General features: G+C 39.9%; 2 protein-coding genes across 3 annotated transcripts; both read left to right on the top strand.

Moving 5' to 3' along the window:
• The first annotated feature begins 12,057 nt into the window (after window positions 1-12,057).
• Window positions 12,058-37,574, top strand: kcnj10a (potassium inwardly rectifying channel subfamily J member 10a). 2 transcript variants are annotated; one of them, XM_085450946.1, is made up of 6 exons: window positions 12,058-12,341; window positions 22,003-22,392; window positions 26,463-26,674; window positions 27,844-27,975; window positions 28,328-28,505; window positions 33,334-37,574. In XM_085450946.1, exons 2-6 carry the CDS (start codon window positions 22,011-22,013, stop codon window positions 33,741-33,743), a joined length of 1,314 nt encoding a protein of 437 aa, XP_085307072.1. In that variant the 5' UTR covers window positions 12,058-12,341; window positions 22,003-22,010; the 3' UTR covers window positions 33,744-37,574. The 2 variants fall into 2 exon arrangements, with proteins under 2 accessions (XP_085307072.1, XP_085307073.1); XM_085450947.1 differs by lacking the exon at window positions 12,058-12,341 and adding an exon at window positions 12,357-12,638.
• A 3,981-nt stretch (window positions 37,575-41,555) lies between these two features.
• Window positions 41,556-44,003, top strand: LOC146714546 (uncharacterized). Its single transcript, XM_085450945.1, has 5 exons — window positions 41,556-42,016; window positions 42,362-42,652; window positions 42,891-43,142; window positions 43,310-43,473; window positions 43,583-44,003. Exons 1-5 carry the CDS (start codon window positions 41,914-41,916, stop codon window positions 43,928-43,930), a joined length of 1,158 nt encoding a protein of 385 aa, XP_085307071.1. The 5' UTR covers window positions 41,556-41,913; the 3' UTR covers window positions 43,931-44,003.
• Window positions 44,004-53,372: the final 9,369 nt, after the last annotated feature.

The raw sequence follows: 53,372 nt of genomic DNA, 5'->3' as shown, positions 1-53,372 counted from the left end.
CAAGTACCACATATGTCAGCAGGTTGAAGGCACTAATTATACAGGAATAAAAGGAAATATGAGAACAAACTTAGTAAGAACAGATAGATATAACTAAAAGATAAGTACATAGATAAAAATGGAGCAAATTCTAAAATAGGATGGAAAAAAAAACAGATGGAAAATCTAGGGTAAATAAGTGAGTTTTTAAATGAGATTTAAAAGAGAGAATGGAGTCTGATGCCCGAATAGCAATGGGAAGGTTGTTCCACAGGTTAGGTGCAACCAGGGCAAAAGCACGGTCACCCCTGGATTTAAGTCTAGATCTATGCTGAACCAAGAGTAATTGGTTCAGCCCAGGGACATAAGGACTAAGGAGATCGACAAGATAGCTAGGGGCTAAATTATTTATACGATATTTACGTACGATATTTGATGGGTAATGCAAATCAGCGAGAACGGGGGTGATAGAGGCATGCTTTCTAGCACCAGTCAGAAGATGAGCCGCAAGCATTTTGGAAAAACTAAAGTCTATGAAGGAGAGCAGAGTGAAGAGCAAAGTAGAGACAATTACAGTATTCCAATCTAGAGGTCACACAAGGATGAATGAGCTTTTCAAGATCTTTATGAGGAGCATAGTGCTTAGCTATAAGACAGCTTGAGGTGTGTCGGACACACATTCCACATGCATGTACGGAGCTGTAAAGCTGGAACATTATCCATGTGAAAACTGAGTCATGTGCTCAGACTTTAAAGGACTCTGTGAACACAGTGGAGATTAACTACCTGGTAGAAACTGGACTTCAGAGCAGCTGACTGAGATTATTTGTCTCTCTCTGATTGATAATAATTATACAAAATAACAAAATCTGCCTGCACTGCTGCGTGATGCTGTACGCTCAGAAAGTTGAAAAAAAAATGAAGGTCAATGTCAGCAGAGTGAGTGAGGATGATGGTGATTATTCAGGTTAGAAAGTCCAAACATGCATTCAGCTGAGGTGTTAAAAAATGTAAAAAACCAGTAAAAACCTAGATGATTTTATCACGTACTCTCACCCACATAAAACTGACTGAACCACCTAAATGACAGACTTCTGGTTGTGTATTAAGACAGAATTACATAACAGGGGATCACATGACCTGTTTCTGTTTGGAGTTTCAAGCCTGTGTGTCAAGGCTCTGTGGATTGGTTGCTTTAGCTGTTTCCAGCAAAGATAAGATGACGCGATAAGCGGGAATGGGAACTAGAAGGCAGATATCTGGTCTGTGCTGGAAATAAATGTCTAAATTCTAGAAATGTCTGTACAGTGTCTGATCCTCGTGTTTGAACTAGTCATATCGGCCTGTGATAGATGTGCACATTTTTCACTCCATATTTCAGCGAGGTCAGCCCTGAACTTCTCTCTTAATCTCTCCTTAATCTGTTACAGCACTCATTTAAATTTTTATATAAGAAATGTTTGTGACATGTAATAACACATAAATATACATAATCAAACTTAAATAAAATAAAAAAAAAACAAGAGAAATAGTCAGCTCATGCATAAATAAATAATTTAGTCTGACGTTTACCTGTAAATAAATAATCTGTAAGTAAAGAGAAAAACAGGAGATCTGTTGAGTTAAAAGGTTCAAACTAAAGAGGAGAAAGTGTAACGTGAACAGCAGTTAATCAATAGCCAGATTTACGGTTACGGTCCTTTGCTTTGAGTACACTGAGGCTGAGGGGGAAGAGTGGCAGATGTCTTTCACGCCACCATGAGCTACAAAGTTTTTATTCACTTTTTATTTGGGTTATCAAACAAACCAAAATAAAATACAGTTTTCTATGTTGTTATTGTCCAGCTGACCCTCATTCACAGCTTCCAGCCGATTTCTCAGACTTTTTATCTGACTTTATACTGTGTATACAGGGAGTGCAAAATTATTAGGCAAGTTGTATTTTTGAGGAATAATTTTATTATTGAACAACAACCATGTTCTCAATGAACCCAAAAAACTCATTAATATCAAAGCTGAATGTTTTTGGAAGTAGTTTTTAGTTTGTTTTTAGTTTGAGCTATTTTAGGGGGATATCTGTGTGTGCAGGTGACTATTACTGTGCATAATTATTAGGCAACTTAACAAAAAACAAATATATACCCATTTCAATTATTTATTTTTACCAGTGAAACCAATATAACATCTCCACATTCACAAATATACATTTCTGACATTCAAAAACAAAACAAAAACAAATCAGCGACCAATATAGCCACCTTTCTTTGCAAGGACACTCAAAAGCCTGCCATCCATGGATTCTGTCAGTGTTTTGATCTGTTCACCATCAACATTGCGTGCAGCAGCAACCACAGCCTCCCAGACACTGTTCAGAGAGGTGTACTGTTTTCCCTCCTTGTAAATCTCACATTTGATGATGGACCACAGGTTCTCAATGGGGTTCAGATCAGGTGAACAAGGAGGCCATGTCATTAGTTTTTCTTCTTTTATACCCTTTCTTGCCAGCCACGCTGTGGAGTACTTGGACGCGTGTGATGGAGCATTGTCCTGCATGAAAATCATGTTTTTCTTGAAGGATGCAGACTTCTTCCTGTACCACTGCTTGAAGAAGGTGTCTTCCAGAAACTGGCAGTAGGACTGGGAGTTGAGCTTGACTCCATCCTCAACCCGAAAAGGCCCCACAAGCTCATCTTTGATGATACCAGCCCAAACCAGTACTCCACCTCCACCTTGCTGGCATCTGAGTCGGACTGGAGCTCTCTGCCCTTTACCAATCCAGCCACGGGCCCATCCATCTGGCCCATCAAGACTCACTCTCATTTCATCAGTCCATAAAACCTTAGAAAAACCAGTCTTGAGATATTTCTTGGCCCAGTCTTGACGTTTCAGCTTGTGTGTCTTGTTCAGTGGTGGTCGCCTTTCAGCCTTTCTTACCTTGGCCATGTCTCTGAGTATTGCACACCTTGTGCTTTTGGGCACTCCAGTGATGTTGCAACTCTGAAATATGGCCAAACTGGTGGCAAGTGGCATCTTGGCAGCTGCACGCTTGACTTTTCTCAGTTCATGGGCAGTTATTTTGCGCCTTGGTTTTTCCACACGCTTCGTGCGACCCTGTTGACTATTTTGAATGAAACGCTTGATTGTTCGATGATCACGCTTCAGAAGCTTTGCAATTTTGAGACTGCTGCCTCCCTCTGCAAGATATCTCACTATTTTTGACTTTTCTGAGCCTGTCAAGTCCTTCTTTTGACCCATTTTGCCAAAGGAAAGGACGTTGCCTAATAATTATGCACACCTGATATAGGGTGTTGATGTCATTAGACCACACCCCTTCTCATTACAGAGATGCACATCACCTAATATGCTTAATTGGTAGTAGGCTTTCGAGCCTATACAGCTTGGAGTAAGACAACATGCATGAAGAGGATGATGTGGACAAAATACTCATTTGCCTAATAATTCTGCACTCCCTGTACTGGGTAACACTGAGGTTCCCTGGATGCTATGCTGCTAATAAAAAGGTAATTCAGAGGGTAATAAATGCAGCACAAAAGGTCATTGACTCTTCCTTCCCTAAAAGAGATTGTAAAAGCAAGCTATCTCTCAAGAGCCTTAAATATCTCTAAAGATTAACTACAGTAGGTTGAAGCAGTAACAATGTTGTATTAGCTCATCCAGGATTGGTGACTTTACCTGTACAGAGACTCATCAGCACAGTGATTTGTTGTAATTAAACAGTTTTTTTTATTTATTATCAAGAAAAGCATAAAAAACATAACAAAGCAGACTAACAAGAAAGAAAGAAAAAACAAACAAAGGGAATATATTAAAGTCATTATATACCTGTGCAAATACACATATGGGGTAAAGAGGAGAAAAAAAAGAGAAAAAAAAAGAAAAATATTTTTGTTCATTTATCCACAGATTTAGAAAAAGATAAACTCCAAGAGTGAATTGTTGTCCTTTACGCTTACTTCCTATTTACCTGAGAACATCTTAAGCGCAACCTCCCCCCCTCAACAGTTGGGTCAAATCATTTGGCAAATAAGAAAGCAAAGGGGACCAAACATTGAGAAAGAGACCCTCATTTCCTCCTAAAACAGCAGCAGTTCTTTCGTGAGGAAAAACTTTAAATAATTCTCTGTACCACAAAGTCACACAGGGAGGTTTATCCTTAACCCAGCTAATGAGAATACATTTCCTAGCTACCAGCAATAGTTTGTCACATAATTTGCGCTGCGAGTGATTTAATGTTACTTCTTTTTAGGGTAGGCCAAGAAGAAAATATAGTAAATATATTATATATATATAGTAAATAATATTACTTAATTCTTGAGATATGGAGCTCCAAAATATTTTGATTAATTTACATTCCCAAAAGTAATGAAAAAAAGTGCCAGTGCGCAGTGATTCGTGAACCTGTAGACCTGCTTCTGTAAAAACAGCTGATTTAATATCCCAAGTTGAGACCCTGGAATCACAGCTAAGCAAGCTGATCTCTAAATCTGAAACTTTGTGTCAAAGATTGGTGCCTCCCTCTCATTCCATCTGGAGCCAGTACTCACTGTTCTTCATTCCCCACAGGTGCACGCTGTCCAGCACTCCCTCACCCTTCAGAGAGTCTATTGTCCTCAAAGATATTGCCCTCCCACAAAGGAAAGAGACACAGGGCGGACAGATTGGTCATGGTGCCTCTGATATAAGCTACAGTATCAGCAAAAAGATTAATAGAGTGCTCAGAGACAGCAACAGCAGGGAAGGAATAATCCAAGGAGTTCTGAAGCTACGCACTATAAAATAAATGCAGCAGGGTGGGAACATTTATAATCTTGAAATAGGAGAGACTTGGGAAAACAAACTCCTCAAGACCCTGGACATTCACACACTACAGGGAGTGCAGAATTATTAGGCAAATGAGTATTTTGTCCACATCATCCTCTTCATGCATGTTGTCTTACTCCAAGCTGTATAGGCTCGAAAGCCTACTACCAATTAAGCATATTAGGTGATGTGCATCTCTGTAATGAGAAGGGGTGTGGTCTAATGACATCAACACCCTATATCAGGTGTGCATAATTATTAGGCAACGTCCTTTCCTTTGGCAAAATGGGTCAAAAGAAGGACTTGACAGGCTCAGAAAAGTCAAAAATAGTGAGATATCTTGCAGAGGGATGCAGCAGTCTCAAAATTGCAAAGCTTCTGAAGCGTGATCATCGAACAATCAAGCGTTTCATTCAAAATAGTCAACAGGGTCGCAAGAAGCGTGTGGAAAAACTAAGGCGCAAAATAACTGCCCATGAACTGAGAAAAGTCAAGCGTGCAGCTGCCAAGATGCCACTTGCCACCAGTTTGGCCATATTTCAGAGCTGCAACATCACTGGAGTGCCCAAAAGCACAAGGTGTGCAATACTCAGAGACATGGCCAAGGTAAGAAAGGCTGAAAGACGACCACCACTGAACAAGACACACAAGCTGAAACGTCAAGACTGGGCCAAGAAATATCTCAAGACTGGTTTTTCTAAGGTTTTATGGACTGATGAAATGAGAGTGAGTCTTGATGGGCCAGATGGATGGGCCCGTGGCTGGATTGGTAAAGGGCAGAGAGCTCCAGTCCGACTCAGACGCCAGCAAGGTGGAGGTGGAGTACTGGTTTGGGCTGGTATCATCAAAGATGAGCTTGTGGGGCCTTTTCGGGTTGAGGATGGAGTCAAGCTCAACTCCCAGTCCTACTGCCAGTTTCTGGAAGACACCTTCTTCAAGCAGTGGTACAGGAAGAAGTCTGCATCCTTCAAGAAAAACATGATTTTCATGCAGGACAATGCTCCATCACACGCGTCCAAGTACTCCACAGCGTGGCTGGCAAGAAAGGGTATAAAAGAAGAAAAACTAATGACATGGCCTCCTTGTTCACCTGATCTGGACCCCATTGAGAACCTGTGGTCCATCATCAAATGTGAGATTTACAAGGAGGGAAAACAGTACACCTCTCTGAACAGTGTCTGGGAGGCTGTGGTTGCTGCTGCACGCAATGTTGATGGTGAACAGATCAAAACACTGACAGAATCCATGGATGGCAGGCTTTTGAGTGTCCTTGCAAAGAAAGGTGGCTATATTGGTCGCTGATTTGTTTTTGTTTTGTTTTTGAATGTCAGAAATGTATATTTGTGAATGTGGAGATGTTATATTGGTGTCACTGGTAAAAATAAATAATTGAAATGGGTATATATTTGTTTTTTGTTAAGTTGCCTAATAATTATGCACAGTAATAGTCACCTGCACACACAGATATCCCCCTAAAATAGCTCAAACTAAAAACAAACTAAAAACTACTTCCAAAAACATTCAGCTTTGATATTAATGAGTTTTTTGGGTTCATTGAGAACATGGTTGTTGTTCAATAATAAAATTATTCCTCAAAAATACAACTTGCCTAATAATTCTGCACTCCCTGTATGTCAAACCATTTCCAACAGAGAGATTCAACTAAACTTTGCTGCAAATGTTAAGAGCTCTGAGAGAAAAGGAAAAAAAAAGGGGGAGGGAGATGCAACCACATGTGATTCATGCCCATAACTCTACTAGACATGAAGCAGCTGGATGTTGGTCTTTGTTTAATTTACCTGTGGATGTATTTGGTCTGGTTACTGTCAGCTCTCTCAAGGGTCATTCAGGGAAGTGAGATACATAGATGAAGGAAACTAACGCATTTAGGAATAGTCAACAGTCAAGTTCCTGTGGAAAGAAATTCGACAGCTGTCATTTGAGAAGTTTTTTTTTTTTAACTAGGTCAGTGTCATGCTGCAAGATGGCCCTGGGTAATCCTGAGATCCTTCTGGGAAAAAACCATGTTGTGAAGGAAAAGGATTGATGTGTATAAAGTAGCTCCAGAAGTAAGAGGATTAAAGTGAAAGCACTATGCCACAGCCTCCTCCTGTTAGACACTGACACAATACTAAGACTCACCTCAGAAGCCTCACAAACTACCATCAGAGACAAAGAAGCATTCGTATCACATTTGGCTTCGTGAGATGATGGAGAGCTAAGAAGAGCCAAATGTTGAGATATCGAGCAGTGGGCCTTTAGAGCATACCTGCGAGATAACCAGAGAGCTTTCATCCTATACTAAACAAAGACATAATGTACCCACTGTAAAGATAATAGCTGATGAAGATGAGGCAGAAGAGGAGTACGTACCTACTGTTCCAGACCTGGTAACAGCTGAACAGGATCATGTGCACCAGACTGATTATGAGATAAAAAAAAAACACTGTTGAAGCTAATGTTTGAGGGTGAGGTTTGTAAATGTTTCTCTTCTGTTGCTGATGCTTGTCACATGCTCTTCCAAACTGAGAACTTAAACAGTTAATAAAGAGTAGCCTCCCACTCATCCTACTGCTAATTAATGCAACCAGCCTAACAGTCAAACTGTTCTGCACTCCCCTCAGCTATCAGACACTCTGACTGCTCTCAAAGGCATTTCCCTGCTATAGAGGTCAAGATCCAGGGTGGAAAAACTGTAACACAGACTTAAAGTAAAATCCTGTTTATTTTTTTTTGCAAAGGACCAAAGCCCCACTCAGGTTACCCAGCAGATCATTCCCAATCGTCATTAGGAAAGGCACATGGGGTATAATATTTGCCAAGTTAAATATGTGAATCATCAAGAATGGTCATAAACCAAAATTCTGAGCAAACCCATCCGTCTTCTTTGCCATTTATGCTCTCCAGGGTTGTGGTTAGGTCTATCCCCCAGATTTTAGCAGACTGAAATCAGCAAAGACACCATCAACACTTCGATGGCTCATCAAATGAACACCTGTCACAGTTACCCTCTTCTGATTACCTGTTGAGATCTTCAGGTCTGGATCAAAGCGGCGGACAGGCCAACCACTGCAGTCGTTGAGGCTGCGGCTCTAACACGAACACCAACATCATTCAGTGTTTTAGCAGTGTTCATGAGTTTACAGAGAAACTGCTCCTTGACACTGAAAGAATGATCACAGTTCACGTGTAATTTGGTGTTTAAGTGACTGGAGATTAAATTTTCGTTAAACCATTTGGCTTGCCCTCGTGCACTTACAGGCATCAAATTCCATTACCTTTCTTGAGCTGCTCCTTTACTTTTTTACTTATTGGCCTTACACAAGTGGAAAGTGAGTTTCTAGTCACGAGATGCAGCCTTCAGTTTCCTTTATGCACACGCACATGATCTGGTTTACAGTTTCCCCAAAAGTAGATGCTTTACTTTGTAACTTAAAGAATTTGGTCCAGATATGGCCTAAGACTGTTCATCATTTCATCTCTCGGTGATCTTGGCTTACTCACAAGAGTAGGTTTAAATATTTGGCCAAATAGAAGGCACGTTTTAAAACCAACACCTCTGCTCAGATACCTGCCATAATCAAGAGCAGTGGCGACCTCTGGAGGACACCACTGCAAATTACAACAACAAACCTCACGTTTATGTCAAGCTGATGATTATTATTTTTAATACTTCACTCTTCATCATCACTCATCTACTAACTTCATCTTGATTATGTTTGATAATAAAAAATAAGATTTCCTTGAGTTTTTAGTGTTTAAAGTAGAATTAGACCTGCTGTGATATATAGCGTGGAGACAGTGGCACTGACAAAAAGACAAGAAGCAGAGTAAAAGATGTTAACGTTTTTATTAGTGACCAGGAGAGACATGATTATTGTTACAGCTCAGGTTGAGTGGTTTGAAGATAAAGCCAGAGAGACTGAGATGGTTTGCACATGTGCAGTGGACGGATAGTGGATATATTGGACAAAGGATGCTGAAGATGAAGCCGGCAGGTAGCAGGAAAAGAGGAAGACTACAGACAAAATTCATGGCTGTAGCGAAGGGAAGGCATGCAGAGAGATGGTTGTTATAGAAGAGGATAATAGGGATAGGGTGATATTGTGACCCCTGAAGGGAGCAGCCAAAACAGCGAGAAAAAGGCAAAGAGTGTTCCTTCAGTGAGAGGCAGGTGTTTTTAAATTTTTTAAACTTAAAAGTTTAAAACCAGATTTTCCTTCAATTGTGAAATTGTGTAACCACTAGATGGAGTGAGAGGTTAGTGTGAAACATACAGTAAGCGCCGTGAAGGCCTCTCACTGTAATCTGCTATAACGCTGTTAAGTTGTTAACTTGTTAGTCGTTGAATTTGTTATTTTGGGATGTTTTTGATGAAAAGAATAAAATTCTCTATCCAAAATGTTTATCTGACAGCGATACACAGCTGTCGTATGGATGGATGTCCCGTAGAGATTTGGACACCTTGTTTTTAAAGCGATAGTTGTCTCTGCTAATAATATTACACTCAACAGTATTATTCTCTTCTTTTGCTGAAGCTTCCCTCTTTAATCAGCTGTGGTCTACAGTAACAGAATAAATGACCAAAAGTCAGGATCTAAATAGAAAACATTTGTGTGCAAGTATGTATGTGTGTGAAATGCTACATTAAAAAAACTGCATTCTTTCAATTGAAATTATTATTTTGTTTTGCAATATTCATTAAAACTTTGGGAACCTCTTGAAGTTCTTCTCAGTTGGCCCTCTATTTCTGTTTCTCTTTCTGTGGGTATATGTGCCCTTTATCGCTCATGGTGTCAGGGCACCTGTTCTTGCACGCTTTCACGCTGTCTGATCTTGGTCTACTTTGCATGCTGTGGGGTTTCTTCACCCTCAAAGTGGAAACAAAGGGCGGGGGAAGACATGTGCAACATGTGATGGAAACACAAACCTTATTCCGGGTCAAAGAAATGGATCAACAAAGAGAAGGGTGGACAAAAAGGAAAAGAGGAGTTGCATGAAGCAGAGAACCTTCCGAGCGGTCCACAACAAAACAGCATCATGTTAATGTTGTTTTTTCTTCCTTCCTTCAAACCTCCTCTTTTTTTGTCTCTCCGGTCTCTTGTTGCTTCTCTGTCTTTAACGCCCCATCTGTTTGCTTCTCCTCTTCCTTCCTCTTTCTCTCTTTTTCTTCATACATTGTGACTCATATGTACTTTTTCCCCCTTCTTCCCCTCTTTTCTTCTTCTGCCGGCCTCTTGAAACTCACGCTCAGTAATCTCTGTCGCCCAGTTTTCCTAAGTTTTGGTATGAAAACATACATGTCTTGGTCTTGTCAGCATAGCAAGGTCACATTCTTTCATATAAGTAAGTGAGAGTTAAATAAGATACACAGCAGCTCAGAATCTTTAGCATGTAATCAGTGTCGGGAAGGTTACTTTTAAAATGTATTCCACTACAGATTACAGAATACATGCCCCAAAATGTATTTTGAAATGTATTCCATTATGTTACTGAGAGTAACGTAATCTGAATACTTTGGATTACTTAATAAATATCACAGCAATGTACTATTGCTGTGTGATTTATTACTGTTACTGAAGGTTACTCGCCATACCACTACCAACTACATTTAATATAAAATGAATAAGTGGGGTGGACATTAGGTAAGGCTGCACTTTTTGCAGTGATCTCATGTAGAAAACTATTCTGCGCGTATATAAAACAGGTCTGCGACTCCGAAACTGTAATAAAGGGACCTCTGGCTAATATGTCAGGATCCGTAGCCAAAAACTAGCTTTACTTTGTTGTCTGGGTCAACTTTGCTAGCGAGAGACAGAGAGAGGCGTTGAAAGGCTGCTCCAACAGAACTTAGTGTTTCGGAGAAAAACACGAACACGGTGTGCAGTCGAGTCTTAATAGCTTACTTACAGCTGGGCTCGTCAGGCACTCTTCTTGGCTGCAGTGGTTATTATTATATTTACATGCTTCCAGCTCCTGTTTCTGTTCAGTGACAACTGATACTTTTCGACTCTCCTTTTTCTCCCTCCTCGTGCTCACAGGCACATAATGGGTATCTGGTCTTTAAGTGATGACGTGATGAATCCTGCTTCTGGGCCCAAACTACCCTGTGTTTAATAAGGCTTTTGTGTTTTTAACATGTTTTAATGCTTTGTATCTTGTTCTATATATTCTCAAAAAGCCCCTAAAAACAGTCAGTGATCACTCTTGCCCTCTACCGGTTTTTATTACCACTATTCATTTTAAAGCTCAGTTTTTAAAACCTTACGATGCAACTACAGCCCAATTTCTAAATGATAGAAATGTTTGATCCAAACATGAAAACTTCTCCAGCATCTCTCACTTCAGATGTAGCTCCTCACCCAAGAAGCCAAGAATGAACTTGGCCTAAATCTTCATCAAATCCCCCTAAAAGGTAAACATTCCAATACAAGCTGGTCCCCTATAGATGCAGCCCCCCCTTGCCAGCTACAACACTGGCTGGCAAGTTGAAGGGACCCTGTAGATTGATGTCCGTGTGACACCAGCCGGGTAAATACTACAGAGTAGTATTCAGATCTGCCCTGCAGATGCACCCTCTATCTTTCTTTATAAGATCTCCTTCATAATAATAAGAATATATACTTTTTTCAGTCAATTTTCATTCTTCAAAAGAAGACAAGTTGACAAAAGACATGTAATGGAGCACAGAGTTCAATCTTCCCAAGTGAAAGGTCTGTGAGAAAAAGTGTAGACCTACATACCGGTAATACTAATTTACACTCCTGCACATTTCCCCTTACATCAAAGAGAAGCATTAGACATCCATCTACCACAGGGCCAGAGTTTGACTGTAATAGCAGTTACTTCCTGGCCATCTCGTGCCATCCATTCACAGTAGGACCGTGCGTACTCGCCGTTACACTACCAAAGTCCTCCTCTTTGCAGGCGGGCATGGCACAGCCTCACAGAGATGCACCGACAATATCCATTCACCGCACACTGGCCAACGCAAAACTGCAAGAAGCCAAGTTTTTCGTTTTTTTCTTTTCTTGCCTTTGATTTGTAAATACCTCTGTTTCAGTGCGACAACTTCCAGGCTTGTATCTTATGACCATCGAACATTTACATGAGAAAGTTGACAAAGGCTGAAACAGCGGAGGAGGCCTTGCAACAAAGAGTCCCATTTATAGCGTACAGTCAGGGAGAGACAGTGAGAGGGAGGGTAGGAGGAGAAGCTGGGAGGGGAGTTGAATTAATGAATTAAAAATGTTGTGAAGCAGCGTCCGTCTGAATAGTTTTGGGTTTATATAGAGAGGCATGCTGGGTGGACCCTGGAGGAGTGGACAGCGCAAGCTTCTTTAACTTGTCCCTGTGGGGACACAGAAGGCTTCACATGCAAGGAGAGGCAGACTGTGCTCATCCGATTACATAATGATCCAGCAACAGTGAGCCGGAACCGGTACTGCCAGTGCCAGCGTGCTGCTGCGGTACACTGACTGACCGCTGGGACTCCTCATCCAGGCCTCTCCTCTCCTCTGACGGCTTTCATGTTTTTCTCAGTGAGTTTTTCTTTCTTTCTCTTTCTTTTAATCTTTTTTTAATGTATTTATTTATTTTTTAGAAATATAGGATGTCAGCAACATAGGAGGACTGTGAAAGAAAACTAGGAAAACAACGAGATGAGGTGAAACATGCGAAACGTGTCAACAAGTGCTATTTGTTCAGCACCCTGAAATTTCACACCTGTTTTGGAAGGCAGATAACTTTCACCTCTTCCCACATGTTTGGTGGAAAGTGAAATTAAGTACATTTTTAAAATTTCCAAGCTGTGGGCAAAGTGAAAAGTCAAGGGAAAGGTAAGAAATGCAAATATTCTTAAAGGAAGCGCATAAACAATCTGAAAAACTATTCTAAAATGTATATTCTGTAGCTGTTTCCACTCACCAAGACATGATTATAAGGTTAAGTTTTGTATTGTTTTGATATTTGTGGTTAATGTAGCTGACATATGTTAAATCTTGGAATAGTCACTTTTTCTTGCTATATTATAAACATGAGAAATCCTGCAGTTTAGTCTTTGAACTTTTTTCTATAGGCTTGAGGGAAACTGGTGCTGAGTTTTGTTGCAGCGGCTGTGTTGTGTTTACAGTGCAGAGGGGTATGAGTGGTGTGTAGCAATGGACGAGTTTCCACTTCTAAATCTGTGCACTGTGACACAGAGTTCATGTAGCTGTGAAGTTACAAAAGTTTCCAAAAAACAAGCCTGACTTAGTCATCGAATACTTAATTTTGGAGCTGGATGTATCGGAAGTCGAAGATTGTTGGCACTGTACCACAGACATACATTACTAACAAAGAGCTCTACAAACCACAGAGGAAACAACAGGTGTGGTTCTGTTTCACTACTCTACAGAAAATCTTTGCTGGAAATATCTGGTCAAATGAATCACTTCTTCTCATTGAGAAATCCCCAGAAGCAGCCATTCAGATTTATATCAGATTTATATCAGATTTATAGTAGCTTTGGCTACTGCTGACTTAGAAGAAGATGGTAAAAGTCACTCCTGAGTAATTCCCCTGTGGCCAACAGCCGCTCGCCATTGTTTAATATGGGCCAGCGTCGTAACTCTCCAGTCACTGACTCTTGGAGACGGAAGTGAAAGTGAATTGTTTCATGGTGGATTTAGATGTAGTCTGGTACAGTCTGATGCTATTTTGAGAAATACGTCTGGTCACTGTAGACACTGTTTACTTCCTTTTTTTAAAATGTGAATAAATGTAAATCACATTTTATAGGTGTAGAAATACAAACAATCTGAACATTATGTAAGTTCAAGTTAAAATAGCAGAAAATGATGTCTATAGTTTATTATGACACTCATATGGAGTTGCATTTAATGGGGAAATGTACTGCCGGAGGTGCATGCACTGAATGAACTCCAGCAGCTTCAGATGCACAAGCTTTAGTACATTCTGAATAATAATATTATTTACTTGTAAACAAACTGCATGTCACATATCAAACATTAAGCAATTGGTTGCAAATTATACATTTAAAGGTATAGTCTGTAATTTTATAGGTTAGTTAATAGGGAGAAAGGATATGTAGAACTCCAAAGGCAGAGGAGAAGATGAGTTGAAGGTGTTTATGAGCCATGAAGGGACATCTATTCATGTCTGCACCTTCAGACTTATGACATTATGGATCATATCTATGGATTATCATCAGAGAAAGAATCCCCTTCCCCAAAGAAATAAAATGTGAAGGAAAGCGACAACACCACCAGCATCTTGATAAAATGTCACCCTCTTCCACTTCACCACAAGCATGATCTCCTGACTTGTCAGGGCTCTAAGACACAAATAATTATTTATTGTCACAAATAATAATTATCAGACATTCAACCCTCCTGTCTCCAGACAGCTGCCAATAAGCCAGCTAAACATCAACAGCAGGTTACAAGCTAATGCTATGTTAGTGAATGCTAGGCTCAAGTGTCCTTAAAATCATACTTTGCCTCTGATAAAGTGTTTGATTACATTATCAAATCATATGAGAATTTATTTGCTAAGCATCCATGTCCAACAATGTACATTCACTTCAAAGATAGCTAACGCTGGCAAACGGAGCTAATAAAGGCTAACAACAGCTAACAGCGGAAACAAAACAGTAAAAATTACGACAGTTCAGCACATACTCAGCAACTCATCTTAGCATCCAGGGCTGGACTGGGACAAACAATCGGCCCGGGCATTTTGACTAGAGACCGGCCCACCAGGTATTATAGGAAAAACCATAAAGCCTTTGAATGAAAACAAACGCTGTTGTCACAGTGATGTACACTGTCTTGTTGGTATATATGCATCAGTCTAATAAACTTAAACCTACACCATCCTCCCTATTCTGGTACTCTAAACAGTACCCGAAAGTAGACTGCTTGGTCGAGTTAACCTCCTGAACTATCTACAACACATGGTGAAAACCTGAAATTAAGACAGAGAAGACTAGAGGTGAGACATGGTGCTGCTGTTGTTTAGCACGACATCCGCCGGTTTCTTCTTTCTGGCGCAAAGTGAGTGATAAACAAACAAGAGAGAAAAGCCGATCAGCTGATCATTGATCAGTTTCATGATTGAAGTAGAAACAGGGGAGGGAGGGGGAGAGAATGAGAGAAGAAGAGGCAGCTGTGCAGCAAAGACACAGAATAACTCCAGCTTTGTGTCTTTTTCATTGTAGCTGAAGTCCGGGACAAACTGTGCTCCTTTTCACCTCAATACGAAACGTGTAATATTTTCTCTGAATACGAGACGATTCCGTTTTTTACGGGATGGTTGGAAACTCTAATAACTAACCTTATAAATAAAATAAGATAAAACAAGTTCAACATCAATAACATCATAGCACCCGCCCAGCAGTATAGAAACTCCGTCATGCTAGCTAGCACGCAGTACGAGTTATTGTAACTGACTGTAAAAAGTCAGCATAACGAAAATAAACTACACCTAAACCTGATTTATATCTGACCCAGATAGACTGCAGGTCATAACTTCTTACCTGAAGTTCAGTTCACCGCCTCGGGTCTCTGCTCCTCCTGCCTTTCCGTCATCCACCTGCCAGCGTGTTGCATCTGCTGGCCTCCACCACTTGCTAATGTTACTGAATCTGTGGAAGCTCCGCAATAGCCACCACCAAACAACTGAGTTATTTTTACACATCTCCCAGCATCTGGCCAATCCACCACCTTTCATTGTTTATACCGTTACGGGAAAAAAACTAAAAAAACCCAAAACCCATAAAAATGAAAAATCACCATCGGTCCACCGGGCAAATCGGTATGCCCGATGGCCAGTCCAGCTATGAGAGCATTTGTAATTGGTCAGAAGTGAGTTTCACTGACTAATCAACTCATCCCTTCACAAGTAAATAATGGCAGATGCTTCCCACCTGGCATTGACAGCTGAGGTCAACAGCGGCCCAACAGCCTTCCACAGTTAGGGAAAAACTCTGGGGTGGAATACAGTGCAAGCGGTATTTCAATCATGCCCCAATTTAATGCTAGTTTTGTCTCTCTTGGCTGAATAAAACATGTTCGTCCCATAGCTGCAACCATAGCTAGAATTATGCACTTGAATTGGGAGACTTCAGTTGACTGCAATCTACTGACATGTAGCAGTGAAATATGTTACACACTGTAACTTTACTAATGTGTGCTACTTAGTCAAGGTTCCCACTAATTATTCCCAAACCCTCTAAATAGATTCATCTTTTATAAATATGCCTTTTGCAATAGTTTAAATAAAGTTTTCACATACAAAGAACAGCTCGAGTCTGCAAAAGCTTTAGTGTCTGAACTTCAGCCATGAGACAACAGCAGCTCATTTGCATGGTAGTGTGAGGTCCAGAAAGTTTGTCTTGTTTGGCCTGAGCAGATGCCCTCTTGGCACATTGTTGATGCTTAGATTGTCCTTTCAGTCCAGTGCACAGGCCGCTGTGGTGTGGCCAGTGGTCGCAGCCATTCAAGCTGTGCTGTATAGACTCTTTTCAGTGCAGCGTACTGGCTGCTGTGGGTTCTTTATGATTGTGGACCCTGGATGGAGGCCCTGAGTAGAAGGGATTACTCTCGCCTCTGGAATACTAATGACGCTCTTTTGTCAGCGATCTGCTTCCTCCACCTTCCCTCCATCTTATTCCTTCCTCTTTTCCCCCCACCATCCATATCTCTCTCTCTCTTCCTCTTTCACTCTTTTTGTCATCAGATGTCCAACTTTCTCTCCATCCTCCCCTCAAAACTAATTATTCTCTCTCTTACCCCGCCCCATCTCGGCCCCCTCACAGTGTCAAACACTGCATACTCGCACACCATCAAACACATTCGCAAAGACACACAACACACACACACTTCAGTGCTCAGTTCTCCTCTCCTTTCCCCCCGTCTAACTTGCTCTCTCGTTCACTCACTCAGTCGTATTTTTCAATGGTGGCTTTTGTCCCTTTCATCTCCGCAAAAACAAAGGATTCTTGTGCACACAGGACAGAGGGGAGGAGAGGGCTGAAGGGCAGGACACAGAGGAAGAGATCCTAACCTTGAGTGGTCATCCAATAAGTCATGTTGAAAGTGTGGGAATCCATCAGTCTTACTGTCAGCAGGAGGGATATTTGCTTTAGCTCAGCTAACATTGGTATTCTTACCCTCTAAAGAGACATTTGATGAAAATGAAATTGTAAACAGACATTTTGGCTTTTATTACAGTTTGCTTTAGTATGTCTTTATTTATTATTTGTTTATAGAGAAGTGCCCATCTATGGATGCTTAAAAATAGCAAACAATAAATTTCTTTATGTCTAAGACTATACTGACAGAGGAAGTGTTGTTGAAATTTAAAGTTTTTCTTATCAATAACGCTCATGAGGAGATCTTTGTAATAAATCTCAACTGTTGTCCAGCAATTATAAAATCAAAGTAAAAGCAATGCTTGACATTAAGAATTCATCCACAGAAGAAAATAGTGCCCAAACAAATGCACTACCATAGGTTTTTCTACAGTGCACAACTTTGAAATAATATTTTACAAACGTGATTGTAAAAAGATTCGGATGCTGTGTAAAATGCAACTAAGAACAGAATTAAATGATTTGCAGATCTCATAATGCCCTAGTTTATTCACAGTAGAACACTGGGCTGGCAACAGGTCTGCAAAACGAGTGGGTGTGAAAAGAGCATCTTGGAGAGTCAGAGTTTCTCAGAAGTGAAAAATGGGCAGAGGTTCACCAATCTGCAAAAGCTGCATCTACACATTATAGAACAAATTCAGGATAATGTTCCCTAGACTACAATTTTATGAATACCAAATCAACTACAGTACATATTATTGTCAAAAGATTCAATTTAATGCCAGATGCCAGAAATTAATACAGGATGTTGCATTAAAAACAAATGATTCTGTGATGGAAATCCCTGCATGGACTCAGAAACACTTCCAGAAACCACTGACTGTGAACACGGTTCACTGTGCCATCTTAAAAATGGACTGAGGCAAAGTAGAAAACTCTTCTGTTGTCAGATAAACTGAAATTTAAAATTTCTTTTTGGAAATCATTGACAACATTCTCCATACTAAAGAGAAGAGTGACGATCCAGCATATCACCAGCACTCTGTGTGCTGCATTGTTTGGTATGGCAGTGTACTAGTATCTATTTGCAACTTGCACATCTGTATAGGCACCATCATACTGAAAGGTGTAGCAGGTTTTAAAGTGACACATGCTTCCATCCAGATGAGATCTATTTGAACAAAAGCCTTGTAAATGATAGCAAAAACATTGTAAACCAAATCAAACTGCACAACAGTGTGTCTTCATAGTAGAAGTGTCAGTTGAAAGAAGAATGGATGTGACACAGTTAAACACGTCCCTTCCTCTATCCTAACGTTTTTAAGACTTGTTGCTGCCATAATACTCAAAATATCCTTCTTTTTTTCCCTTAAAGTAGTAATTTTAAAAATGGATGTGTTTTCCGGGCCCTCTGACCACCACCAGTAGGCAGTGGGTAAAGTGTCTTGCCCAAGGACACAATGACTGAGACTGTTGGAAAAGGGGCTCGAACCGGCAACTTTCCGATTACAAGATGAACTCCCAACTCTTGAGCCACAATCGCCCCGTGGCTGTTTTAAAATAGCCTAAAAAACAGATCCTGATTCTTTATTATAATTAAATTACCCATATTTCACGTGTTTTTTGCTTTATTTGTTTATTATAAATGGCAGACAAATATAACTGGAGAGCACAGTAGAAATATTTCTCTTTTGAGCTGTTGGCGTGTAAAATGAGCTAAAATAAGACAGAATGTTGGACTTATAGTTACCACGTGAACTTAAACATGATAAAAAAGAAACAATAATGCTGTTCTGTGTCTGCTTAAGGTTACTATATGCCAATATTGTGTTGCCACTTTGTTGTCTTTTCCCCAAGTTAATAAAATAACCTTTTACTTAACAGCTAAAACAGTGTCCTCAGTTGAAACGAGCAGGCTTGCTAAGACAGGGACTAGTTTCTTGCTAAATTCTAGTATTTTTGTGATATTTCAGGACAGTAAAATTGAATATACGGAATAAAGAAGGCCTTATCCTTTAAATTAGTTTTAGGTGATGCATGTTTTTTTTGGACTGTGTTGTTTTTGCAAACCACACATTCCTTTGAACAACAGCTGGGGTTGTGTTACTAACGCTAACTGCTCAATATATATCCAAAGCACAAGTGTGCATTTACTGTATGTGTAGGCAGGCTTTCTGTAGGGTTCAGAGTTCAGCTGGAGATGGACAAGGCCAATCACATGTGCCCGCCCCAGACCATGCCTTCCTCCCCTCTTGCTCCCGTCCACATCTTAGTATTCATAGCAGTGCAGACTTCAACACAGATCTCTATTCATTCACTCAGTGTGAGCTGAGCATGGAGAGAGGGGAGACAGGGGTCAGGAAGGACAGGAAAGGACAGTGTGTATCAGATTGCCTCGATCCTTAGGCCTTTGTTTGTGTTGTTTTTGTTTATGGTTTTGTTATATTTGCTCCGGAAAGCAGAGGCAGTTTGAGACAAAAGGGCTGTTTAGTAAACAGCGAGCGCAAGAAGAGGGAAGAAAGGAAAAAGAAGGATGTGTAGAAAGAAAGAGTGCAGCCCAGATGAGGGTGAGGTTGTTGAGAGCACAGGAGGGAATCAATAAAGTGACAATAAGTGTCCATGGCAGCCAGAGGTGGGGTGGCAGGCCTTTTAGTTAATATACCATTGACACTATGAGAACCACTTAAACCATCACTTATTGTACCGTAACAGGGTATTGCCAGTCACGCACATGCATGTGACAAACTCTCTAGTTCAATGATGAAGTTGTAGCTTTGGATATTAAGCCATAGGCTTTAATATGCTGCTATGATGAGTGAGTCTTTTCATCACATTTTGGAGCCTGGCTGCAGGGATTTGTTGTCAGTCCTCCACAGCAGTATCAGAAAGACCTGACCTCCAGCTGGCTTTCCAGTTCATCGCCAGAAGGTGTTGGATTTACTTACAAGCCCATCAGAGTCTTCCAAACTCTTAAAATCATTTTTTTGGAACTGGATTTGTGCATTAGATCATTATTGTGTTGAAACAGGAGCAAAAATATCAACAAAATGCATACATGTAACTTTGTCCACTGATATACTGTAGTTATTTCTTATGTTTACTTTTTATTTTTCTATGGTAGACATTTAAACATCTCTGACTAGCAAGTCAGCTCATCACCTGCTAAAGCAGCATTAACTTACATGCAAACCTCTATTTTTTCGCTAATACCAGAGCAGCTACACTTCCCTAGCTTCTACTACACACTCTGCCAGTGGCGGTCCTAGCCTGTTTGGCGCCCTGGGCGAACACTCCCTCTAGCACTTTTTCTTGATATTTATTTATAATCACCTCTGTTAATCCTTGATATTTATAATTGAGTGATCTGTATATAATAGTGCTATTTCTTAAATGTGTAAAATCTGTAACATAATGTATTGTTTGGAGTTTAGTTTGTTACTGTTACTGTTACCATTTCTTCTTGAAGCAACTGTAACCCACATAATTTCCTTAGGGATTAATAAAGTGTTCTGATTCTGATTGTTTCAGGATGACCTGCCATTATCCAATGACACATCTGCTTACCTGTATCTTTTGCTCGTTTCTCCTCCTCTTCTTTTCTCTTTTTCCTAAACTGAGCACCTGATGGCTTTGAACTTTTCTTGTCCATCTTCCATTGGTCTTAATTTTGAACTCCAGTATGAACACAAATCCCCCAACCCGAGGATCACCACAACATAACCTACACCTTAGTTCACAGATTCACTTTGTCTAGGCTCTATTTCTGCGATTTCGCACAACCCAGGATTCAAATCATGAATACATAATGGGCTTGGATTTACAACATTATGAAGGAAATGTGCTCTATTTGGAAGCAGATAGAAAACCGATCTGTGCCTATGCCATCCCCAAAATGCGCTGGCCTGATGTCGGGGCAGCATGAGTAGGAGTAACTTTTTTGCTGATGCTTGTGATGCCGCCCCCACCACAATGCCGCCCTGGGCAACCGTCCATGTCGCCCGTATCAAAAACCGCCACTGCACATCCCTCGCTAGATCCCTGTCACCTAAATTAGCCACTAATACTAGTAGCACTGATAACAGCAGGCTATTTAAAAAAGCTAGATTTAGCCACTGTAACACCATCCAACAGAAACTCCAGTTTTGAAACCTCGGCTTTATCTTTACAGTGATCTTCACCAATAGCATGCTAGACTTTCATTTAGTAAAACTGTAGATTGAACTTCTTGGAAAGTTGGAAAGTAAAATCAACCACACAGCAACCCATATTACTCATCAGAGTTTTGGATTGAAAATTACTCTAAAAAGCACCAACACTACAAAGGGGGTTGGGGGGAGGGGGGGGGGGGGGTAGTCATTCAGAGCAGTGGAGGTAACTCCTAGCTGGTGACCACAGCATTAACAGTTTTGCTACTAATATTTCACTAAAAATATTCAAGACACTGCAGTTTTTGGGCCTTCTGTGTTGGCTTTACTCTTCAAACCCTAGTGTTATTTACAAAGTACATGTGCAAGAGGGCAGTTTGTCATGTGCTGCAAATGCTTCACAACTAATGTCAGTCTTAAAGTAAAAACACATTAAGAAGGAGTGAAAACTGCTTTTAGAAAAACTGAACAGGGTGTTCACATCCGTGGCTCAAGTTTAAAGACCTCTTTTTCTTTTATATAAAAAAAGGTCACTGGTGCATTCAGCAGCTGTCTAGTGCAACCAACATGTGAAAGAGCCTGTGCTTTCATGCTTTTAATGTGAAAGGGCAGCTGTGCCTTCAGTGAAAGAATAAAGGGGTCTTAAATGGACCGCCGTGGATAGCTAGCAACTGTCCAGCTGAAAATGTGCCTTTAATGCCTGTCTTCTTCTTCTCCTCTCCTCCTAAATGTTCCACTCTGTCATCTTTCTTTTTCACGTGCTTATCGAATTCTCTTTTTCTTACGTCCTTCACTCTTTCATTTTAAAACACCCGCTGTTCAATTTATTTTACTGCCCATCCAACCAATTCCCCTTTATTCCTTACTATCCTTTCCTTTCTTTTCCTTCATACTTCTTTTGCACACCTTTCCTTGTGTCCTTACCTCTTGCTGTGTCCTCTTTCTTTCTCCAATACCATGTAGCTTTGGTCATGACCTCAGCCACACCGCCTTCCTCTGAAGGCACCTCCCCTCAGAAAGTTTGCCATTCTCAGACGCAGACTGACGTCACCAAGCCCCTGCTGACCCCCACAGATGGAACTGGCGGTCATGCAGGAGTGGGAGGAGCTGCATCTGGAGGTCCAAGTGCTCTGCGAAGGCGGCGGCGTGTCCTTTCTAAAGATGGGCGGAGCAATGTACGCATTGAGCATGTAAGTGGAAGAGGGGCGCTGTACCTCCGTGACCTCTGGACGACTTTCCTGGACATGCAATGGCGCTACAAGTTGTTCCTCTTCTCGGCTACCTTTGCGGGGACCTGGTTCGTGTTTGGAGTACTTTGGTATCTGGTGGCCATGGTGCATGGAGACCTACTAGGTAAGCATGAAGAAGGGTCGACAGTGGAGAGTCAAATGAGAGGGGAAAGAAAACTACAAAGTAAAAGCAGAAAAGATTTTAATTGGCCTTTAAATGACACAAAAATCGAAATCATTAATTCAAAAGAAGCAAACTGTCATACTGAATAACTCATGTCGTAAAGGGAAAGTGCCTCAATGGGGGAAATAATAAGTTTCATTTTAATGGACAGAGACAGAAGATCACAGTACATAAAAGTTAGAAACTGATTACATATCGATGTGTGAAATAAGTATTTGATTCACTACAAGCCACGTAAAATTCTGCCTCACAAAGACTGCCAGTGTGCTGATGTGGCACACAGGTTTCCATCAATGAATCAACCAATCAAAGATATTCCCGATCCAACTCCTTATGTATATAAAGCACACCTGTCCACAAAACAAATTTCTCTGATTCCTGTCTCTCCATCACCATGGGGAGCACTAACCAGTCAAAGCACATTGGGAATAAGACTGTAGACTTGCGTGAGGCTGGAATGGGCTACAAGACCATCAGCAAGAAACTTGGTGAGAAGGTGACAGTTGTTGGTTTCATTACTTAGAAATGGAAGAAATGACCATCAATTGCCCTTGGTCTGGAATGCCAAACAGGCTGGCATGTCTAGTCATTAAGGACACGATTGGTAACACACAATGCTGTAATGGATAGCAATCTTGTAGTGACGTTCCTCTGTTCAAGAAGGTTCAAGGAAAAATCTAAAGGATTCAGGCTTGGGAGAAAGTTCTGTGGTCAGATGAAACCAAAATCGAGCTCTTTGGCATCAGTTTCATAGCAACTTGAGTTACTGTGACATGCTGTGTATTGAGGAAGCGAAAACAACACCACCACCAATGTCAAGCTTTTCCTAGAGGACCTACTTCACTTCCTTTCCTCAGTCAGAACACTGAAGATGAGTTGTTGACAGGTCTTCTAGCACAACAATGACAAGCAGACTGCCAACACAATAAGAGACTGGCTAAAGAAGACGCACATTAAAGTCGTGGAGTGGCCTAGACAGTCTCCAGACCTCAATCTATGGGCTTGAATTGTGGTCATAAATATTTTGTACTTGTAAATCAGGATTTGTATGTGTAAAAAGAATTAATGTGTGTGTAAAAAAAGATTTGTGTGTGCACACAGCAAAAAAAAATCCCTGTGAAACTCTGCACTCAAGTTTCAAGTTACAAGTACGAATTTTGACCCTATTTTTCTTCCTTTCAGCTGATAGGTCAATGTCATGTCAATCACAAATTGAACTATCCAATCAGAGAACAGATTGGTTTGGCTGTCGGAGCGATGCTTTACTGAGCTGCAGGTCCTTGAAGGGTAATACAGTTTGAAGCTGGAGGATCTTTATATAAATATTCCATAAGGCTCATACAAGCTAGGTCCTTTAACTTTTGGTAGCTGTTGAAAGGATACAGTTGTGGTATACCAGTGGTCAGAAATACCATTATTACTTTAGTATTACTTTAACACAAAATCAGTGTTGAACCGGGACCACTGCAATGAGTCACACTATGCAGCATGAAGGTGGTTTCACATCAGACACGGCATGGATCCAGAATTTGTTGCGCTGACTGCTGAGCTCTGCTTGTATATCGTTTTTTAGCGGCCGCTCTAGGTGTACTAGATGCACCTGATCCTTGTCGTTTCAAAACATGTATCTCTCTGACTTTATCTCCTCTACGAGAGTTTGTGTTGAATCATGTTCAAATGTTTAATAAAAAAGTATCGCTCATTCATAACGAGGAAAGCTTTGTAACTGTCCCGACTAGTGAAGAGTGTGTCAATTCCACAACGCTGCTTTTCCTCCGAGGTCAGCAGTGCATTTGAAAATGCTCTGCTGGTTCCTGTGTAAGAACGTCAACCTGTGAGAAAAAGTTTACTTGGACACACACAGATGCTTTCCTTCAAGCGGCAGCTGAGATACGCTAAAGGATTTAGAGAGTTTCTCTGAATAGAAATGGGCAAAAAACCCCTGAGATTTGCGCAAACCTTGTAACCAACTACAAGAAATGTCTTAGTGCTCTACTTGCCAACAAGGGATTCCCCACCAAGTACGTTTACCAAGTCACGTTTCGATTGGGATCCACTACTTATTTCATTCAGTTGCATGCAAATCAATTCTTAACTTTTAGGTAATTTCTGTCTCTCTCCTATAAAATGCATCCACCATAAAATTAGAGACTTTTCATTTCTTTGAAAGTGAACAAATTTACAAATTCAGTGGGTGATCAAATAATTATTTAACCACTGCATACAACATTTCATCAGCAGTAGTGTTGCAGTAGTAGTAGTTGGCAATTTCATTAAAGTCTTAGTCACACAGACCTAGAGACTGGTTACCAACTATGTTGATGCCACCAGTTCCAAGGGAAAAATTTGCATTAACCGAACAGTGGTTTTTCGAGGCTGGTAGCAGTCCAATCAGTTGCTAAAGCCACATTCACGCAAGCATAGAAACTGATCATAGAAACCAATCAGAAACCAATCAACCCAGCAACCCCCGGTCACTAAATTGCGTATTTTGATGAGTTAATTTTAGAGGTTGCTGACAGTGCTGCACTCAGAACCTGCGTGACAGACGCTGACGTGACTGCAAACTTGTGCAAGTTGCTGATAACACTGGTAGTGAAACTGTGAAAAGTGCAACACAAACCAGAAACGGAAACAGTTCACCCGCAGAGTTAAAGCTGTGCTATTTGAAATGTGATGACTGCAGCAGTAAAGCACATCTTTTACTCTGAAGATAAGTGTTCACCCTTTCTAGTTTGTGTCTCACAGTTTTTACATTTCAATGCTGCACAGAGAGTAGACTGATTAGTGTCTGCAGACATGTGCGGACCTTTCATGCAAACTGTGAGTTACTGTGTCAATCTGCCACTGACCGAAGGAATGACAAGGAAAGAATGAGCTTTGCTCACTCAGCGTTAGCCAGCAACCTCTAGCAACCACTTGCAACTGATTGACAAGACACATTTTTCCCTCGTGAGTGGTTGTCAGATCATTGCTAAGAGGTCTCTAGCCCCGAGGGCTTAGTTAGTTACTATTCGATAGATTTCCATGAAATAAACATCTGGTAATCCCTTTCATTTTTCTCCCGTGCCACCATGATGTTGACATTTTTAATTTTAAGTGTAATAGATCAGTGACTATCAGGTGGATTGTAATGAAATGAGGGAAAACACAGACTTTGCATCTGTAGCCAACATTGCAATTTGCAGTTTAATTCTCAGGCTTTTGACCACATAGCAGTAAAACCTAAACTAAGATTTCACACATGGTCAATATTATACTATAATGAAGTGTTTAACTGACATGAGTTGAAAAAAGAAATTAAGAGTGTTAATCAAGCAGATCTTATTAGGGCATTCCCACATATTTTGTTTGAGGGTTCTCTTCAGTTTCTGGTGCAGGTTTGCAGGGATGTCACTGTATCCTTTACCCGTCGCTTGTTATGGTAAGAACCCAACAGCTTGAAACAAGTTTGAAGACCAAGCCAACATTTGGTCTCTTTCTCATGTGTTTCAAGGCGTTTTCTGTTTATTTTGTGTTGTAACGAGAACCACACATGTCCTCTTTGTATATACTCATTCACTGTATATAAAGTTCTGTCTCTCTCTTTTTCGTTGCACAGTCGAGGAGTGTATCAGGTCACATTTCACTGCGTGTTATACCTGTATAACCATGCATGTGACAAATAAAGAATCTTGAATCTCTTGAATCACAAAAACAACAACAACAGAAACTGCATCAGTATTTAGATAAGTAGTACATTCCAAAGTACAGCACTCAGCAGAACATCGTTTTGCTATTGGACAAATCACTTCAGATATTCTATATTTTGTGAATTGTTACATTTTATAGTTTTTAAAATGTTATAATCCTTTACATTACTGCCTTTGCAGTACGGTCACACCTTTCTGTAAATGAGTAAACAATGAAGAAAGCATGACAAAGGCAGGACAGTGAAGGCTGAGAAAAGGAACAATGTAGTTATCCTGTAAGTGATTTGCAGATCTTTCTTTCTGCCTACATTCTCACAGAGTTTGACCCCCCCTCCAACCACACGCCGTGTGTAATGGAGGTGAAGACCCTGACAGGGGCCTTCCTCTTCTCTCTGGAATCCCAAACCACGATTGGCTTCGGCTTCAGGTGCATCACAGAGGAGTGTCCTGTAGCGATTGTCCTTCTCATCTTCCAGCTGGTCGTCACGATGGTGATGGAGATCTTCATCACCGGCACCTTCCTCGCAAAGGTAGTTTTAAGTTTAGAAGAAATTTTAGAAATGCCAAATTTGATCATCAGAAAAGTTGTGAAAGAGAACAAATTAAGTCAAAATAACTGCATCTTGTCCTTTTGTGTTCATAGGATTATGTATGTGCATACAGTGGCCCCTCGTTTATCACAGGAGTTACGTTCTAAAAATAACCCCGATAGGTGAAATCCGCAAAGTAGCCAACTTTATTTCTTACAATTATTATAGATGTTTTCAGGCTGTAAAACCCCTCACTACACACTTTATACACTTTTTTTCAGACAGGCATGAACATTTTCACGCTTTTCTCTCTTGTTTAAACACTCTCAAAGTTCAAACCTTCGTAGAAAAATAAACCCAGTATTATAGAATGAAACCAAAGGCACCCATGGTTACCTTTGACGGTGCAAAACGTTTGGTTGACATTGTTGTGTTTGTTGGGGAGAAAACTTACAAACGTAAAGTGCAGCACTTCAGAATGCTGAACGCATTCTGGACTGTACAGGAGACACGGCATGAGACCAGTCATGATTGGCTGGTCTACAGCCAATCAGGACGCAATTTTGTTTTATTTAAAAAAATAAATAAATAAAAAAGCATGCAAAATTGCACCAAAAAAAAAAAATCCCCGAAACAGTGAGGCCGCAAAAGGTGAACTGTGTTATAGCGAGGAACCACTGTAAATACAAACCATTTCTTCTTGTTGTCTGCCTTCAATGTTGGATTCTTTGTTCAGCATCTTAAACATGTATTTTTAAAACATGTGGGTTACATTGTTATCACTGTTCCTTTTAAGTATCTTTTGACACATTTTCCCGTCAGCTGAGGGGGTTGCTACACGTACCTCTATCTTTTGCCCTCATATGTTTTCTTCACAGTATCATTACAGCAATCAGTATCCTTATCAAGAAATGTCACGCTGCGTGTTGGTATTACAGTATATCAGCACTCATATCTATCATAATGAGGTTTCTCGCAGCTGCTTCCTCCTGCGTGTGGTCTAAAAATTCAACAGTCTGTCTTGTCAACATGATCTTGTAATTTCCTCCTTCAATGTTTTCTTTTTCAACATGTTCGGGTTATTTTGTTTCAAAAACTGAAATAAGAAGCCTGATAAATGGTTGCCGAATATCGACAACAGCTTCGACTTTGCTTTTCTCGCCTTCCAGGTTGCTCGTCCCAAAAAGAGAGGAGAGACGGTGAAGTTCAGCCAACACGCTGTCGTGTCGAATCACGAGGGACGGCCGTGCCTCATGATTCGAGTGGCCAACATGCGTAAAAGCCTGCTGTTAGGTTGCCAGGTAATGCAGCAGCACCTACAAACTGATTATTGCTGCTTAAAATATCCTTTTGTAATATATGAAAGCCTTCTTCCTGTAACTGTTTGGAGTTACTATTTATGTTTAGTTCCTGGAAAGTGTGTTTTTCATTATGAGTCGCTTCATGTCTATAAAACGTTTTCCTGTTATCTGAATATTTGCTTTGCTGAGGAAAAGCTTGCTGGTGACAAATAAAGCGAATGATACGCATCAGTGCCTTGCTTAAGGACATGGAGATGATGGCCAGTGCAGGTATTAAACCTGGGGCCTTCTGGTTACAGGATGCCTTCTCCAACCTCATGGCTACATTTACTCACTGCATCTTGGCTCCCAGGTGACGGGGAAGTTGCTTCAGACGTCCCTGACAAAGGAGGGGGAGACGGTGCGGCTGGACCAGAGAAATGTGCCTTTCCAGGTGGACACGTCCAGCGAAAGCCCCTTCCTCATCATCCCTCTCACTTTCTACCACATCATTGATGACAACAGCCCCCTCAGAGCCTGGGCAGCAAAAGGTAAATCCCAGCTCGAGTCAGAATGATGTGGAAGGATGTGATGAATAAGTCAACAGATAATTGTCGTTTGTCAGTTTACAGCTATGATTCCTTTACACATCATATGACCACTGTACATTAAATAGGGATCCATGTACTGTAAATACTAATGAAAGTGGGCACCGTGACCTCATCAATTAGTTTATGGTTGACTGTTTTAAAGCCTCAGTTTGGCTCTTAGTCATCACCGTAGCTCACAAAGCCATGGCTTACTTAGAAAGACACTTTTATTATTCAGTGTGACAATAAGCCAAAGGTACTTTTTTTGGTTAGTGAAAAAAAAACTGTAACAAAAACTTATTACTTATTTAAACGATTAAGTTGAAAAACCCCGCTCTTCCATGTGTCTTTTGTTAAAACTGAAAATTAACCAAGCATGGAGCTGATCCGATCAACTACTGGGAAACTCCTGGGTAAATCACAGAGAGTCATCGCTTAAGAAATACTCTGTTTCAGCTAATAGTTTCACTCTACATGGGATCATAATTAACAAAATTGACATCATTGTTGTATTCAGATGATTTTAAACTAGATTGACAACAAATAAATAAATTCAGCAGAACAATGAACACAGCAATAAATAAATAAGTAAAGTCAGCAGTTGCTTTATTTTCCAAAGACTTCTATGCAGCTGGACTTTTGTAAGAATGCAGGTTTAGGGCTTTTTCCAACTGGCACCATTTTTCAGATCCTGAGGCTTTTTATATGGTGGACACGTCTTTTATTAGGGTAAAAGCTTATCTGCTTGATGCTGTACTGTATGAAATTTATAGCATGTTGAATAGTGCAGTGCGATTCTGATGAACTGTAACATGTTACATGTAAACAGAAAAAAATACGAGTACCATGCAAAAGATGTGGATGTGCTGCAGAACACAGAGAAAGGTGTTCGTACTGGGTAAACACAGATTTTTATTTCTTTTGTAATTTTTTTTTGCAGATGGCCTTTTCTTGCCAAAATGTATGTCTAAATGCATGAAACAAACTTTTAATTTCAAGAAAATATATTTTATAGGGACATTAGCAGACAGAAGCATCTGAGTCTTCTGCATTAAGCAATTTGTTTCTTTCAGTTCATGGAGAAAAGAAACTGAAATACGCATCGGAATATTTTCAATTCAAAACACACATCTGTTAATCCTGTTGTCTAAAATGATTCTCTCAATATTAACATTAAGTGTTGACAAGTCTTAGAATGTGACAACCGTTGTGTTATTTCTCATTTCTCAGTCTTATTCTCAGCAACCACTTAATGACAAAAAATAAAGATATCATATTGTATGAAATGGGTTGTTTATTTACATTTGCTTTGTATGAAATGTATATCATTGACAGAAGTTTTACTGTATGCACATACATACTCAATGTGCATGTAGGTGTGTTGGTATTTACGATCATGTGCTGCGTGCTTGGCTGCCTCTCGGTGTCCAGTGTTTGGCTTGTTTGGCTCTATGAGAGAAGATTTCTCTGGCTGGAATGTGTGTGAGAGAGATTGCCAGAGACACCCCTCATTAGAGCACAATACTGTACAGTCTGGAGTGCTGACACGAAGCCTGCACAGATCCATTTACAGGAACTCAGGCCTGATGGAATCGTACTAAAAATGACTCTATATATACATATATACATGTATATGTAAACAAATATTAATATTATTAATTGTTTTTGTTTCTATAATGGTTAATCCACCTGTTGGTGAAATCTCTTTAATTAAAATCATATTTTTAATGCTAAAATTATTACTGTTATGTATGAATTTTCAAATGGACTGTTCTACAAAAAAGCAGAAAGAATAGTAAAGCACATCACTATTTTGGATTAAGAAACCTAGTTAAAGTTATTTACTTCCATTCCTGAACAGAAAAATTGGTTCTAGTTGTTGAATATTGTGCTCGACTAATTTCCTGACTTCTCATAAGTGTGCCGGCTCAAATGTGGGTATTGAAAATGCGGACTCAGTTTGTTATTTGTATATACTCCATAAGGTTTAATTTTAAACAAGCTTTTGACAAGTTTCTAAAATATTTCTACTGTAATTATGTTTCATTTTCACTTCCTCTAAACTAAAAAATAATTTGCATTTGCAAGAAAAACTTATTGAAGCAAGCTTTCATGACCACGAAGCCTACAGCAGTACAAGCACTAAATCCATCTTAAAGACTCCAGATCTGTATCATTGTGTGTCATATCATCTACACACTGATGTAACCTCCTGCATGAGTAATAAAACACCCCGAAAACATTTTATCTTTCAGTTCAATATTTAACTTGTTTTGAGTTTTTCTTAGTAATGGAAAAACTGTCATATTTCACGTCACTGATCTGTTTTTCAGTTGTTAACCCTTTACACACTGACGTACAGAAAGTATACAACTGCTTCTAACGATTGTGAATGCATGCATGAATACCTCTCATGCATACTTCATGGACACAGAACACTTATGGAAGTTCAGCAGTGAATGCCTCCTTATGGGATCTATGGGAATTTGGCTTCAAGTGCAAAAAAAAAACTGTTTCTCCACAGTTGGAGCAGCAGGGCAGAATGCTCTGGCTCTCCAACTGCTGAGACAGAGAAGCACACCTTAACCACGTCATCACTGAAAACTCCATGCACAGAAACTAAAAAAAGGCTTGCACTGAATTGTGTAGTGAAAGTCTTTGCTTACAATAATCTTGGGGATTGTGAAACTTTAAAGTGCTCGTCAGCTGCGAAAGACATACTTTTATAAGAAACTGGTTACACCACAAAATTACAGCTACTAAAAAAAAGTAATCTGTTATATTACAGCATTACATAATGAGAGAAGTAACTCCTTAGAGTGACAGATTTAGAAATTGTCATGGGGGCATAAAGTTTTATACTATAAACTGTATTTTCAAAAGAATACATTTGAGTCGAGTTGATATTGGTAGCCCCGCCTTGGTAGCCCCGCCTCCATCCTTTAATTGGAAGAAGCTTCTTGGTTTTGCTCACAGTGAGACGTTAGCTAAAAGCTAACAGTGAGGGCTTCAGAAATGTAGCACTACATCGTTCTCCTCCTCCACAGCTCTCGTCATCAGTGCTATGCAGAGGTGCAGGTGCTTCATAGTGTTGAGTTCCCAGGTAAATAATGAAATACTTGCACAATGTGACTGCCATCCTCTCGACTGTGTTCCCCGTCCACCTCACTGACACAACTGCAGCATTGATAATTTAACCATGCATCTAAAAGTCAGAAGGACTTGGAAATGATGAACAAGGATCTCAACAATTCTTACACTTTCTTAAATATCTTACCTCACAATAATACATCAAATTACTGAGAGGGAACTGTACTCAGAAAAAAAATGCATATCTTGTGGTGAGCAGGCCTCTCAGCTGAAATGCAAACAGTGCAGATATCTAGAGGCGTGCTTGAAAGATCACTACATGCAGATGAGGCCTTTGCTCCGCCTGTAAAAAGGCCAACAGAGAGAATCCCGTGTGTATCAGTGGTTGCGAAATGTGGTGTTGTTGCCGTGGTGGGAGTGATTGTGGGTCTGGGTGAGGGGAAGACATGTTTACACAGATGAGTGAGTGTATTCTGAGTGAGGCCTGTTGATGCAGGTGTTTGCTTGTTTGGGTGCTGAGGTCGTGCACCGATGATGAGTATAAAGTATATTTTGTGTGTGCTTCTAAAGTACGTTCCACCTGTCTGTGACTATGCAGCAGTGCTTACTCTGCAGGCTTACTGACATTTCAGAAATGAGTTATTTCATTATTTGTGTGTGTAAGAGACTGTGTTGAGTGCTTTTGACAATGGAAAGTCATAAGTGGTGAGTTTTCAGTGAACAGTCACTGTTTGTGAAAATGTGCTAAAAGTTTTTGCTGATAATTTTTCCTTAAGTTCTGTATATTTAAGTCTGTGAAGCAGTTCTGTGCATGTTTGTGTGTGTGTGTGTGTGTGTGTGTGTGGGTGTGTGTGTTTGTAACACTCATTTTCCACCGCAAGAGGCTGCAGCTTTGCCCTTTGTTCTAAGTAGTGCTAAAGGCACTTCCGAATGAGTGTTAATTTCTTCAAGCACTCTCAACAGAAGGCGTTTGTATTGTGTGTTAGCAAGTTCAAGTATATAAGACACAATCTGCAGTGTTTGTGCTTAGGTTACAAATGTATTGTACTTTGCTGGGCGTAGATGAGTGGAGTTTTTTTCCACTTCCCAAGACTGCATGTCTGTGGACATGAGTTTAAATAAACTGTGCTCTGAGTTAGTGTTTAGTGTTTCTGCTTTTCACACCAACTCACAAGATTCTACAGTGGTTTTTATTGTAGTTTACATTTCCTCATATGGAGGAAGGCCTGTTGCCTCATGATGGAGGCAGATTTGTAAGAAAAGCCAGAATATTTTTTTTTTTTTATATATAAGGCGGGTTTGCACTACGCTTTGTGTGGCTACATGAAGATAACAATAACTCTGGAAATGAAAAGGTTTTTTTTTTTTACCTGTTTTCATAGACAAACACATAAGTCAATATGCAACAGCAACAATAACCAACCTACATATGAATGCAAATTATTCAAGCAAACCTTTTTACCCACTTTGACATGTGAGAGAAACTGGTCTAGACCACTTTTCACATTTATATCTCAACAACTGTTTTCTCTCCTGCCTCTTCCTTTCATACATATGTGACTTGTAATCAGTGCTGCATCATATAAAAACTTTTATGCATTAACAGAAGAATTATGTGTTTCTGTATCAAATTGTATGTTTTTTTATTAATGGGCTAAAGCATCAGAAACCAGTCACCTCGATACTCTTCTGGTTCTAGGTGGTGGCTGGACAGACCCAGAACTGGCTGACTTTGAGCTGTTGGTGATCATGAGTGCCACGGTCGAGCCAACCTCCGCCACATGCCAGGTTCGAACATCCTACCTTCCCGACGAGATCCTCTGGGGCTACGAGTTCCCCCCTGTCGTCTCCCTGTCCACGTCAGGAAAATACGTGGCTGATTTTGCCTTTTTTGACAAAGTGGCAAAAACCAAAACTCCACCCCTTTTCAAGCAGGGCCTGCCACCAGACGTGCAGTCGCAGGGGTCCCGTCAACGTAAGGGCAAGGAAGACGGAACGGACTTGGAAAAGATGAGACTGGAGGAGAGCTACAAGGGGGAGGAGAAGGGCCGCCAGAGAGGGCGTATTCGGGACAGCAGCCCACTGAGTGTTCGAATTAGTAATGTGTGAAAGGGAGTGAAAGAAGAGGTTCTGAAAGTTGATGTGAAACCAAGATCAGGCAAAGATAGGAACAAAGAAGAAGCGACCACATTCTCATGAAGAAGCCTAAACTGCCAATGCATGAGTTATTCTAAAGTACGTGGCAGGAAACTGAACACCTGGGTGTTAAGACTGCGCATGAAAACCAGACACACTCTTTAACCACAAGGCTGTATACCAGAACAAACAAAGAAGATGTTTACAGCCTTTCAGAGTTCGAATATCAAGTTACAAACCTGACTTATACAAATCGACAGCATGCTAAAAGATTTTGTATTTTCAATGATGTCAACAAATTAGTGTCTACACCGTATTTTTTAGAGAAAATTGAACGAGATGAGCCATGAACTTTAAAGCAAGTTCAATATACCCTCAGCATCTTTCCATTGTCTACATTCACTTACCCTAATAATGGCAGTCAAGTGGTCACATGAAGCTGGTTATCAACTTGCTAAATTAACCCAGGGTTTCTCCTACATGTCCATTTGAAAGGCAACAATAATACAGGCTGAATGTAACACAGCTGCTGCAGAGAAATCAGCAGTGTCAGTGTGTGTGTGTGTGTGTGCGTGTGTGTGTGTGTTGGGGGTGGGAGGGTCCTGAACAGTGGTTTAATATTAAAATGCATGTATGTATGTATGAATGCATGTGAGTGCTTTGGTCAGTAAGACTGGAAAAGAAGAGATGATATATTAATAAAGTTTAGCCTATTTGAATCCAGGAAAGAAAGCCAGCAGAAAAGGCCAACTCTGTGAATTAAAAGACTTATCAATATCAAAGCTCTGTCATTAAGACACAGGAGAATGATGCTCATCAGGGAAAAAAGAGATTTTAGACAGTATAAAAAAAACCTTTAGACCCTCCTACTGTCTGAGCAGAATCTTTCTACTGTCTGCGGAATCTTCCAGGAATGGTGACGCTATTTTCTGGAGAACTGATTGGTCAGCGAATTAGGTTTGCAGCACCGGACACTAAAAAGAAGTCATGCATTACTCATTACTTTTCTTAAAAGTAATTCAGTACATTACTTAATTGCCAAACAGAATATCACAGTAAAGCATGCAATAGACACGTTGGTCAAAGTGTCAATTTCATGCTTTTCCTTTTCCGAAGCAGTAAATGGACATGCATGCAAAGGTTGCATTACTAGCAGAGGGAGATAATAAATTTGCTGGCAAAGCTTTGGTGTGATATCAGGTTGAAAGTTATTCATTATACTGCTGAGATTACTTATTGTTACTCCATGAAATGACCTGAAAAGCAGTGTCCCATAATTACCATTTAAGAATATAAATCTGAGTCTACAGTCCCACACATCAACACAAATCAATATCCCAATGAGGACACACACACACGATCATTTATTTCGTTTTTACTTATGAAAACAAAGCAGATGAAAGATGAAAACCAGAGACTTCAAAGTCGTCGCCACAGTGATTCTACTTTAGAAACATGAACAGGTAGAAACAGAGGCTTCAGTCTTACTTCTCAGCAGTTTGTTATCTGTTAAAGTTCAGGGTCTGGCTGCTGGGCTGGGGTTAGCTTCACTCTGCTTTATCATCACTCTGGCTCTTGGCTAGCTTAGTGTTAGCATGCTGCCTGTGCAGATGGTTGTAAAGAGCTGAAGTTGTGTTAGTAACATAATGCAGCCGTTTCTTTCCCAGAAGCTGTTTGCACTTTACCATCACTTTTTTTTCTTCCTCCAGCACACAAACTGAAATCAGCTGATTATAGCACATGTGTGTAAGAAGAAGACAAAACTTTTGTTCCATGTTTTTTCTTTGGATCCACCTCCCTTACTTTTGCAATGAAAGCAACAACATAAATATACATACAACAAATGTTAACTGTAATGCAATTATTGGATTACAGTAATGCATTAAATTACTGCGTTATTGAAAAAACTAAAAACACTGGATTTTCATGTAAGAAATGAACCACCTACATCGTACAGAAAACCCAAGATTAACCTGGATAAGATGAAATCTTACTTTGTAGCACAGTCCTCAGGGCAGCAGATAAAAAATCAATCTGTAACAAAAATCATCAAAGTTAAGGATTATTTAGGATTTTTAAAAACATTTTATCTAAGAAGAAAAATGCTGAGGCAATTCTGGCTTGAGAGTAGTTTTGCAGTGAAGCTGAAGGTTGGATGTGTTGATTCACAGTACTGGTTTTGCTTTTTTGTAAAAATAAATAAATACCTGCAACAGGTAACGAGAACTGGAACTGTAGTATTTTAATGAGGGATTTTAAAGGGCAGTACCAACATCACTACGTGAAAAATGAGCTCTTTTATCCAGACGTCTCATTGTGTTCGTTGGAGTACATATATGTTTAGTAATGTTACTAAAAGCATTTTAACATAAACAAAAGGTGGCATTTTATACAGACAGAGTAACTGAACTAACTCTAATACTTAATGCACTGTATTAATATGATTTAAACCATGTGGAGTTTTGAGTGCGAGCGAGTTTTTTTACACCTTCAAACTGTTATCGAGTGAGTGTGATAATACTTTCTGTGTGTGGATGTTGAATGCGGATGTTAAATGTGAACTGTTTTAAATATTCTTTACAGTATGCTTTGCGTAGTCCCACAGAAGTCTTGAATCACTGTGCTTTTAAAATAATCTTTTAATGCTGTTATGTCATGATAACAAGTTAGCCTGAGATAACAAAGGTCGTTTTCTTGTGGTAATGACTATTTTTTATACCAAGAAAAAAAAGGTTGTTTACTCTTTGCTTATTAGACAACATGAGCTTCAAGCAAACTACAGGAGGACATTTCTTTTGGCTGTTTTGAATATGCTTATTAAAATACAGAGGAGTGTAAATTGTTGATAATGCGTTATTATTTCTGTAAAGATCTATTTTCCTCTTGGTTTTCTATCAGGAATCATGACGCCACTTTTCATGTATCGTTAATCCATAAAGGCGACTAATCATAAAATAAATTGAATTAAGACACATGAATGGGTTTATTCTGTCAACCCTAGTTTTCCATCTCATCAAAACAGAAAGTAAAATTGTGTGTTTATCCTTGCACTCAGATAAGCAGAGGTGTTATTTTCACCCCTATGGTGAATCATTTTTGCGGCTTTGTGGTGCAACAGGAACATCAGACAAACAGCGGCTTGTGTTTTCCACTCTTTTATCATTACTCATTCCTACGAGCGGAAATTATTCTTTATAAGCGCTTTACAATTGGTTTACAAATGTTGTGGCAATTCTTTCTGATACAGACAAGTGAGTTATTCAAGTTATTCTAAAATAACAGCATTAAAAAATTCACAGCATCACAGCCTTTCTTGGCTTCTGTACACTTATGTACAGTATGTATAAATATTTTATCTATATTTCTTGTTTCTGTATGTCTTTGACATCTTGTGTAAAGCTTTGTGTTATTGTGGCAGATTAACAGAGTTATGATAAAAGTTTACGGGGACTCGCTGACTTTGACACAATAAGTTCAAATATTTTATTTACTTTTTCAGGAACCCAGTTTTATAAAGAATACATGCAAAAAGATAGTTATAGCAAAAAGTTCCTTTATTTTGTATTTTCTCCCCCACATTAAATGACCAGCAGAGATAAAATACTAATATGGATTCCTTCGCTGGTGAAGAACATGAAAAATATTCAGAATAAGTAAAAACACTTAAGTACGAGTCTCTGATTAAAGGCTTCCTGTATAAGCTGTATATGTATATGGTTCGCTTGTAATTCTGGAAGCTCATTGGTCTAACTGCTAATACACTTTCAAGTGTGTCTTTAAATAATAAATGTTTTATTTACAACATCCACAAGTCTCTGATTGTGTGTGTGTGTGTGTGTGTGTGTGATAAAGTATTCGTCTTTGAAATATCTGCAGATACCGTCAGAATTATGAAACAAACACTTAAAAAATAATCTGATGACTTAAGTCATACTTGGTGCTTTTATAACAGCTTATGATGAATATTCAGCCTCCAACCATCCTGATCACACCGCAAATAAAGTTCTGAAATCTGAATTAGCTAAAAGCACCAATAGCTCATATTCCATTAATGAATAATAGGGCCATTACTTCTGTGTCTGTGCACAAAACGGGGTATAAATTTGGACCAAATTCATATTTCACAAAACTATCCAAAAGTGCAAAACTAATAATAATCATGATGCTATAAACTGCTTTACCACAAATACAATATTACTGCTAAATTTAGCTGATCAGTCAATTCAAATATTAATTTTATGTTTGCTAACAATCAGCTTTTGCTAGACTTTGACTTCCATCTTATTATCTAGTTGTATTTTTTACACTTTAAGTGGAAGAGTTTGGAAGAGTTTCGGAATATAAATATGTATATGTATAATGTGTGTTGCTTAGACTCAGCCTACTTATTTACATTTTATTATTTCATTTATTTTATTTGGCATGTTCTAAAGCTCTGGTGGCGCTTGCTAATCTGGTGAGACTTTCAGGTAGAAGGGTGGGATTTGGCGGGTAGGTGTGGTGTCCACTGTGTGTGTGAGTTTGTAGAAAGACCAGCTAATGCTATCAAGTGGACATTTTAGTCTGTAGACAAGCAGCACGCTGTTATTTTCATGACTGACCAGTCACCTGGCGTGTGGAGCTGTTTTAACCTACCAAGAGGTAATTAGGAGTCTGAAAGGGTTTTTTCAAAACCAATAGACCCTGTGCACGAGAAAATGCTGACTTCCTGTTTTAAGACCGGATGTAGAGTTGTACATTTGCGGTAGCTTTATTTTGCGGTCAATTGCTACAGCGAAGGTGGACTCCAAAATCATGTCCAAAATATGAAAACAGAAAGATCGTGTGAAGTTACAAAGAGGAGAAGGTGGGAAAACTCACCTGTGCTGTGTCATAAACAAAATCAAATGATCAATTTTGATGTTTGAAGAGTGTAGATCGATTGGTTGTTTACATCACTCAACAGAAGCACAACTGCATTACAAAGTCAGAAGACACATCGTCCACATTCAGAAGCACATTTCTGTATAGTGACAGTTCTTATGATTTAAACAGGCAAATGTTCACCTTTTAAACTATCAGGAGCCATGAGTACTGATATTTGCATGTGCCTTTTATTTTATGGCTTGTTTATGAGTGAAGTGACCATTCAATTTAGGCCACAATGCACCCCAGCTAAGACTCAGGGCTGCAGCAAGGGTTGTATATTCAGAATGTTTGGGAATGAGTGTGTGTGGACTCACCAGAGTGTTTAGTTATCCTGTTTCATTCAGTATTAGTAACCTAGTGATTGAACAGTAAGGAACACCACTTTATCAGTGCTACATATTAATTTACCACTAAACGCAAGTGATTTTACTTCACTAACTAAAGTGAAACTGTACCATTTCAAATGATATGCTCATCTTTAGGTTTAATTATACAATTAATATATTTATTATGAGCATCAACAAGGGAAAATCAAAAGTAAGCTACAGTGTAGAGACCCAGGCCGGCTCACAGATACATGAGACTAGTGTTACATGTTGGGTCTGCGCTCGCAGGCCCAACATGTAACACAAGACTTATCACCAGTGAACAAAGCAAGACAAACAGCGATCCATTTTAACTTGCAAGGGAAGCCTGGTCAGAACCAGGCTCTTGGAGATGAATGCTCCTCACCTGTTTCCCAGCCAACTTCAAAGAACAGCCTTCCCTGCAGCCTTTTATTCAGTGAATACAAGAACCACCCACTGTAACACCCATGTGGTCACAATACGAGGTTAGTCATTCATATACTGCTGCATGGGCTGGGCTGTAGTTACATCCTAAGGTTTTAAAAACTGAGCTTAAATAAATGATTAGTGGCAATAAAAGCCGAGGGAGGTCAACAGTGATCACTGACTTTTTTTAGGAGCTTTTTGAGATTAAATAGAAGAAAATACAAAGCATTAAACATGTTAACAACACAAAAGCCATGTTAAACGCAGACTACTTTAGGCCCGGAAGTAGGATTCGTCATGTCATCACTTAATAATCGGATAAAAGCTGAATTTTGTCTCCTGGGTCCGTATCTGGCCTCGTTTGGGTTCTTGACTTCTTTTAAGAGAGTGATTAAAATCATTTCAATATCAATCTGTCAATCAAAGCATAACAAAAACATATACATGAGAAAAATAATTAGGAAACACACAGCATTGAAGGAGGACACAACAAAGAGAGACAATAAATACAGCCCAGGTATAGAGGGGAAAGGAAACAAGTGGGACAAGAGCTGTAGCAAATCAGGTTTAATGAGACAAGGGAAGTTAAACTACATATAAAGTCCAAGAGACAAAAGACCAGAGACAAACATTAAAACACAGAGGCAAGACACGAAAGGGCGAGACATAGAGTGTGAACATAAAATGCTTTTCCAACCCAAAAGAATTACAAACTCACAAAAACTCAAACCGCTGACCGTGACAGGAGAAGATGAAAGGTCATCTTCTCCTTTCATCTGCTCCCTTTTAGGGTTGTGACAGCAGATCATCTGCCTCCACCTCACGTTAACAATCTGCATGTCCTCCTTCACCACATCCTTAAACTCCTTTGTCCAGTATGTCCACTATCCCTCTGCTGCACATGTCCAGACCATCTCAGCATGTCCAAACTGCTCAGCTTGAGCTGTTCCTCAGATGTACTCATTTCTAATCTTGTCCATTCTTGTCACTCACAATTAAAATCCGGACATCTCCAGCTCCACCTCCAGCCACTGCAGGTCTCACTACCATCATGTAAACCTTCTCTCTCACTCTTGCTGCTATCTTTCTGTCAGAAATCACCCTTGAAACTCACCCTTATCCATCCTTTGATCCATCCAAAGTAATGGACCGAGTTGTATTCTGTCTCGCTTCTAATGACTTTCATTCCTTTTCTCTCCACCTCTCCAGGCTCTCTTCCACCCGCTACTACTCTACTCTCACTACAGATACAATGTCCTACACCACCCTCACATTTCACGGCCACTCATTACTTCCTCTTGCAGTACCGCAGTTACACTCTTTGTACCCTAACATATGCTTTCTCATTTCCTCAAAGGCTCTCCTTCTGACCTCATCTCCATCAACACTCTCAAAGCAAACATGACATCTGTAGTGCTTCTTCTCTGATGCTCACTGCTCATCGCCTTGATGTCATTCCACAAAGATATCGATTATCAACTTTATCCATTTGTAGTTACTGCAGCTCTGCACATCATCCTGTCCTAGTACTCTTTCTGTTCAATTTTCAGGCAACCTCTCACTCTCCAAGATTATGCTGAAAAATATGGTTATAAAATCCCCTGCCTTCTATCATAAACATTCATACTTCTGGACCAATTACTTTTCCACTCTTCATCTTATATGATTGATAATATCTTACCATAGTATATAGACAGTGTATACCACAATAAATTGGTACTACAGTAGTATAGGCATTTTTTGTCCTTCATCTTATATTTGCCTGGTTCTTCTCTGTGACCTTTATAGTGCACTTTAGTAGGAACAATGAGTTTGTAAAATGTGTATTTAATTCACAATGCAAAATATTTAAAATCATAAATTTTAGATGCCAAATAAATGTTACCAGCATCTGATAAGAGATCAATTCCTTCAATGTGAAAACTTGCTGCTTCCGGCTCTAACCATAATGTAAAATGTTTCTGTGCTAGTATGCTAACAACCACAGACACATTTGCACACAGACTTCATACAAAAACCACACATACGTATGCATCTGTTTCCTTCATACCATTGCTCTCTCTTATTTTCCACACGCTAACCCTGATCTCTTCTTGTTTAACCTTAAATATTAGGATTTATTTGCAACAGGCTAAAGTCTTTACAGCACCACACACACACACACACACACACACACACACACACACACACACACACACACACACACACACACACACACACACACACACTACCCTAATGTCTTCGTCACCTCTTGTATTTTAATCATAACATTTATGAATGAACAGAAATATCTGGATCATCATTAATTAATTGAAGTGTAGTTTAGCTGCATTTGGCAGACTTTTTTTTTCTTTCTCTGATCCAGCAGATGATGCATCGCTTCCTGGGCTTTGAAGCGTTTCTTTTTCTCTCTGACACCTGCCATATTTGCTGCATTCATAGCTGGCTACAGCAGAGAAACCATGCACAGCAGATTTCCTGTTTATGAATTCCACTTTTCTTACGTTCAGATAAATTTGTGTAGATTAAAAATGATTCTGCTTCTGAGTTTTTGGATTGTTACAGGTAAGCTGAATGAAAATGTTTTTGTTCTTTACATAACTAATGCCAAACTTGACCTAATTATCAAATCATTTTTTAAAGATATGTATCAGAGATTTCATTAGGGAAAAAATGCAATTGTGATGAATGAAGCAAAGTTTAATGAGTGAAATTAAATGTATTTTTTCCTTGGAAGTTTGATTAAAAAGGAATTACTGTTTTGCAACATTATGTTGCAAAACAAAGGATGTCAAAGTGATTTCCTCTTTCATACACCATACACTTACTAGAATATATCTATTGTGTGCATGTTGTGGTTTTAAGGTTTAATAATGTATTTTAAGACTCTTGCTGCACTTTTCCTCTTAGGTCTCATGGCAGAGGACCCACCAACGACATATTATGGACTAAAAAACAGCTCAGTGTGTCTGAATGTTAAGAAATTGCCAGAATATGAACGTGTCGAATGGAAATTTAACAAGACAATTATTGCTGATGATAGAAAAATCAATCCAAAATACAAAGACAGAGTGGTTTATAGTGCTGGAAACCTCTCCCTGTGTATTAAAAACCTGGCTGATACAGACGCTGGCATATATGAACTCTCACTCAGCCGTGACTTTATTTCAGTGTCAGAGAAACATCAAGTCATTGTTCAAGGTAAGTTATAAGCAGAACTTTGTCTTGTCCTATTTTAAATATTCAAATATTTCTGGATTTAGTAGAATTTGTCTTACAGTAAGCTTTTACATTTCTTTGTGACTGAAAGAAAAACAGAATCTGTCATTGTCTTTAATCACAACATCATATATCCTACAATTTTAGAATCACCTGGGTCATTGTCAGTTCTCTTTTTTGCATTAAATCATTAATTTATCTGTTTGGCTCAATGTTACAGACATGGTTCCCACACCTGTTATTACAATGTTAAAGCTGGGCTCCAACCAGTCTGCTGGACTCTGCAGTATCACAGTAAACTGCTCCATTCAGGATTATTGGCTTTGGTCTGTTTGTGATGAAGACAGCTGCAGAAGATCTCAGAAATCATTCAGTGAGGTCAACATCACCATCTTCACTGAGAACAGAGCTGTGGTCTGTAGAGGCAACAACCATGTTAGCACAAGTAATTCTTCTGAAACATTAACAAGGTGTAAGTATTAAATATTAATTTTAAATAACATGCTGTTGATTCATTTTACATGAATTATATTTCCCCTGTTATTTAGATATGTACATTGTTGTTTCTTGTCATACAATTATTTTACTTTTTATGTCTGAAAAAAATTGCTCATTAAAATTACGTTTCTGTGTCTGCAGGTTTTAATAACTCTAATCCTGATGATAAAGAGAATGCACAACACCCTCCACCAACGAGAGCGCTTGCATTTATTATTGTTTGTGTTTTACTCGCCTGCGTCTTCGTAACAGTTTCTTTCTTTTTAGTTAAAAGATTATTTTCAGCAAAATGGAAATCCTACCAGGTAAGCTGCATTCACTAACAGATATTTATATCTGTTTATATTTTATATTATATAACTTGTGCAGTGGTGTGTCATAATGTGACTGAATATTTGACTTTATTATTTACAGGCTCCAACAAATACTATCCGCTCAATACAAAGCCAGCCCATTAGTACTCTGCCATCATCTCAGTCTAGAGCCTCTACTGTGTCTTCGTCAAGTGATGCTGACCCTGCTTATGAGAATGCAGACATCCTTCAGTACAGCCAGACCAACAGCCCAGGAGAGCAAATTAACTCCATGGCAAGCTACACAATAGATACCATCTACACTGTTCCAGGAGTGAAAGCCTCTTCTGCTGGCAACAACAACCAAAATACTTCAGAGACTGCCACAGTGGAGGAGGCACAACAACGGCTCACACAGGTCGACACAGTTTACAGCGTGTTGCAGAAACCAAAAAATCTGAATGTGTAGCACCACCCAGAGGCCAAACTGGACTTTTGAACAGTGGGAAACAAAAGAAAACGAGAGAACAAAAACATTACAAGAAAATGAACATATATCCAGCATAGAAAAGAAAAAAGATCAATTCATAGAACTAATACAAAAGTAATCACAGGACTTATGATTATTTCTATATAAAAGTTACATTTCTGCTGAATAATTTGGATGCTTGCTGACATGCTGAGATGAAAGACCAAATGCTGATCTTTGTTTGGGAGCTTATTCACTTATATTTATTTGTTATAATAGTATTTTATTTATATTAGCAATGAATTTTTCTATCCACCAAATCATTTTGTTTCTTCTTTAGAAGTACAGAAAATGTATGAATTGTGCCCCATTAAATCACATGCTAATTGGGCAGCTGTTGATGGATATTTGCTTATGTTTGATTAAACTTGTTTAAGTGGATAAATTTAGCATTTACCCTAGTGCAGGGGTCAGCAACCTTTAACACCCAAAGAGCCATTTGGACCCGGTTTCCTCGGAAAATAAAACAGTGGGAACCGCAAATACTTTTTGACATCTAAAATGAAGATAACACTGTATATATTGCTTTTTGTTCACCTTTTATGCTTTGTATAAACAACTAGAATGTGTTGCTTATGAAATCCATGAAGTGCTTAATGAGAAAAGTACGAAGTCACTTTCATCTTTTTGCAGGACTGTAAGCTGTCATCTGTGAGGTGTGATCGATTTGTTTGGCTATTCTTTTTAACATAGTTCATTGTGGAGAATAGCTGCTCACATACTTATGTGGATCCGAAGATCAACAATCCACAAATTAGGCATATTGGTCGGTCACTCGCGTCAGAAGTAAATGCAAATGAATCTGCCCAGGCATCATTGAATGTTTTATTTTCTTCTGATATTTTTCTTTTCTTACATTACTCCATACTTGGCCAACCTGGGGCTGAAAGTCTCGATGCACAGCGTTTTGGTGGGTATACTGGCTTGTGCGAGTGTGACGCTTATTTTGAGTGATGAAGAATAATAAAATATAATGTAATTTTAATATTTCAACGTCACAATAATCTTCCAGTTTAGAACTACAAGTAAAAAAAGAACTAACACAAATAAAATACACTTCGCCTAAATACTTTAATTTATTTTCCCAAGCCACAGGGAGCCGCAGTATAAGGATGAAAGAGCCACATGCGGCTCTGGAGCCACAGTTTGCTGACCCCTACTCTAGTGGATATTAGCAAGGAGAACTATCAAAGGGTTCAGGCCAGGTGAGGTGGCTGGCCAAACACAGTAATAATATGATCAGCAAACCATTTGGTAGTAAGTCTGCCACTGTGGGCGGGTGCTAAGTACAACTGGAAAAGGAAATTAGCATAGCCATGGTACCATAGTCTACCAAAGCATAGCTGGATTTCAGTCATCACAGATTTTGTGGGTCTCCACTCATCCTGCCAAAAGTCATCCTCCATACTCTAGGGTTTTAATATCTCAAGTTATCCAACCAAGGCTCAAGGCTGGTTAGAGAAGCAACAGGGCATCAATCATCCCTGTTGCTTGTGCACATTTTGGTCTTACAATTTTGTCATCCAGTCAACTTTTCATGAATTGGTACAGTGCTCTGAACATTCAGCCTTTTCAGGAATAACCTTATATGGCAAGCTCTGGTAGATATGGAGTTTTGTGTCAGGAAGGGCGTTCAATGGAAAATCTTTGCGAAATCAAACGTGCAGATTGTCAAGAATGAGATTTCCTGGACCGACCACCTTTGGTGCGGTTGGCCAACAGGGTGTAGGTGACAACTGTGGTACTGTTAGTAGAAGAGAAAGGAAAAGAAAAAAGGAGAATGTGTTTGGAGGCACTGAGGCTTTTCTTACGTTTGAGCACAAGGTGTTAATCCTGTGGCAACAACACCCAGCACATTAGTTGCTGGTTCTGGTTGTACATCCGGTCAAAAAAACAAGACAAACTGGATGGAACCGAATAATTCAGTATTACAGGGACTTTTGCCTCCACTGGATGAACCTGTCCAAAACCAACCTGCTTACCCATATATGTAACTATTGCTTTATCAATATTTAATTTAATATACTCATATTTTGCATAATTAAGGGTTAAGGAGGCTTGATTTAGCCACTGAAACACTGGTTCTAGGATGACTATGCGATCCACCCAAGCATCTGTGTATATCACCAAATCATCAGATACACATACCAGATGCATCAAATGCTAAAATATAGCAGGAGAGTTTTTCATGCCAAATGCTATCACAGTGTACTTAAAAAACATAAAATTCATAAAATTCCATAAAATTCTCAGGAGTGACAAATGCAGAAACGTCACAGGCTCTGGGGGTCAAGGTAACCTGCCAGTAACCTTTAAGGGATCCAACTTAGTGATAAATTTGGCAGGAACGATGCTGTCAATGCAGTCCTCCGTATGAGGGAGTGGGAATGAGTCACAGACAGTGTTAAGGAAAATGTTATAAAACACTTCTTCAGTAAAGACTCAGAGAAGAGAAACACACAGGACTTCTTGCTAGCAAGGGCAGCCTCCAGACAGAGAGACTCGCGCTGAGCACTGCTCCTGTCTTTATTTTATACTTCAGTGTGTGTGTGTGTGTGTGTGTGTGTGTGTCCTGCTGATCAAAGGGTCATATAACATGAAGGCACAAAAGGTACATCCTTGGTCACAAAGAGGGCAGTCTCCCCCTCACCCTAAATAACATGGTGAGGAAGTCCAGCAGTTCATCTATATGTAAAGAAGCACTTAAACTAAAACAGACATAGCTACGTTAATCCTACCGTAAAACAATAAAACAAGGTACGAACTCTCATGCTCCCAGGACGTGGGGGTGCATTCCTGGAGTGCACACCAAGCCTGCAGCCTGTTAGAGATCACACACAATTGATTATATGCCTCTAAGTATACATGGTTGAATATTTCCTAATACAAATAACTACATGCAGTATTCTATCATATGCAAACTTATATCACTAAAAGATTATACTGACTACTAAATACAATTTTCCATTGACAGACAGTTACAGCAATAACAAAAATCTGTGCAGAAACAGGGCGTACCGTCAGACTTAGGGGTGAGCAGACACGTGGCGATCCAAGGTCTGTAAGTGGGCTGGACTAAACCATTGTCCTCTAGGCAATTCACCTCTTTTTTCATCACCTCATGTTTTCCACTGGGCAACGGTAGGCATGGCACAAGCTCGCAAGTGTGACAGGTGTTACAGAACCGCAGTACATCCACTTTCATTCCTGGCCAGAAAAAGTGCTGCATGATACAGTTGTAAATCTTAGTAATATCTAGATACCCTGTAGAAGAATGATCATCAGCAGCTAGCTAATAATAAGACTATTTTCTGAATACTAACAAGTGCCTCACCAGTGAGTAAAGAGGTACTTTAGATTCAGCATCTGGCTCAACAATGCTTGGGAGATGATCTAAAACACCTGTCTAGATGCATGCTCAATCATCCGGGTAAATAAATCCCAAAAGATTGATTCTGTTCTTCTGGACCTCACAGCCCACTGAATGAACAATGGGCTGAGGTCAGTTCCTTGATTGATGATTGATGATTATTATGCAAATTGTCATGACCATTGATCAACAACCGCTGATCAAAGGGTATGTCTGCAATCACAGCATTGTAAGATGGCGAAGATGGCATGCCCAATTCTCTGTGAATGGTACTCATGGCCATTGAGCGGTTGTTGATCAGTGGTCACTGACCTCACAACCTGTTGTTCATTCAGTGGGCTGGTTTTAGTTATTGTGCAAATGTACTGTTTATAAGATTGGGAAAACCTGCAGTCAGCTAAGACTGAAGAAGTCACTCGGATGAGTGACGAAATGTTTCTCCTATTGAAAATGTGACATCCAGATGAGCAGAATCAACCTTTTGGGATCTAAATCGCTGCTTTCTACTTCTTCAGCATGGGTATCATTCTTCCCCAAAGTAGAACCAATCACAGTCTCGGACAAATGAAAAAAGGAGACTCTTCTCCCTTGCAAAATCAACATTTGGTTGGGCCTACTCCAACTGTTTTCAGCTGAAGCTCCTGTTCCTGTTCATGCTCCTCCCTGGAGGTATGCCAGATGAGGTTTCAGGCCAGTGTCCTGTTTAGAACCAAACGAGGACTCCAACAACAGCCGATCAAAGCAAGGCAGCGTGATTGGCCTGTCCTCAAGCACCTGTGCGACAGGTGTTGACACTGACAGTGCTACAGTCTGATCTTGCAATAGCAGAGTTAAGCTAGAGGACTCTGGCAAGATATTGATCCCCCTTTACACTAGACCAGACACTAGAGAGGATCTTGGATCTCCAAGCGTCCAGCTGGGCGAGCCATAACACCTATAATAAATGTAGCCATTTCAAGCATACAATTGAACAAGCACCTGTTCCCTACAATAGCCAGGTATCTAGCTAAACTACTAAAGTTAGGATATACCTAACATGCAAAAAAGACCGAAGCAAATTGACAACTGATAACACAATAACATAACACTAAAACTCTCCCCAGTCTGACCTAACGCATCTAGCCTACTTAGTTCCTGAAGTGTTGTCTTTTGTGAGATTATTCTGTTATTATATGTTATCTTATATCTGTAATTGAAGTAGTTGAATTAGGATACTGCTGTAGGTCATATTATACTTCTTAGTATAGAGTGTGTGATCAGTATGTAGTTTTAGTTTGCATTATACTTCTGACTTAAAAGAGTGTGAAAAATCATTAGATCTATTGGATTGACCTGTATTATTTGACACTGTTGAATGTGTTACACTGTTTCTTGACATTTCATACTGCTGAATCATGAAGAGAATGTTGTGTGCAGAGGGCCTTGTGCCGATAATAGAAGAAACAGACCACATTCCATGCCCCCACCTTTACAGAGGGCAGAAAGACAGGGAGCCGAGGTCATAACTTAGGTGCCGTGACAGAGAAAGAATGTGAATGTTTAGGCTTTTACGACTAGGTGGGGGCCACTAGAGGCTATAAGAAGCTGAGTAACCCGTCACCATTTTGAGATTTGCTGTGACCCTCTTCATGCATGTCTCCCCATCATGATGGCTTGTGCTCATAAGTGTTGAATTGTATGGAAATAAAGAATTGTTGATTGAGCATTTATACACCGAGTATTGTCCTTCCTTCTGCCCAAAGATTAAAAGAATTGGGAGATTTTAACAACTTGGTGCCGTGACCCGGATCTTTGGTGTGCTGAGGAGGGGCAGATTTGGCCTGTGGTGAGATCGTGAGGCGAGGCGAACAGAGGACCGGTCCAAATATAAAAAGGTAAGCACAGCCTGTTGTATTATAAATACCAAATGTGCATATTGGGCTTTCCAAATTAATCTGTTCGCTGAGTTACACGTATTTTCACATTAAATTTGTCGGTGTCTGGTTTTCGGCACGAGATACTAACAACATAAGTTTAGGCTGAATTCCAGTGTGTCATAGGAACTGGCTCTAGCAAGATACTAAAAACATTCTACGTTGAGACTAGAGTTGCAGCCCACGTTACCCTCCACATTTAACTTTGTCTATGACTGGCTTCTGTTGCAAGAAACGGGGAAAACTTCTAAAACACGGCCAAAGTTTAGCATATGAAATAGAGGTGAAATAGAGTCTGGCTTGTGGTGCGCTTGCATTTTCAAAGGTGAGCTCAGAGGTTTCTGTGTGTGTTTCTGCGTGTGAGACGCGCTCTCTGTGTGTTTCATTGTGTGAAATATGAACATGGTGACAGTGACGGTTGATGTGTGAATGGGAGGACACTAGAGCAAAGACACATTTTAGGATCAAAGGTTGATGGGCCTCGTGGATTAGTTCCAGGAGTGGTTTCCCAACCGGTAGATCGGACGCGGCCCGGAGGTAACTAGGGTAGCAACCTTGGGAGTGGAACCCCTAAAGAGAGTTTATGTTGTGGCAACCCCCCTGTCTGTGGACGCTCAGGCAGGTCCAGCGGCGTCTGGTTAGCTGAGGTGGCGACTTGGGACGTTAGAACCCCCGCATAGCTACAGAGTAATACTGAAACCACTGTGTAATCACGGGTTTACATTTATTCTGGACTAGAACAAGACACATTTTGCAAACAAAGGTTGAGTTCTATCATAGGTAAAAGAAAAAGGTTGAATAGAACAAGAAAATGTTTTGACATCTAAGGTTGAGTTCTATATTAGTAAAAGAAAAAGGTTGAATAGAAGAAGAAAATGCTTTGATATCTAAGGTTGAGTAAAAGATAAAAAGAAAAAGGGTTGAATTCCTCGTTTCAGTGGTTGAAATTGCTGTTTGCCTGTCCCCTGACGAGTGTGTGAAATTAAGTAAAGAGGGCAATTTGGAGCCACATAGAGATAGATGGGCTAAATTGGGTGTATTACTCTGTGGTGTAATAATAAAAAATAAAAACAGAGAGAGAGAGATAGTCCGAGGTGTGTAGTGGTGTGAAATATGTTGGGTTTTAAAACTGACGTAGAGAAAGGAGAAATAAAGGAAGAGTGGAGAATTACTGAGAAGTAGAGAGAGGAGTGTGTTGGGAGATTGGCATGCAGTCTGCGCTGTAAAGGTGGGCGTGTTGCCTGCTGGTCTATTTAACAGTGATGAAAATGATATTAAATAAATCTCTTATTGTGTTAATACAGGTGGCTACGGACCTGGACCAACCACCCCCCACAAGCACAGCGGCTGAAGCAAAATTATAGTAATGGAAACCACACCCAGCAAAAACACAAGTGATTACTGACGGAAAGAAATTTCTCTTTTGTGAGTTTAGACATGATCTTAAGAATTTGAACATGTGCATGTCGTCCTGTCAACTTGGTGGGTTATGAGTTGATTATATTGTGAGAAAAAAAAATAAAAAGGGGGAGAGAAGGCTGACACAGGGCCTGGCCCGGTGTTTCTCCCCTCTCTTTGTAACACAGCCAACACAACATAATTTTCCTGTTTGTTTGTTTTTGTTTTGTTTTGTTTTTGCTTTTTCTCTTTATGTTTAATTACAGGCTGCTTTGCTGGCCCTGAAAGCCGAGGCTGACCTGGACTCCTGCTCTCCCCTCTACCATCTTCGACGTGACCCTGACCAAAGGCTGCAGCAGCTGGACCCACAACAACAACCTGAAAATGTCAACAGTGCTGCAGGAAAGCGATCTCATGCAGCAGAGACGGAGAGCGTTAAAACCAAGGCTCGTTTCACTACACGGGGGAAAATTCTCAGACAGCTTCAGCTGACAGAGCTGTGACGAGACGCCCGCCAAGCCCAAAGGAAAAGTAAGGCCGAGCAAAGGAATGCTGACCTTAACAACTCTGCATTAACACTGTGCAGGACAGTGATGGACCAACACGGATGATCGGGCAGCAAAAAGGGCGTGACCGAGACAGGAGGAGCAACTGAGGTCAAAAGGCACCTCAGAATGGACAAAAACACAGAAGAAGATACAGGTTTCACCTGCGGCGAGCATGGACACTGGAGAGAGGACTGCCCCAATTGGGGTCAGAACCAGGATGGACAGAACTTTGAGCAGCAGCAGCAGCAATGTCTGTTTATGGCTCAAGGCCTTGATTGAATTGTTTATTGTGCTTCACACAGCCCTGGTGAGGTACAGTGGCACAGAGTGAAAATGATGAACTAATAGAGTAAGTTTTAGGTCGGAGTACGGCATTTTCTGTGATTGAGATTTAATTCAAGGAGGAACAAAAGGTGTTACGGCACCTGAGGTTCTCATTCCCACACAATATTGTCCCAGGAGAAGCAAAAGATTTCCTGTGAATTTCTGGTTGACTTTTGGGTTTTGCTTAGCGCTAGCTTGATTTTATCAGTGAGCTTTGGGTTGTGTTCTTTCTCTAAGAGAGAGAGATGGTTTTATGCTTGGACATGTCTGCAACGGGCCCTAGTATGTGTTATTTTAGTAGTATTGTGTTGGTTACGTCTGTTTTCGTTTTTGTTACAGTGCACTGAGATAAGAAGATCTGAGAGGTGATAGGTTTGTAGCTTGAACCCATCCGCTGGAACGTTGAAGACAATATAATTACACTGCAAAGCAAGACACAAGTAGACAAAGTTCTTCATGTTGCTCATGCATGAGGGAGTCCTGCCTGGAGCCGAGTGTCGTTCCACCACTTGACCTCCGTCAGACTCTCAGCCAGGCTCCCCATAGCACTCCTTTTATTGTGGTTATATGAATATGCATAGGGTCATTAACATATGACATCTTACATAGGTATACATGTGAACAAAGAATACTGTGTATGTGTGTGTGTGTGTGTGTGTGAGGTCAAGGTGTGACCCTGTGAAGACTCCCCAAACGCTGGTGCCAGGAGCGGGTCCATCTGAACAAAAGGCTCTTATACTTAAACAGATATAAGTGTGTTTGCTATACCATATATCAGCAAGAGAAGATACGACCTCTCCTAGGAGGTGTGTGATTTATGCCAGAACACTCTGTAGAGGGAGTGAACGCCCTCCCCCTTCATGCTACTCAGAGCCGTTACAGACCTCCTAGGATGAGACATTCTTTCAATCTACAAATGATTATACACTTCTAAGCATATGTGGGTAAATGTTTCTAAGCATAAATGACAATCAACAATACAAAACCTAACAATCAGGACTTTATCTATGTTTTTATGCTATTTCAAATTGAAATAGATTTTCTCCTAAATACCCAGAATAGCTCATCACCTCTCAACTAGTAAAGATCCACTTCCCATTTATGTATGCTATACAGTAACCTATGAAGGCTATTATATGGTTCATATGGTGCTGCTATATGATGGACATTCTTCTGCTGGGAAAACAGGACTGCAGTCTGCAGAGGGAGAAGAAATGAGGAAGCAATTTGAGATGTAAGAAAATGAAGAGGGAAAGTTCTGAAAATCTTCAGAACTCATTGGACTAAATGTGAACCATAATGAGAAGGCTTCTCACAGTGATTGGAGATTGAGCCTGAATTATAACCCTGATTTAACCCTTCTTACATCCTGTTTTTCAGATGTTCATTCAGCAGCGTCTCACAGTGAGTCCTGACAGAGTGCAACACTTCACCTCTGACTCTGTCTCACTGACCTGTGAGGGAAACTTCACTGAGTGGAGAGTGAAGAAGTTTAGTGAAAAAGGCTTTTTTCACACTGCTGTGACTGCCAGAAACTGCGTGGATCCTCTTATGAGATCCACAGCTTACAGGAGGGTGTTACTGTGTACTGGTGTGAGTCTGGATCAGGAGAGTTCAGCAATGCAGTCAACATCACTGTACGAGGTGTGTTTAGAGTACTTTTTCTCTTTATTTAATTTTTTCTTTCTGGCTCAAAAGCTGGAGCTACTTAATTGCTACTTAATTAAAACAGACAAAAAAGACTACTGGAGATGAGACTTCAAATTGCAGAAAAACATGTTTATTGAAATACAGTTTTAACAAAACTACTTTTAAGTATCCCCAAGCAT

The sequence above is a fragment of the Copadichromis virginalis genome, linkage group LG3 (genome assembly GCF_057382275.1).
Source record: "Copadichromis virginalis isolate Kocher_CV1m ecotype Utaka linkage group LG3, C_Virginalis_male_GT1.1, whole genome shotgun sequence".
Taxonomy (NCBI): domain Eukaryota; kingdom Metazoa; phylum Chordata; class Actinopteri; order Cichliformes; family Cichlidae; genus Copadichromis; species Copadichromis virginalis.
The sequence above is the reverse complement of the archived record's forward strand: the minus strand, read 5'-3'. Positions and strand labels throughout refer to the sequence as shown.

Bases quoted from the DNA above. Each gene is read 5' to 3' on its own strand.
- kcnj10a (XM_085450946.1), top strand. From the start codon at position 22,011: ATGACCTCAGCCACACCGCCTTCCTCTGAAGGCACCTCCCCTCAGAAA. The intron at 26,675-27,843 runs GTAGTTTTAAGT...CTCGCCTTCCAG, and splicing joins CCGGCACCTTCCTCGCAAAG to GTTGCTCGTCCCAAAAAGAG. The intron at 27,976-28,327 runs GTAATGCAGCAG...CTTGGCTCCCAG, and splicing joins GCCTGCTGTTAGGTTGCCAG to GTGACGGGGAAGTTGCTTCA.
- LOC146714546 (XM_085450945.1), top strand. From the start codon at position 41,914: ATGCACAGCAGATTTCCTGTTTATGAATTCCACTTTTCTTACGTTCAG. The intron at 43,143-43,309 runs GTAAGTATTAAA...CTGTGTCTGCAG, and splicing joins TTCTGAAACATTAACAAGGT to GTTTTAATAACTCTAATCCT. The intron at 43,474-43,582 runs GTAAGCTGCATT...TATTATTTACAG, and splicing joins CAAAATGGAAATCCTACCAG to GCTCCAACAAATACTATCCG.